General features: G+C 45.0%; 1 protein-coding gene across 1 annotated transcript; it reads right to left on the reverse strand.

Moving 5' to 3' along the window:
• Nucleotides 1-11,789: 11,789 nt before the first annotated feature.
• Nucleotides 11,790-39,187, reverse strand: TESPA1 (thymocyte expressed, positive selection associated 1). Its single transcript, XM_040980101.1, is given in 12 exon segments — nucleotides 11,790-13,751; nucleotides 18,315-18,734; nucleotides 18,737-19,107; nucleotides 19,589-19,797; nucleotides 21,744-21,842; nucleotides 22,262-22,295; nucleotides 23,368-23,409; nucleotides 23,496-23,503; nucleotides 23,998-24,051; nucleotides 30,321-30,363; nucleotides 31,240-31,453; nucleotides 39,113-39,187. Coding segments are annotated over 11 exon segments (1,563 nt in total). The 5' UTR covers nucleotides 31,403-31,453; nucleotides 39,113-39,187; the 3' UTR covers nucleotides 11,790-13,631.
• Nucleotides 39,188-72,089: the final 32,902 nt, after the last annotated feature.

Below are 72,089 nucleotides of genomic sequence, written 5' to 3' on the forward strand. Positions count from 1 at the left end.
CTCCCTGTTCAGTTCATCTCCTATTTCTCTACCAGTAGGGTGTTTGTAAAAGATGACTGTAATCATATCACTTCATTCATTTTTCAGTGGTTTCCTGTCTTCTGAGACTTAATCAACAGCACTGAGAGCAATACTGAAGACCTTGTTCCACAATTTGGTTTCTAACTTCTTTTCTAATTCTCGCTTTTGATCTTTCTCTCTTCTCCCACTAGGCACAGGGTATATTTTCTGAAGATGTTACATGATATCCACCCCTCTCAATGAACATATGAACATGCCTTCCTCTCTGCCTTGAATATCAATAGTCTGTGTGGCTTTTTCTGCTTCTTCCCATACGCTTTCCATGTCAGATCTTTACTCATTTGTCCAGATCACCAGGGCATGGCAACTCTTGGGAAGTTAACTTCTCTGTGTCCTGCTGGCATTTAATGAAAAGTAATTGTTGATTTTTCCGCCATGCCTCTACTAAACTATCAGCTCCAAGTGTCTTGTGAGCCTGCACTGTGTTGTGATGAGTAAAGGTACAACCTGCAGTTCTGGCACACCCATAGGGTACCAGTTCAAACCCTTGCTGCTCCTCTTCTGATTCAGCTCCCTGCTGATGGAACCTGAGAAAGCAGAGGAATATAGACCAAGTGCTTAGATCGCTGCACCCACATGGGAGACCCTGAAGCGATTCCTGGCTCCTGGCTGTAGCAGACCAGCCCAGCTGCAACACTGTAGCCAATTGGGCAGTGAATCAGCAAATAGAAAGATTCTCTCTCTCTCTCTCTGGTTCTGCTTTTCAAATAGATAAATAAATTTAAAAGGAGGGAAAAAGTATTCTGTGAGCATGCCTACTTAATCTGTAGAACATTCATCTTGCCAGAGGGTTCATAGGAAGAAGGCAGTTAACACCCCTGGTGACAAAGGTGGTCCGCAATCAGGTGCACAGGTAATGGTCAAACCCAAGGAGGGATCGTGAAGCTGTTCTGATGCTCAGAAACAGCTGGAACTCCTGCTGGGCATGTACTCTGGTGTAAAGAACGCTGGCTTGGGAGTGAGACAACCTGGTGCTGGTTCTGACTCTGACAGTAAACCCCTCCACAACTTGCTAAATTATTTTCCTTATCTGAAGCTTTTCAGATGCAAATTGTGTCAGCTCCCCTTATAAGACCTACAAGAGAAATCTGCAAAAGTGCATGTAATTATTAGAAGCTCTTTCCACCAGCTGGGCTGTACAAGGCAGTGTGGATGGAGCCAGGAAGTTGCACCTGCCCAGCTCCAGGAGCAGTGCAGCAATGACTGCTGACACTGAAATCCTGTGACTTGATGACCTCAGGCCATAGCTTTGGTGATCGTTTAATCACAGCTCAGGAAATGAACATTGTGCTGCACACGTAGATGTCACCTTTGCCTCAACAACCTAAAGAGGAGGGAAATTTTACAAATACAGGGAAGTTGAGGAAGGGGAAAGAAGATACATAGAGAAGCAAGGATGAATGCAAATTAAAAGTAAGAGGCTAGTGGCAGGTGTCTGGTTGTACTTGAGATGCCAGGGTCCAAGCCCTGGCTCTGCTCTCCATCCCAGTTACCCAATTGTGGATATCCTGGGAGGCAGCAGATGATGGCTAAGGTACTTGGGTTCCTGTCACCCATGTGAGAGACACAGATTGGGTCCCTGGCTCAAGTTCAACCTGGCTCAGTCTTGTCTGTTGTATTTGCGGAATGAACCAACAGATGGGTGCACCCTCCTTGTCTCTCTGTCTCTCTCAAGGTAAGTACGTAAATAAAGAAGTAATAAATGAAGGACGTAGGAAGCTGGGATTTGGACCAGCATAAAGATGGCAGTTACAATGACCACATCCTGGATGGAAGCTGAGATCTGATTTTCAAATTGCTAAAAAGGCATGTTTTTGGAAGCAGCAGGTGATGGACCAAGTGACTGAGTCCCTAGACCCATGGAGGAGACCTATATTATATTCCTGGTTCTTGGTTTCACTCTGGCCACCAGGGGATATTGGGGAAGTGTTCCAGGGGATACAAGTGCCCTCTCTTTATGTTTGTCTCTGAAAATAAATAAATAGATAAATAAATGGTTTTTTCTCTCCCTGGTTGAAAAAAAAAGATGGGGGAGGAGGCTACTCCTACCCTATTTGGGAGCACTTTCTTTTGAAAATCTCTAGGTTCTCTTTGTCTTTAAAATGCAGGTGAATCTTTTTGAAGTTCGCACAGCCTCTTGCCATCTTGATAACCAAGGAAGGTCTTTCTCAAGTGCCCCCAACCCCTGTTCTGAGATGACAACTCTTATAAAATCTATCCTTTCAAGTTTAAGGAGCATCAAACAACACTGTTATCTGTGGGCACAATGGTGTACACTAGCTCTCAGGATCCTAATCCTTTTGCATAACTAATTTATAGATTCTTCAAATACTAACTCTCCATCCCCTATCCCCTTAGTCCCTGGCAACCACATTTCTACTCTCTGCTTCAATACATTTGTTAAAAATTTATTAAATATTTATTTATCTGAAAGGTGAGTGACACACACACAGAGAGAGGAATGTCACATCCACGGATTCATTTCCCCAAATGGCCACAACTTCCTGGCCAAAGTGAGGAGCTAGGAACTCCCTCCTGGTCTCCTATCCGAGTAATAGGAGCTCCAATGTTTGGGCCATCTTCCACTGCCTGCTCAGGCATGCTGGCAGAAAGCTGGATTAAAAGTGGATCAGACAGGACTTGAACCAGTGCTGGTGTGGCAAGTGGTGGCCTAACCTGTTGCACAGAACACTGGCCTGATGCTTCGACAGGTTTATGTTTGACATCTCACATAAGAATATCAAGCAGTCCTTTTCTTTCTGCTGGCTGTTTCACTCAGGTTAACACCCTCGGGTTTCATACAGGTCAAATTACAGTATAGTATTTTTTAAAATCCCAGTTGGGGGGTGCTACGGATCAACTGACTAATCCTCCACTCCAAGCACCATCATCTCATTTGGGCAATGGTTCTTGTCCTGGTTGCTCCACTTCCCATCCAGTTCCTGGTTTGTGGCCTGGGAAAGCAATGGAGGATGAGCCAAAGCTTTGGGACCCTGCACCTGTGTGGGAGACCTGGAAGAACCTCCTGGCTTCAGATTGGGTTAGTTTTGGCCATTGTGTCCATTTGGGGAGTGAACCATCAAATGGAAGATCTTTCTGTCTCTCCTCTCTGTAGATCAGCCTTTCCAATAAAAATAAATAAATCTTAAGTTTTGAATAACATCCATTATGCATGTGTATGTGTAAGACTTTCTTTATCCAGTCATCTGTCAGTGGATGTTTAGATCATTTCCACATCTTAGTCACTGTGAATAATGCTGCAATGCTCATTGCTGTGTCAATACAAATTTCTTTGAGATCTAGATTTCAATTCTTTTGGATAAATACACGAGAGTGGGACTGCTGAATCTTATGGGAGGCCTGTGTTTTATCTTTTGAGAAGCCTCTCTACCATTTTCCATGCAGCTGAACCATTTTCTATGTTTTTTTTTAAAGATTTATTTTTATTATTTTTTTATTGGAAAGGCAGATATACAGAGAGGAGAGACAGAGAGGAAGATCTTCTGTCCGATGATTCACTCCCCAAGTGAGCGCAACGGGCCGATACTATGCCGATCCGAAGCCAGGAGCCTCTTCTGGGTCTCCCACGCGGGTGCAGGTTCCCAAAGCTTTGGGCCAACCTCGACTGCTTTCCCAGGCCACAGGCAGGGAGCTGGAAGGGAAGCGGGGCTGCCGGGATTAGAACCGGTGCCCATATGGGATCCCGGGCGTGCAAGGCGAGGACCTTTAACCACTTGCGCCACCGCGCCGGGCCCCGCCATTTTCTATGTTTTATGGGAAATAACAGGTGTTATCAAACAGGTGTGAGTTGATACCTGTTATTGACTTGCATTTTCCTGATTAGTGATATCGAACATCTTTGAGGCAACTCTTGGCCATTTGAGTGTCTTCTTCGGAGAAATGAGTATGAAAGAACTCAGCGACAAAGAGTGTGTCTTCGGTGCTGTGCTTAAGATTCTGTTTGTGATTTCCACATCCCCTGTCAGTGTGCCTGGGCTCAGGCCTGGCTTCTCTTCCAACTTAACTTCCTGCTGAAAGTTTGAATACGTGGGCATCTACCATCCACATTAGAGACCTGGATTAGTTCTGGACTCTTGGCTTCAGTCTGACCCAGCCCTAGTTATAGGGATAGAAGATGCCTGTCTGTCCGCCTTTCAAATAACATGAACATAAACAAAATTATTTTAAAAGAGGAAAGAAAAAAATTTAACTTGATCAAAGAACGAGGGCTTTGTCTTTCAAATGCAGTTCTCAAGGGAAATACTCCAGAGTGTCCTCCTCTTCCCAGCCTCAAGGGGGAGGGTCCCAGTAGGACCCAGGAGCTGGGCCAGCCTCAGAACTGACTGCAAATGTAGCCCTGCCAGCCTCCGAGATGGTCATGTCCCACACAGAACATCTGTTGGCTTGTGTTGCCTCAGATCAAGTAAAAGAAATAGACCACACACATATACACACACATATCCTATCTATTGTGCACATGGTATGCATTCCAGCAACAGGAAAACAAGAGAAAGGACTGGAAATCTGAAATTCTGGAGCAGGGTGGAAAGGCTGTCTCTAGTCATGACTTCCTCTACATTTCTGCCAAGCTCTCTTAGACCTCTGCCCTGGCAGAGACTAAATGAGAAAGAAGGGAAAGAAGAAAATGGATACTTTGGAGCCAGGCCCTATTTAAGGTTAGGAGGTGCCCTTGTCCTAATTACAGGAAGGTACCACCCATTACAGGAAGGTACCACCCTTCCTAGATGGACCAGACCACAAGGAATGAAGGAGATGAAGCTCCCTTTGCTTCTGCAATGCAGTCTCAGCAGGCCTGGATTCTAGCCTGGATTTGTCTATTCGGTTGGGTGTTTTGGGCCATTGCCCAGAATGTTCAGCTGTATGAAGTGGCCAGCTGGGGTATGACCATTTCCATGCTCACATCTCTGCTGCAGTGGCTAACAAGTAGTAGTAGATTAGCACCTGGGACTAGTGCAGCACTGTGACGGGACATCATTAATCTGTAGGAGATCATTGCAGATTCTAAAAGAGGCAACAATGAGCTGTTTCTTATTATGTTTGGGAAACCGCCCCACCTAGCTCTGCCTTTGCTGGTAGTGAGTTTCTTCCCTCCTTATCTGTTGCACAGGCATTAATCTTGGAAATACGAAGTGGTTTTCAAGGCTGTCCCTGCCTTCCTGCTGTGATTTCTTAAAGAATGCTAGAGGAGTAGATTGAGAGAGTTCATAGTTTTGTAAAAGATAATTAACCAAATGTGTAAGACATTAATAGGATTTGGGAACTACTGAGACCCCCTGCCTTAACCAAAGACTACGTTATCAAAGAAAAACCATCTCTCATGCTTCTGGGCAATTATAAAAGGAAAATCCCCAAGATTCAGTACATTTAATTTCTAAAAGTTATGTAGGTCACTGGATTTGCGCTAAGCCATCTTTTATAAGACACATGGTCATTTTATATTCCATTTACAATTTTTAAAAAATGAGTTAGCATTACCAATTACAAGACACATGCTAATTGCATAAATGTTAGAACATGGAGAAATGTGTGCCTTGAGATAAATGGGTTTCCAACCATAATGTCTGCTGCTATAACAAAATCCCATTACCCTGGCAGAAAACATAAGCTAGTTACTTTACCAAAAAATGTATACCCCTTAAAAATACTATCTTTATTTATCTATGTCTGCTTATTTTCTGTTGCTCAAATCCCCAAATATCCTCAACAGTTGTAGGGAAGTCAGAAATCAAACTTCATCTGGGTCTCCCACGTGGATAGCAGGAACCCACGTTCTTGAGTTATTGTGTGCTGTCACTCAGGGTGCATTTTAGCAGGACAGAGCCGGAACTTGAGCTACTCCAATGCGGGATGCAGGCCTCCCAAGCTGCAGCTTGCTTAACTGCTTCACCAACACCCATCCCACCTTATTAATACTTGCTCCCTAGGAAATCAGTTCTCGTATTTTTGGATACTGACATTTGGCCAAAGATTGGACAGTTTTGTTTGGAGACACTCACACTGCGGGCTTTGCATGAATTTTCCAGAAGTGTTTAGCTCCACAGATCAGCACACAGCCTGTTTTGTGGGCTGCCTGATGCTTTTATTGTTGTTGGTGTGATGCTGACATCTGCTGGCCAAGTCGCAACAAAGCACAATTGTGCGATTTAGGGTGAATCAATTCTTGGCAAGAAATTTAGCTATGGAGTCTTAATACACATTTTTTCTGTTTGAATTTGGTAAACGCAGTAATTGATTTACTTTTCCAGTTCTGAATGGCATGGCTGAGCTTTAAGTGCCACAGGGAGAGCACTCACCCTCAATGGATTTTTTCTGTTTACAAAACGTATTTATTTCAGAAATAAATACAGTGTTACAATGAAACAAGAGACAGACATATGCTCCATTCACTAGTTCACTCTCCAGATGGCCACTGTGGCCAACATTGGACCACTCCAGAGAAGAGAGCCAGAAACTTCATCTAGGTCTCCCTTGTAGGTGGTCAAACACTTGGACCATCTTCCAGGCCCATTAGCAGGGAACTTGATATCAAAAACAAGCAGCTGGGACACAAGCTATGCATATATTAATTCTGGAATCACAGACAGAAATTTTACCCACCCAAATATGCCCCAATGCCAGCCCCTCAGTAGATCTTCCATATGCGAAGAATAAAGTCTTTTCATCATACAGGTTGTTCTTATCCCTCACGGTACGACTGAGTCATCACCCGTGACAGGCTGTTTATAATGAGGCCACAGCACTCCTCCCATTCCACAAGACTTTTCACAGAGTGAATTTTCCATTCTGTTCAAAAACAGCATCTATAGGGACTGGTGCAGTGGCACATTAGGCAGATCCTCCTCCTGCAGTGCTTTCACTATGTGTGTCGGTTCGTGTCCTGGCTGTTCCACTTCCCGTCTGGTTCCCTGCTTTTGATCTGGGAAAGCAGCAGAGGATGGCCCAAGGAGTTAGGCCTCTGCACCCATGTGGCAGTCCTGGAAGGAAGTTCCTCTCTTTCAGGGTTGGATCAGCTCAGTTCCAACTGTTGGGGCTATTTGGGGAGTGAACCAGCACATGGAAGATCTCTCTCTTTTCAACTGCTTTTCAAATAAAAATAAATAAATCTTAAAAAAAAAACCCAACCCAGAATCTGTTTTCTTTTCTTTGAAATTTAGGTTGGCCTTGTGACTTGCTTTGGCCAATACGACAGAGCGGACTCTGCAACTTCCAATGCATCCTGAGAAGAGGCTTTGCAGATTCAGTCTTTGCTGAATTTTCAACGTAAGAGAACTGGACTTCTGAAGGATGACACACCCTGGGAAATGCTTGACTGACCGCACCAAGATCACAGGTGTGCGAATGAACTAATTTTTTTTTTTTAATTTAGTAGTTTATTTTTTATTTTAGATAACATATTTTAAATGTACATTACAGGCAAAGGCTTCATGTTGCTACTAAACAAACAATTCCAACAAATAAAAAGTAAAAATAAGCACAGTATGAAAATATGCAAGAGCTGTAAATAATAATTCAATGAAAAAATTGAATTTCACTTTTGGTTTTGCAGTCCAGCCGTTAGCCAACTGCAGCTGTCTAAATCGGTCCAGGCGGGATGAGCAAAGGAGTCTCTGACTGAACCCAGAGAACGGTGAGAAATGAGGAATCCTTATTCCTCTCAGCCATTTCCTTTTGGGTGGTTGCCATGCAGCAGCAGGCAACTAATGCACTAGGAAAACTTCAAAAGAACAAACTGCAATGGGTAGGCAGGCCCCAAGCTAAGCAAGCTAAGAATTTTGTACTGAATTTCATATGTGAACCACAGGAAATAGGTTATTTTTTTTTAAGCTGGCAGAATCGAGAATTACTGAGTTGAACATTTTTTGTGCCTGTATTATCCATTCCTAAAATTCAATAGCAGCATCAACATTACTGTTCCAATGTCATGTTACCTTCACATTCTCCCTGTAAGGCATGGGAAAGATGGAACCAAACTAAAGAGAAATTATTTCCTCCAGATAAATTAGGGGTAGGTCGGTCATTTGGCACCTTATTCTTCACTTTCAGCCAAGCTGTCCCATACATAAAGATTTCTGGTACCCATTCTATTCCACCCTTTCATTATTAACATCCCCATTAGAGGGGTGTATTTGTTACAATTCATGGGCCCACACTGGCACATTGCTACCACGCAGAGTCCACTGTTGACATTAGCCTCAGAGAGTTTTTCCCACTACCCCCTCTGTCTTAAACAGTGACAATCACTGATCTTTTTATTGTCTCCATAAATTTTTCCCTTATCAGAATGTCAGAGAGTTGGAACTGCCATTGTGGCACTGTGGGTTATGTCCTCACGTGCCACACTGGCATCCCAGATGGTAAGTGCAGGGATGGTAGCTCTGCTTCCAATCCAGCTCCCTGTCAGTGTGACTGGGAAAGCACCAGAAGATGGCCCAAGTACATGGGCTCTCCTGCCCCACAAATAGGAGACCTGGATGGAATTCCTGGTTTCAGCTTGACCCCACTGTAGCCATTGTGGCCAGTTTGTGAGTGAACCATCGCATGGAAGACTATTTTTCTCTGTCTCCCCTTCTCTGCTTCTATTACTTTGCCCTTCTCTGTCTCTGCTACTTTGCCAGTCAAATAAATAAAATAAATCCATTTTTAAAAGGATGTGGTATAATTGTAATCATAAATATGTAGTTTTTTCTAACTGGCTTCATTGATTTAGTTATACAAATTTAAGTTTCCTCAATGTGATATGAGAATGTGTAGTTTGTAAGAAATCATTAAATTGCCTTCCAAAGTGGCTGTGCTGCTTTGCATTCACACCAGCAGCAAATGGATGTTCGTTTTGCTTCACATTTCCACCCACATTTGGTGGTGAAAGTGCCATTGTAATAGGCATATAATAATATTGATTATTGTTTAGATTTGTATTTCCCCAATGAAATATAATATTGGTGTGTATGGGGGGGTTCTTGCCATATGTTGATTTGCCATCTGTATGTCATCTATGGTAAAGTTTTTGTTAAGATTTTGGACCTTTTTAAAAATGCATTCTTGTTGTTGAACTTTTAAAAATTAATTTTTATTTATTTGAAAGGTGGAGTGACAGAGAAACAAAGATTTTCAATGTGTTGGATCAAACAAAAGAACCCAGATCCCAGACCTCAATTCAGATTTTATGGGTAGCAGGGACTCAAGCACTGAGGCACCACCTACCACCTCTCAGAGGGCACATTAGGAGGCACTGGATGGGAAGAGGAGGCAGTGTTTGATCCCAGGAACTCTCAGGAGTGGTGGTAGGACTGGGTCCCAAGCACACTGACAGGCAATGCGGACGTCCCCAGCAGTGGGTTAACCTATGGTGCTCCTCACCTGCCCCTTATTCTGGAGTATTAAGTGTTTCTTGTGTATTTGGATAGAAGTCTTTTATCATTTTAACTTTGCAAAAGTTTTTTTTTTGCCTATTTGTAGCTTGTTTTTCATTCATTTCAGAACATTTTTTTTGCAGAGGATGAGTTTTTACTTTGAATGAAGCCCTAGTTCATCACTTCTTTCGCTCATGGATTTGTGCTTTTGGTGTTGCATTTTGAAAGTCATTGCCAAGCCTCAAATCATCTTGATTTCCTCCCAGGGTTTTGTAACTTTTGTGTTTTATATTTAAGTATAGTACTGATTTTGAGTTAATGTTTATAAAGATGTAGAGTATGTGATTAGATGTTCTTCATGGTGTTTCACTAAAGATTGGTTGAGTAAGTTTACTTGTGTTTATTTCTGGGCTCTCTATTGTGTCCCATTGATTTACTTGCTTATTATTCTATACCACACTGCCTTGATTACTGTGGGTTTATATAGTAAGACTCCCAGTTAGGTAGTATTAGTTTTCCAACTTTGTTCTACTTCAGGGCTGTGTTGGTTTTCGCCTATTAGAACTTTCCCTGTCTCCAAGTTTGCTGTGTTTGAAATTAACATAACTATTCTTGCTTTTTCAAAATTAGTATTGGTACTGCATATCCTTGTCCATGCATTTACTCTTAACATACATGAGTCTTTATACATGTATTTTATGTGTCTGCATTTAAAGTAGGCTACTTCTAAACAACATTCAGTTAGGTCATTCTTGATCCACTCAGTCTCTGATCTTCAGTTGTTGAATTTGGACCCACTGATGTTCAGAATTATGACTGATTTAGTTGTATTTTTATCTAGCATGTACATTATTCTTCCCCATTTGTTACCCTCATTTTCTATGTTTTGTTGTCTTCTATTTTTTTCTGCTTTTCTTGTGCTTCTAATTGAGAATTTTCTGTAATTGAATTTCTCTCCATTATTAATGTGCTGTTATATTCCCCTCCCTCTGCCACTTTATACTGACTGACCTAGTTTGCCATATTTAAGAACTTTTTAAAAAATTCATGGAACACAAATTTTTGTCATTAGCATGGAAAATGCATGTTGCAAAAGCATTATATAAGAATTTTAAAAATTGTGCCAAAATAACCTTATCTTTGAAAAGATATAAAGTCAATTTTGTTTGTATATATTCAAGACAGAGCTCTTCCATCTATTGATTCACTTCCCAAATGCCTGCAGCAGCTGGGACCGAGCCAAGCTGGGACTAATCTGATAACTCATTCCAGGTTCCCCACCTGGGTGGCAGGTGCCCAGGTAAAGTAAACATCACCCTTTGCCTCCCAGCTTAGCAGGAAGTTGGACTTGACACTGATGCTTAAACTCAAGCACTGATAACATGGGATCCGGGGCACTCTGAGTAGCCTCTTCACTGCTGTCTCCAATGCTTTCCCTTAAATATATCTTTTAATCTTACTTTCCATGAATTGTTTTGAGTATCATAATATATCCACAACCAATTTCTGTATGAAGTGACATTATTACAGTTCACAGATAACGTGACTACCTCACAATGATGAAAGTATTGGAATTCTTCCTATCTCAAAAAATTGCTGTCTTTCATTTCGCTTTCAGTTAAGTCAATATGTGTGTGCATAGACTGGCATATATATGTGTGTGTACATACACATTTATGTAGTGTACATATATACATTTATATACAGTGTATATATATATATATACACACACACACAAAGACTGAAGACACTGTTACTGCTTTAAATGAATTGCCTTCTGTCAGATCCAATCAAGGAATAAGAAAATACAAATGTATCATTTATTTTTACTTACTCTTTCTCTGATGCTTTTCCTTTATGCAGATCCAAGTTTCTGACTTTATCAATTTCTCTTTTGCTAAAGAATTCCTTTTAATGTGCGTTGAAAGGGAGGCGTAATGGCAACAACTTTCTAAAATTTCTGTTTGCCTGAGAAAATCTCCTTTCTTCCTTAACTTGAAGGGATAATTTCACAGGGCTCAGAATTGTGGTTGGGAAACTTTTCACTCCCCATGCTTTGAAGGTTTCCTCTGCTCTCTTGCATGTCTTATAAGAAGAAATATGCGGTGGTGCTTACTTCTAGCCCTCTTCAGAGAAGGTACTTTTTAAAGATTTTTCTTCAGTCTTTTGATTCTATGTAGTTTGACATGTACAGGTGTGGTGGGTTTTTTGTTTTTCTATTTTCCATGCTTAGTGTTTTCTGAGCTTCCCAGATCTGGGTTCTGGTGTCTGACTTTAATTGGAGGGAATTCTCTGGGACTATTATTGATGCAAATACTTCCTTTGTTCCCGTTTTACTTCATCTTCTGGTATTTCCAGGGTTACAGTTTGCGGCATTTCTTGGATATTCAGTTTGATTTCAGTCTTTTTTTTTTTTTTTTTTGCTTCGCAATGTCTGTAGTTTCTATTTATAGATGCCCAAACTCAGAGATTCTTTCCTCAGCCATGTTCAGGCCTTAATGGCCCATCAAAGGCATTTTTCATTTCTCTTTTTGACTTCTGGTTTTTATTTTACTATTAGGATTTCCTTTTTTCTACTTACGTGGCTTGTTTGTTCTGTTTGTTCTAGTCCACAGTCTTCTTTATCCACCAGAGCCCTTCAGTCTCAGTCTTCCCAACAGTTATAACAAAGTGCCTTATGGCGGGCAATTTATAAACAACAGAAATTCACTTCTGGTCATGGAGGCCGGCTAAGGTCAAGGTGCTGGCAGACAGGGTGCCAGGGGAGGGCTCTCTGTGCTCTAGAGAAAGTCTTCTTTCTCCTTACATAGGGCAGGGGGCTCCCTCAGGCTTCTTTGACAAAGATCCCAATCCCATTCATGAAAGTGGAGCTCCCTTTAAAGCCCATCTCTTAAAACCATGACCTTGAGGGTTTGGTGCCATCCCATGAATTTGGAGAGGCGCCAACTTTCCAACTATTGCATGCTGGCGTGTTCATCACTGTTGTCTTAACTATCACTCTGACAATGCCAATGTCACTGTCATAGCAGAGCCTCCCTTGGGTGCATACTCTCCCTCTCCAACCTGTGTCTTTTCACTTTTAGAAAGCAGCCTGTCATTTTTGTTGTTTGAGACCCTGAAGTGATGTTCCTGCTAAAAGGAACTTCGGCAAAGAGACTTTCAGGGATATGGTGGTAAGCTGTAGGGGACTGTGTTCCACGACCCTCAGTCATCAATGGTTCTGTCTCCCGGGACTGTGGACCCCACAGGGGCATCTCAGCGGTCTCTTCCCTGAGGTGGGACAGGATGGCTGGAGTGCCTGGAGTTGAGTGCTTCCCTTCCCCCAGCTAAGTTGGTCTTTGGTTAAAGCCCAGCAAGTGAGGCTCTGGGAACTGGGCGTCGTGAGGCCAAGGGTCTTGCTGAACTTCGGTGCCTTTCAGAAGAGTTCCTTCTCTCCTTTCTCATCCAGAGCATGAGGTGAGGTTGGTCGGTAGTTGCTATGAGAACTTGGTCAAGCTTCTGGAGGTAAAATTTAAGCCAGAAGTGGCAGGGGCCCTGATGCCTAGGCTCTCCCAGAATTTCTCTCACATGCATCCACCTTGATGCCCTGCAGCGCCTTAGCTGTAGCCTGGGTTGTTATCCCCCAGTCCTGGTTCCTGTCTGGGAGTTTCTTCTCTGGGAAGACACATACCTCAGAGCTTGCCTGTCAGTCTCTGGAGTTTGACACAGTGATTTTTTTTTTCTGTGACCCCCCAATCTCTTCCAAGGGCCACAGAAGAGCTGCTGGTTTTTCAGTTTGTTTGACTTGACACATGTGAATGACTGGGTGGTGACAACATCAGGAGAGCCAGCTGTCCTAACCATTCTCGTTGTCGCAGAGGTGGTGCTGATCTCTGAGAGTCACCTTCCCTGAGAGTGTCTCGTCGTCCCCTCTTACCTGCAGTTTCACTTTCCATCGTTTCAGTTCCTGTGGTCAACCACAGTCCAAAAATAACGAATGAAAAATTTCAGAAATAAACAGTTCATGCATTTCAAATCGTTTTCTGGTGTATGCAGTTTGATGAACTCTTATACCCAGGACATGAATCATCGTTTTATTCAAAGTATCCTCTCTGTGTATACTGACACCTGTTAGTCACCCTGTAGCTGTTTCAGTTATAGGATCAACCGCTCTTGATAGCAGCAGTGCTTGTGTTCAGGTCACCCACAGGGTTTGGTATTATCTGGTTTGGGACTATCCGTGGCTTTAGGCATCCATTTGGGGTTTTGGAATAAATCCCCCACAGGTAAGGAGTGACTAGTGTCCACACAGCCATACACCTGGAGATGAAAATAATGGGTAGGATGGTCAAAAGAGTGATGAAAAAACCTGAAAACCACAGAGAACTAGAATTAAAATAGTTAAAGCCATAACAATCTTTGTGAATCTGGGTAAATAATTAGAAATTTTGGAGTATTAATTTTAAAAAGTCTTAGGATAGAAAGTGGGATAAGTATTGTGACAGCAAACAAAACAGAAGGACATCTAAGTAATATGTATGGATTAAATTCAAGGAAGATTTTAATTATTACTATTTTTTTGGAAAATAAAAAACCTCATACTGTCCCCAATTCCATTATTGTTGTGACCATAATGGATAGGTGGTAAAATATGATAGGAGATTATCTTCCACTTAGTTTAAATAATAAATTTCTGGGCAAATTTCTGAAAAGTATAAAGGCTCTCTAGAAGAGGTAGTAATGAAAAACTTGTAGCTGGAAGAAGGTTGTGGCTACAATAACTAGTCACAAGAGGGTTGCTTATCCACAGGGGTGGGAGATCTATATTCATTGACTCCAGTTGCAGAGGAAAAAAAAAATACCTCCAAGTCTCAATGAGCAGAGCCATGACATACTGCAAGGAGTCTGCCCTCAGTTCTTTGGTGTGGATTGACTAGAACATAGCTGGAAGTGGATGCTGGGTTATTGGTTGCTGTGAGTGGACACTATCTGTTGTTAGACATTGATAAACTACCCAACTTAATGATCTCTCTCTCTCCCCTCACTCTTAATACTAATTGATTTTAAAAGGCAGAGCAGAGAGAGAGAGACAGAGAGAGAGAGAGAGAGGGAGAGACAGAGATTTTATCCACTGTTTTACTCCCCACAACACAGAGCAGGGGCAAGGTGAAACCAGGAGGCAGGGATCCATCCAGGACTTCTTGAACAGGTGGTGTGAGTCCAAATATTTGGGCCATCTTCCACTACTTTGTCAGGCACATTAGCAAGAAGCTGGTTGGGAAGTTAAACCACTTTCAGAACTGGAGCCAGTGCTCTGTAATGGAACCAGTGCTATGTTAACTCACTGTGCCAGAATGCCAGTCCTTAAACTAAGGATCTTGATAAAGTTATGATTCATTAGCTCTGGGGTGGGGGGCTGAGACTCTGAACTTCAAACAAGATCCCATGTGGGGCTAATGCTGCTGCAGTTCCATAGAGTACACTTTGGATGTTAAGGTTCCATGGAATTCCCTTCAGAACTACAGTTCTCGGAGTGGTCACCAGACCAGCATCACCTGGGAACGTATCAGAAATGCAGATTCCTGAGTCTTGTTCATAAACATTCAATTATAATTCCTCAAGAATTGGGGTCTTAGTATTTGCGTTTAAAAAAACAAGGTTTATCTGTTTGGAAGGCAGAGTTAGAGAGAGAGACACACACACACACAGAGGAATGGCCTCTATCACTGATTCACTCCTTAGTTTAGTGCGGTGTTCAGTGCTAGGCCAAAGCCAGGTGGCAGGAGCTTCATACAGTCTCCCATGTGGGCAAATACTTGGCAACATCTACCCTTTTCCCAGGGAGGCCAGTGTTGCAGGATGTAACTTAACATTACAGCACTAGCCCTGGGACTTGCAGGTTAACAAGCTCTCAAGGTATTTTTGACACATGATGAAACCTGAGTCACCAACTAGAATACAAGTATACTTCCAAATGTTCATGGACAATGGAGTTAATAGGTACGTTTGAGTGCAAAAATGCTTGAAATGTGTGCATATGAGGGCCTCTCAAAAGTTTATTTGGGCCCAGCATGATAGCAAAGCTGTTAAAGTCCTTGCCTTGAACGTACCAGGATCCCATATGGGCGCCAGTTCTAATCCCGGCAGCCCCACTTCCCATCCAGCTCCCTGCCTGTGGCCTGGGAAAGCAGTGGAGGATGGTCCAAAGCCTTGGGATCTTGTACCTGTGTGGAAACCCAGGAGAAACTCCTGCCTCCTGACTTCGGATTGGCACAGCACCAGCTGCTGTGCTCACTTGGGGAATGAATCATCGGACGGAAGATCTTCCTCTCAGTCTCTCCTCCTCTCTGTGTATCTGCCTTATCAATAAAAATAAAATAAATCTTTTTTAAAAAGCATACTTGGATTTCCCTTATTTTTTTATGCAAAAAATCTTTTCATTCCATTTTCCATAAATTTTTAAAAACATTCTTCAATTTTCTAGCCATAAATGCATTGCCCGAAAACCTTTAAAAAGTCATCTCCTGGTTTGTACGCCATACAATGAAATCAGAATTGCAGGATGTGAGAGTCTTCATCATCAGTATTTTTAGAATGTTTCCCTGGAGACTACAATATACAGCCAATTGCGACAAGCAGTGCTCGAGAAGCAAAGCACTTACTTCACTAGCACAAATATGGTAGAAGTCAGGCTGCTTGGATCTGCCAGACCAAGGGCTCTCCTCTTCCTCACTGTTGCTTTGCATCTGTAACCCACATTGCAGCAGATGCATCAGAATCAAGGAGGGAGGTTAGCAGGAAAGGTGCAGGGTGGCAGGTAAGTTTAGGGGAAGGAGGCTGAGACGTGGGCTTCTAGGTATGCCGTGGACCCAGCAGTGAGGAAGCAGAAGTTGAAGGTGCAGCTGTAAGTTCATTAGAGGTGAAAAACATGCAAGTGAGATTCAAATAGTCACAGCTTTCCCCTTGTGACTATTTAAGAACTTTCCCAAGGGTTCCCACACTTGGTGGCAGTACCACTTGTGAACTTAACACCCGAGGAGTATTGAGGTTTAGCAAGTCCATAAGGTGGAGAATTGGTGATCTCACAGGATATGCCCATCTGAAACCTACTGCCAGTCCTTGAGGAACACGCCCTGATCACCCAGAACCCCCAGATCTGCTGATCCACAAGCACTGACATGGTTGTAGGGACCCATACTAGTTTTGTGTCATGTCTGTTTGGTCTTTCACGGTATGACTGTTTATAACTGTTCCCCTGACTGATGACCACTTAATGGCTATTTATGGGTGTGGGGTTGTGGCTTTTGGATGTGTGGCCTGGGGGGGGGGCACATATGTATGTAGAAGGTCCATTAATGCAAAGGAGATATCTAGGCATGAAAACACAAGATGCCAGCCAGGGCTGGGAATTGGCTGTGTTCACACTGCCATGTTCTGGCACAGAAGTCCTAAGAGTCAGAGAATTCTGGATGGGAACTTGTCCTTCTCAGTCTTTATCATAACGTATTTGTCAAAGTAGAAGAGAACATGTTTTAGGCAATAGCATTTTGGTTTTGTGGTCTAACCTCTATGCAGACTGTTATGAAGGTGTCTGCAAGATGACAAGTATGTTTGGTGAGATCAGATCAGATAAGAATCACAGAAGCTGTGCAGGTGCTGTGGTGTAACGTGCTAAGTCAGCACTTGGGAGTCCTCTATTGGAGAGCTCAGTCAAGTCGTCAAGTCTATGCTTTACCACTAGCAACCTAGCCTCCTCCTGATGGGCATCCAGGGAGGCAGTAGACGATGGTTCAAGTACTTGGGCCCTTCCCATCCACATGCGACAGCTGGATGAAGCACTGAGCTACTGGTCTCAGCTTGGCTCAGCTCTAGATGTTGTAAGTTTTTTTTTAATATAACAATTTTTTAAAAAAGATTTATTTATTTTTATTGCAAAGTCAGATATACAGAGAGGAGTAGAGACAGAGAGGAAGATCTTCCATCTGCTGATTCATTCCCCAAGTGGTTGCAATGGCCAGAGCTGAGCCAATCTGAAGCTAGGAGCCCGGAGCCTCTTTCAGGTCTCTCACATGGGTGCATGGGGTAAGGTCTTGGACTATCCTTGACTGCTTTCCCAGGCCACAAGCAGGGAGCTGGATGGGAAGTGGGGTTGCCGGTCGTGAACTGGCACCCATATGTGATCCCAGCATGTGTAAACAAGGACTAGGCTACTGTGCCTCCCCCTCCTTTTTTTTTTTTTAAAGAATTACTTATTTTTTATTGGAAAGGCAGATTTACAGAGAGAAGGAGAACAGAGAGAAAGATATTTAATTTGCTGGTTCATTTCCCCAAGGGCCTCAATGCCTGGAGCTGAGTCGATCCAAAACCAGGAGCCCAGAAACTCCTCCAGATATTCCACATGGAAGCAGAGTTTCAAGGCTTTGAACCCATGCTCTACTGCTTTCTCAGGGCACAAGTAGCTATATGTATGGGAAGTGGAGCAGCTGGGACACAAACCAGTGTCCATATGGGATCCCAGCTCTTTCAAGGGGAGGACTTAGCTAATTGAACCATTGTGCCAAACCAGATGTTGTAAGTTTTTAGGGAGTTAATTAGTGCATGCAAGATTCTCTTTCTTTTTCTGTTATCTGTTTCAAATAAATGAAACAAATCCATAATCAATAAGAAATTTTAAAAATTCCTGCAAACCAGATCACCTTGACAAAAAGAAAAACCAAATTAATTTCTCTCTCTCTCTCTCTCACACACACACACACACACACACAAACACACATGCATGCCAAGCCTGGATCTGTTTTTTTAAGATTCCCTACTTCTTCATTTGCTAGGCAATGTTCCAGAGCCTTTTTCCACCAGCCTTCCCCATAACTCCAACTCACTCACCTTCCCCAAGTCCTGCAGCTGGTGGATTCGACATTGGTGCAGTTCTGATCTGTCTGGGCTTGGCTTCCACTTCTGCTGGTTGATGGGCAGGTCCAATGACTTGGCCTTCTTGTCCAGGGGTTGCTTCTGAAATAGGCTCTTTCTTGCTCTGTTCTTTTTTCCCCAGAAAGTCTCATCCTTAGCTGAATGGGCTTCCTTGGTGGTGGCCTCCAGTTCCCACAGTTCTCTCTGCACCTGTGCTGGATTTGTATTCCACAGTGGATTATCTCTGGGCAGACAGTGCGTACAACAGGGTGCCTTGCAGTTAGGATCCAGAATTTGCGGTGGTGAAATCACGGTGAGTGCTGCCTGCTGTGTGTCCTCTTTAAGGCAGGCAGTACATGGAGAGGAAGGCAGGGAAAGCCCTGTGCTCCCTGTCAGGTATACAGAACCCCTGGTGAGTCTTGCTCAAACCCAGAGCCCTCTTGGAGGACCAGCTTCTCTCCTCTCACTCTGTCCATCACTTCCCATACCACTTGGTCCAAACTGTTCCTTTTGGAAGGGGTGTAAGAGGATGACAGCCGATCCCGGGAACCTGTATACAGGCACATTTTGGAGATGGCTTTCCGGAGGCGGTCTCTGGGTGAGTGGGGTTCAGGCTCTGGGGTCCTGATTGAGGGCACATCAGATGGGTTGCAATTCCAGAACATGTGGGATGGTGTGAACTTTTGAACAGGTGTCTTAGACACATAGGAGTAGAGACAGAAGAAGGCATCAGCAGTGGCAGCCAGAGTTTGCACCTGCTTAAACCTGCCTGGATATAAGGGTGGAAGATGGTGAGTCTGGGGGGTCACAAACACAGTATATCTTAGATATCTCTCTTCAAAAGCCTTCCCCAACGTAAAAGTCAGAGAGCTGCCGATTTCCCCATTAGTGTTTGCTCCATTAAGATTTGTGATGCTTAACATTCCTTTTTTTGTTTGTTTGTTTTTTTGACTTCTTAACTTCCCACATCAAGTAGACACTCCCTTTGGGAAACAGAAAGTGTGAAGAAGATTCAAAGACAGCAGTGCTGATTTAATTCAGCCAATGGAGTGAAGTCTTTATGGAAACAACTGTGATCTGAGGTCCCTTGAAGAGAAAGAAACAGAGATCACGGTCCTCCATTTTCACTGAAGATGGCATAAGGGACACAGATACCAGAGACAAAGAGTCAGGAAAGCTGGGGCCGGTGAACCCTGTTAGGAAAGACAGGAGGCAGAGGAAGTGGAATGCAGGTCTGTAGTGACACTCACTGGCCAGCATGAGGCACGGATCCTCCATCTCAATCCTCCGCACCTGTGCCTTCAGGAACAGCTGGAAATCAATACCCCTGGCCTGCGAGGGAGTAGTGAAAAATCGTGCGGGGATCCGAGAAGTGTCTTTGTGGTCCTCTTGGCCGAAGCCCAGGCTGAAGAGGACATCTTCTGCATCTTCTTGTACCTTGTCCAGAATCTCTGAGATACTGCAAAAGATGGAGTTCAGGTAAAGAGTGAAAAATGGTGAGACCAGAGCCATCTAGAGAATCTTAAAAACATGTCATGTGATGGAAAATAAAAAGTGTAGACGCAGACATTTGGTGGCTGTGTTACTAATTAGCCAATCCTCCCTTGCATGTGGCACATCTACCTTTGGCCAGTTGGCCATGCTGCTTGCCCTGGTGGTTGCATGTGGGACAACTGAGCAACAAGTTTGTGAGGAACGCAAAACTCATTTTGTTCTCACCCTCTGTATAAAATTAATCAATAGATGTACTCAAAACCTGATTTGGGGAAATATACTCCATTTGTATACTGTTTTTTTTTTTTTTTTGAACAGAAGCCCTATGTCACAGCTAGATCTTCCTGTCCCATTCTGTTCCCTCTCTCCCTCCATGTCACTCTGGTGCAAACCTGCATCCACTTCCAAATCTGAGTGCCACTAAGCTTGGTGGCACCAGTGCTTAATAACTGCATTTCTATCAGTGGGGCTAAGAGGAACTGTCAATCACTTCAGACTTTAAATAGTCATTGTCACTCTCATCAGAGAGGATGCTGGGCATTTTTGCCCCAGTACGGACTGTTTTTGGTAATTGATGTTGACAGTTGGCATCTCCGGAGCTGCTGTTAAGCTTGTGAATCAAATGCTCATACTCTCTCCCAAGATGACCCACGTGTGCACACAAGGTGGGCCGGTGGTTCTCATGTATGGCTGCAGACTAGGACTGCCTTGATCCCAGCTGCAGACATTCCCATTTCAATTGAAAGGGGGTGTGACTTGAGCTGAGGGTTAGTGAGGACCAATCAGTGCAAATATTCGGGAAACAAGTCTCAGAACCAGATCGCAAATGCAGGTTTTGTCTCCAAAGTCCTGATGCTTTTCATTACACACTTTTCATCTTGCTGTGGACCATTTTGTTCACTCTGTGGGATTGTTGAGCTCCCTGGGGAAAGGGAAGCCAAGCTCTTTGCTTCATCTTTTAAAATTCCCTACAATCACTGCCTGGCCTGCATAGAAGAAAGGAGATTGTCCAAATACGTTAATACTGTATTGCTTCTCTCGGTCAATAAATTAGTCAGTTGGTGTGTTGTTTATTGAGCACCCACATGATTTCAGGAATGGAGATGGAACCAGTAGTTCCCGCTCCTGAGCTACAAGAGCCTCATACTATATCCAGCTTTGAAGTCTCATATTACACTTAGCTCTGTGCTCCCCAGCCCTTCTTATACTTTAAACTCTCTAATGTATTCCTTCTCAAGAGAGAGACAGAAAGAGAAAGAAAGGCTCCACTTGCTGACTGGCATCCCAAACGCTGACAATGACTGGGGCTAGGCCAGGCTGAATCCAAAACCCTGGATCTTAACCTGGGTCTCCCACGTGGGTAGCAGGGACTTGAACCACCACTTGCTGCCCCCCAAAGGGCATATTAGCAGGAAGCTGGATTGGAAGTGGAGATGCGACTTGATCCCTGGCACTTTGACATAGGACCTTAACCCACTGTACCACAATGAACAAATGTTAAATGTTTCCAACTGATCTTATGTAAAACGAGACACACATGGAGATACAGACAAATAGAATTTTCATCCACTGGTTCAGTCCTTATGTGTCTGAAGCCAGGAGCATGGGCCTCAATCCAGGTCTCCCAGGTGGGTGGCAAGGACCCTAGTACTTGAGACATCTGCTTCTTCCCAGTGTACACATTCATAGGAAGCTAGATGGAAGGCAAAAGAGCCTGAACTCAAAACTGCTATGCCAAATATCCACTCCTTGCCCACACAGAATTCTTGAAGCAAATTGATCATATTACTTAAGTGTCCATAAAGATTTTGGTAATATGTCCCAGGACAAATGGGCAATAGGTGTTGGTTCCATTTCCCCTTTCCCTTGCACTCATTTCTAATCTCCCATAGCTTCCAAATGTGTACCTACCTTGAACTAGTCTTGTTGGTCCCACCAGTCATGCTGCTGGAAGCCAAACTACAGCCAAGATCATGTAGCTGGCATGGCCTAGGTGGCTGGAGGAATCTCCTAGAAAGATCACAATTGATGTCATACAAGTCTTCTTGTTGGCATTGTAAACCCTGGTTTCAAGGGGTTCCTTGCTAGGGACCTCTGTACCACCTACAGTGGAAACAGCCTGTGCCCTCATTGCAGGTGGAAAAAATTCATTCTCTATTATGAATCTTTAGTACCTTGTTCATTTTTCCCCTCAGATGAGAAGTTTAACAATTAAAAAGCAAAATGACCCTACTTTAATGTGACTCTAGAGAATGCCTATAAATAACAGTTGAATGGAAAAATGACTGTTTCACTCATACAAACTGAACTGGGAAGTAATCAAAGGACATGAACATGATTGTAATACAATTTACTTGATGTGATATCTATCCCAGGTCACTGTTACCTGAAGGAGACCATTCAGCCTGCTGAATCTGACTGACACTTACCTGGAGAACTTGCCATTGGAGACCAGCAGGGTGGCTGCACAAGGAACAGAAAGTAAATACAAATTAGTAGGGAAAATGACAATCACTGAATTGCCTCCTCTGAATTTAGAACTCAACCTCCTCTGCTTTCCTCGGCTGCTACTACAGCCTAACCCCATGGGTGCTTCTCTTAATGAGGTCTCAGGTTTATTAGACACAGCAGTGGACACGGAACAGATAGCGCAATGGACAGCTGGCTTGGGGCCTCTGCGCTTGTGATCCATGACTGACATCTGGGCAAGAGCCCTTCTGCCTGGAGGAGAGCCAGGCAGCTGCCTGAGCTGGGGTTCTACCCCTCCGTATGCCCACGGGCAGCCCAGTGTTTCCATCCTTTGTTCCAGCCTTTATTCTCCTGCAGGGGAGGATCTCTCTTTGACCCAGTCCTAAGGCTTCTTTGGACTCCTTGTACAGAAAAAACAGTCTCAGACTTGTCTGGGCTGCATATGCAGTGCTGATTTGTAATGTTAGTTTCTCAGAGACCAGAGGAATCATGATAAACTGGGGAGGAAGGTTCCTGGACATGTGACACCTGCTCTGTGTGTGTGTGTGTGTGTGTGTGTGTGTGTGTGTGTGTGTGTGTGTTTTAAAGATTTATTTATTTTTATTGGAAAGGCATATATACAGAGAGGAGGAGAGACAGAGAGGAAGATCCATCTGATGATTCACTTCCCAAGCGGCCGCAATGGCTGGAGCTGAACCAATCCGAAGCAGGAGCCAGGAGCTTCTTCCAGGTCTCCCACATGGGTGCAGGGTCCCAAAGCTTTGGGCCGTCCTCGATGGCTTTCCCAGGCCACAGGTAGGGAGCTGGATGGGAATCGGGCTGCTGGGATAAGAACCGGCGCCCATATAGGATCCCGGCGCGCTCAAGGCGAGGACTTTAACCGTTATGCTATCGCACCAGGCCCTCCTGCTGTGTTTTATGTTAGATCATAATGAGGTGGTTCTTTCCCTACAGATAATACTCCGGGGATGATTCCCCCTGAAACATTCCCTTTCTCTCCTCCCCTGAATGCATCCACTGCACAGCCTTTTCCTTGATCCCAGTCTCTGAGAGCTGAACCACTCACCCTCTGCCCCGAGAGTCAAGTCATCTTCAAAGCTGGAGCATCCTGTTAAATAATCAGATCCAGGTCATGGGAAATCAGAGTGGAACACACACACACACACACACACACACACACACACACACACACACATGAACATCTACCCATGTTCTCACACCTGCACAGTTACACAGTCATACTGAATGTGTCCACATGTTTACAGAAGTGGCTTCAGCTGTTCAAAACTACCCCAGAAACCGCATTCATGCTCTGACTCAGAATCACACCTCCTCTCACTTCCAAGAGCCTGCTCCTCCTGTAATATATACGCCGGTACAAAAGCTTTTGCCAAATAACAAACACACGGGGATGTGAATCATACACTTATAAACATTTCACAGGCATATTTTCTCATCAGAGCAGTGGTTCTTCACTGAACAATCAAAGCAGTTAAAAACTTTTGCATGTTAATAAGCTTGTAAGCCCTGAGTCAGCCTTTTGGTTTGTCTTAGGGAGAGTGAAATTTTGCAGACAGTTTAAACACACTGGAGCATTCTTCAGCATGCATATGCATGCACATGTGCGTAACCACGCCCACAAACATGGCCGTAGCATTATTCAGCTAGAAGAACAACAGGAGAGCAGAGTCTGCACTCACCATTGTTGATGAACTGTCCAGCTTCTTCCAACAGTCCTTCCTCAGAGGAGCTAAAACCAAAAAATAATCTTATAGGATAAAGTCACTACATTTTCAAATGAGCTTTTTCTCAAATCTCTCTCATGTGGTGTATTATTTCCTAATGGGATTCAGTAATATCTAATCTGCTTCTCTATTAGAGAAAACTAGAAGTGGTTTTGTGACTGGCAAAGTCACAGTGGGAGATAGAACTGGAGTGATGCTATTGTCTTCACTGTATTTGTCTCATGGCAGCTTAGCAGTGATGCTTCAGTCTTTAAAACTGAAAATAAAAAAGAATGTAGCGGCAAAACCAGGGGAAAAATTACAGAAGCAGGTGCCACAATTTCCAAATGACAAATATAAGCCTCCAGGTTTTCTCTGTCACATTGAGAAGGCCTTATCTACCCCCACCCTTCCCCCATCTCTGAATCATGTTCTTGCCATATCATGTCTTTCAGGAAATGACAGAAACTACATCCTGGTTAGAGATAATTTTAGATTTTGATATATAGTCCTATCAAAATTGTATCATCTCTAGTAAAAGAAGCAGCAGAAAGAAGTACAAATGCTAGGGAGAAATAACACCATTTTAGTCAGGCAAAGAGGTGGTCTCTAACCAAAGCAGGTGTGTGAAGCAGTCCATGAAACAGCATGATGACACTGCATGCCAGTACCAAGCTGCCACTGCTGTGTTCTCCAACACTGAGAGGTTTTTGATCTCCAGACATCATCATCCAAGTGCCTCAAGCACTGATATGGTGTGACCTTTGTCGAGTTTGTGTTCCTAACAGTTTTTGAGATAGAAAGGGCACATGATGGGAGTGTAATTCCGTTTGGAGGCTGGAGCAGAGAAAGGGGACAAGGCCAAAGGGTGCATCTGCCTGAGCTGATCCCGGTACAGCCATGCATGTTAGCCTCTCCCAGTGGTCCCAATGGCCTCAGGCAGTTGACGCACCACTTCATGAAATGCTTAGCAATAGGAATAGGTTTCGCAGTTGAACAGCTGCCAATCAAGTTGTGCTTGCATTTCAAAAATTAAATCATTCCTCACATAGACATCTTTTGCTAGAACTGACTTTTCAGGATTGAAAAAAAAATCATGTTTTTCAAAATTTGAATTTTTATATGACCTCATAAAAATGTACGTAAAATATTTTATTTTTTTAAAAAAGATTTATTTTTATTATTTTTCTATTGGAAAGGCAGATATACAGAGAGGAGAGACAGAGAAGAAGCGTAAAATATTTTATAAAAGAGCTTGGCATGATGGCTCAATGGCTAAATTCCATATGGGCACTGGTTTGTGTCCTAGCTGCTCCATTTCCCATCTAGCTCCCTGCTTATGGCCTGGGAAAATAGAGGATGTCCAAAGCCTTGGGACTCTGTACCCACACGTAGGACCTGGAAGAAGCTCCTGCCTCCTGGCTTCGGATCAGCTCAGTTCCAGCAGGTGTGACCACTTGGGAAGTGAAACAATGGATGGAAGATCGTTTTCTCTGTATCTCCGTATCTCTCTAAATCTGCCCTTCCAATAAAAATAAATAACTTAAAAATAAAAGATACAGTAGAGGACGGCCCAAAGCCTTGGGACCCTGCACCTGTGTGGGATACCTGGAGGAAGTTCCTGGATCCTGGCTTCGGATTGGCATAGCATGGGCCGTTGCACTCACTTGAGGGGTGAATCATCGGACGGAGGATTTTCCTCTCTGTCTCTCCTCCTCTCTGTATATCTGACTTTCCAATAAATAAATAAATCTTAAAAAAAAAAGATACATTATGAAGGGGCGGGTGTTAGTGCAGCATGTTAAGCCACTAATTGTGATGCCAACTTCTATTTGCGTTTCAGCTGCTTTCACTTGGCTTCAGCCCTCGGTGAGCTTGGAAAAGGAGTGGAGGACGGCCGGATGCTTATGCCCTTGCACCCACATGGAAAACTTGGATGAATTTCAGAGCTTCTGTCTTTGGACCCTGGGCTGTTGCAGACATTTGGGAAGTGAACCAGAAGATGAAAATCTCTGTCTCTGTTTTCCTCTCTTGTCATTCTATCTCTCAAATAAATACATTTTTCAAATATGGATAAGATATAAAATGTGTAATGCTACTCAAGCTAATTACAAAAAGGGACCTAATAATACTACTAGATACCCAAATGTGTGATTTTCATCCAAATATATAATGTTGCAATATACTACAGACATGCTTGCACATCAAACTAAGATATTAATAGATATGAATATTTATAATTACTACTAAAAGTATAGCTAATATAGTCGGCTACTCAGAATATCATGGTTTACTATCGGATTGTATGCTTGCATTTTAGCTACACGGTGTATGTTGAATGTCCAGTATCCAAAATGCTTGTTTATATTCCAGATTTTTTATTTTTAAAATGTTTGCATATATATATATATAATATGGTTCTATTTTATATAATTTTAAAATTCCAAAATTTGCCTATGACATTAAAAGAGTAGTAAATGAAAAGAGGTGGTAAATGAAAGGGAATGGGATGGGGCTTTTAAAGTATGAATGATGCTGTTTCAGGTTTCAAGGGTGTGTTCTGTTTGAGAAGAGCAATCAAGCTACAATGCTAATGATTGCTTAATCTTTTGGAAGTACATTTTTCAATATAATTTATATTAAAAAGAGAAATGCTGCCGATATGCATGCTTACTTTGGGAGAATTTACATTAAAATACTCCTGCTAAAATTCCTGGCTTGTCCAGAGCAAAACTCACTGCTATAAATTGTTGTTGTTCATGGCTCATCTTGCCTTTCTCTTGTTTTGCCTTGGTAAGCACTAAATAATCTCATGGGGACCAGTCCCAGCTTAGCCTAGGAGCAGTAAATACTTCAATGTGTACGTGAAGGATATGAGCCTGGATCTTTTGATGCCAACCCACTGAGAAAGATTATTTTAAACTTCATGATCATCACCCAGTCACAGGCCTTGCACGGGCCATTTGGGCCATAAAACTCAATGTCTATGCATTAAAAAAAGAATGGTATCACAGTGAAAACACCACATGAGATACGCACATTCCATGTCACTGTGTCAGGGTCCAAGTCCCAGCTCCTCTTGATTTCAGTTTCCTGCTAACGTGCACCTTGAGAGTCAACAGGTGACGGTCAAGTACTTACATCCCTGCCTTGCATGTGCAGAGCCCAGCTGGAATGTCTGGCTCTTCGCTTTAGTCTGGCCAGGCCCTGGATGTTGTGGGCATTTGTTGAGTGAAATGGCAGACGGAAGCCCTCTCTCTTTATCTTTCTAGCTCTCTGTTTCTCAAATAAAGTGAAAATAAACAAATAAAAAGTAAACTTAACATAAATGGATTAAACAAAAATCAATGGCTAGGAAGTAGATCCACCGATGGCTGTCTCCACCTTTGTGTTCAAAGTCTCTTACCATCATTCAAGTCTGAAATAGAAGAGTCAAAATACTGCTCTTCCTGCACACACAATTCATAAATAAACAGCAGGAGAGAGATTGCATTGGGAGAAGGGCATGGCTATTTTTAGCTTCCTCCAGCAGCTTCTATGAATGCTTGCCTGTGGAGAATCAAATTGGTGCTCACACAGATGACTTTTGGATTTCCAAGGCTGTCTCTGATGACTCATGAGTCTCACATTAATGTCCCACAAAACCCCCTGAGAGCCTACGAGGAGCAAACAAACAGGAACAGCATCACTGTGAAGATGTGCATGAGCCCCGTGGGTGTGCCATGAGATTCTATTGCACTGGGAGATACTGACACTAAATTTACCCAAGAAGTAGGTAGATTTTCTTGAATTGCTTCTCAGAAAAGAAACTTCTTTCCCTCTTGGCAGTGACAGCAAAACTTGCAAGGAACTTTCCAGACCACCTGGCAGCAGAGTGGATGGCCAGCCAGTGCCTGTGGATTCCTTGTCCATCCTCTCTGGACTTGGCAGCCTCTGAGTCTGAGACTGAGGGGACTCAGGATGCATTCTGCATTTTCCTTTGTCCTCTTCATGCTCCATGATCTACAGTCAAGTGTTTCCTCACTGATGTTAATCATTATCATCTTTTAGCATTTTTGGTTTCTTCATATACACAAACATACTCTCTAGTTGTCAAGGAGTTTTAGAAATAGAAACAAAACCTGGAAAAGTTTTTTGCATCTAACAATTCTTTTTCCACAGGCAAATGTAAACACGCTAGGTCTCCTTAGAGCCTTGTCAAGGTTTGACTATTGAAGTTTTTCCTAAAATAAAGCAAATGCAAAGCAAACAGACGCCATGCACCTGTCAGTGATTTTTTTTCATACACATCAATATTTTGCCATTTTTGCTTCGAAAAGAAATAAACTATTAACAATACGATAAAGTTCCAGGAAGCTCTCAGTTTTTTCCATCGCTTTCACTCCTCCTGTAACCATTATCCTTGAGTTTTGCTGTTCATCTGTTAGCATAATTTTTCTGATACAAAAAGAGCTAGGAAGTAAATATATTTTTTGAAAATGTAAATTGGTATCGAGCTCCTTCTTTGTAACCTCACAGATTGCAGAGCATAAAGCACTTATACGTTCATCATTTCATTTCAACTGCACAAGAAACTCTGAAACTTCTTTATTCTGGTCTTGACTTTGCAAATCATAGACCTGTGATGGGAAGAATTCTAATTTTTTTTTTTAGAGATTTTGTTTGTTTATTTGATTTCAGAGTGACAGGAAAAAAGGGAAAACATCTTTCATCCACTCACTCACTTCCCAAGTGGCCCCAGTGGCTGGAACTGAGCCAGGCTGAAGCCATGAGCCAGGAGTTCTACCCAGGCCGCCCATATGGGCAGCAGGGGCACAAACACTTGGGCCATCCTCTGCTACTTTCCAAGGTGCATTAGCAGAGAGCTGGATGAGAAATGGATGGGATGCTAGCGTCACAGGTGGCAGCTTAAACTGCTGTGGCACACAGTAGCAGCATAAGAATTAAGCTCAAATTTTGAAGCTTTCTCACCCAGAAACAATTCATAACCTTCTCCATCATGCATTGGTTCAGGATTTATCTTTAAAGAGCAAGTGTGGTATTTCTAAAAGTTATAATCTTGTGTTCCCTTGAATTCATTTGTCTGCACTACAATGTATGATGTTTGAAGCTGAGGAGCATATTTTAAACCACTTGGTACTGCTCTGACCGTTCAGACAACCAGACAGTTAGCAAATGCACAATTAATCATCTTTGATATAAATAGATAAGAGCAGAGTTGCTCATGGATAATGGCTTTAACTGGACAACTCCCCTCTCCATATCTGGCAGAGTGTTTTGAGTTCCATGACAGTTCTCACTCTGTTTCTCATCTGATCCTGAAAACATTCCTCTTATTGTCCTGTTACCTCTAGTATTTTGAAGACTCCTTAACTGACTTTGAAGTCACTGAGCGGTGAGTAAAATGGGGCAACATGTATACAACAGACACAAACACAACATATATCATTCCTGGCATGGCTTGTAGGGGTCGAGTTGAAGTAAGCAATCTTGGATTATTCAGTGCTATTTATTTCCTACCAAATAAACAGGGATGGGTTTATTTATGTCAGCTAATGGATGAGTTTAGATTAAAGGCTATATAAAGCGTGTGCTGTTTCTGGAGGGAAAATGAGGAGCAGGCAGGAGTTATACATCCTGAGAATTCACGATCACCCGAATTTCAGGCTGAAACAGGTCAGAAGCTTTCCATCTGTGTCTGGAAAGCTGAGCTAAGGTGGTATAGGTTGATGACATGCGGGGTCATGTTTTGTACAGTGTTTCTGAGCAGAGAAATTGCCATAAAATGCCTGCCTGCCCCAAGTTCTTCACTGCTTTGAATGATTGGGCCCTTGCTGATCCCGGTACAGCCATGCATGTTAACCTCTCCCAGTGGTCCAGATGGCCTCAGTGGGTTGCTCTTGAGTAAAAATGGCCAGGTTTCTGACTCCTCTTCTGTAACACAATGCGATACTCCAGTCTGAAGTGGAGAGCAGTGGGTCAGGGCTTTGGAACTGAGCCCAGCGTTCCCCACAGATGCAGATTTCAATGCTTTCTAGCTTAAGGCCAGATCTAGCCCGGAGTCCCAGATTTCCAGCCTAACTTTATCCCAGCTGATAATTGCAATCGATTCATACGCAGCCCAGATTGCCAAGTGGCTCCAAATCCCAACCACATGCCCTTCCAGCTGCCTTTTCAGCCTCACTTTCTCAGGCCACTTCCAACCCATGTCCCTGTTTCTGTGTTCCCAACACTGTGCCTGTTGGCATAGCCATCCATCAGCCACATCCAGCCCCTGCGCCTGCCCAACACTTACCCACAATCCTGCAGCCAGTCTTCAATCTTATTGATTGGATCCCCTGGAAAAGTCAGACATCCCATTGCTGTGAAACTGAAGGAAACCAGATGCCTGCCTGCAAATCATCCCCTCCTGCAAGTTTACCCTTGCAAAGGGTGTGACATGAGTCTTCTAATTTCTCCATAGACATTGTTTTCTAAGATACAAGAAGATTACACCTATATGTTAAAATAGTGGACATGTCTTCTTCTTTTTTTTTTTCTTTCTCTCTCCCTTTTCTCTTCCTTCCAGGAACCTGAAAAATGCCCAAGATGTTTCTCACTCCCCTCCTCCTCCCAGAGCTTTTAGGAGCAGGTATAGATTCTCAACAAAACAATACAAACAAAGAAAAAACCACACCATGTTTCCTTGCAAACAAATGAAAATAGGTTCATTTCTCTCTGAGTCGCTGTTCTAGTATTATGTCTGCAATCTTATTTTACAAAGAAACTCAGAGAACCAAGTGGGAAAGGTGCTACTACTTCAGCTGGACAATCTAGTCTTTGAAAGATGAATGGCTCCTCCAACGTCACACAGCTTGTTAGTGGCAGAACTGTGGCAGGCCAGCCCAGGCATCCCACTTGCGTGAAGTCTTGTTACATAGTCAAGGTGGAGACATCTTAAGGCATTCTTAGAGAATCCCTAGCTGCGGGTTCTATGGAAGCTCCTGAGGGTGATGTGAAAATACATCCCTTTCTTTTTTCTAATTTTCTGCTGCTCTACTTCTTAGGTCATTTAGTTTCTATATGATGGTACACTTTCCCCCAAACTCATTTAAACAGGTCAAAATGAGCCTCCCTAAGGGTCCAACTTTGACAAGCAAGCCTGTACCTGCTGTCACACTTCCCCTGAGTATAAGACACCACAGAAATCCGCGTGAAGCTCAAGGACCTCTTACCTTCCTGGAAAACATCATCCAAGCTGGCAGGCTCAAGCTCAGGGACATCCTGCAGGGCTGCGGCAGCCTCCTCCTCCAGGACCTGGGTCTGCCAGTTCCGGCTCTGCCGCAGCCAGGCTCGCCGTTTCTCCCAGGATGTGGGGCTCAGCACCGAGGCCTCCATGGTACTGGCTCATACAACAGGGCCTCCTGCCACTCTAGGGCCAACCTGGGGCTGGAAACACAGTCCCCTCAGCTTCTGCTCAGAAGTCCTCCCCTCGAGGTTACACTCCCCTTGCCACCCCCCATGTTCCCATCTCTGCACCAAGGAACTTGACCTCTGCCCATTTGGGAAGTAGAAGTCATTGCCTGGTCTGTCTCCCATTACTTCCTAAAACTGAAATGCTCCAGAAAACTTAACAATCAGAGTGGTTTTGGGAAAACAAAACAAAACAAAAAACCAAAAAAAAAAAACCCACTTCTTTAAATTTGAAAACATCTGCCACTATAGGGTACAAGGAACATTGTAGAACTTGTTCTGATCTGAAGAATCCCTATTCTTTAGAGTAGAAATCGTTTTATCAGAAAATAATTTTTGTTTTTGTTTAAATCTTTGAGGATACTGTCTCCCAGAATCTCCCATTTGGCTGAGAATAATTTTACAGTTACAATACAAAATTCACTTTGACTTTTCTCCTGTGAAGATACATGAAAAAATTTCACATCTGAAAGCTCCAACAGCCTCTCTAAGGAAAGTCTTGCATTCAGACGTTTGTCCAGCTACAGTGATTCTGGGTTTTGTTTCTGTGTCTTAAAACTTGCTTCATTTTCTGTTTTACAGGTTGAGGGTCCACACAGCATCTCTCCCAGGAAAGCAAATCCTACAATAAAAACTAAGGAAACACTGTCTTAAGCCATTAGCGGGACAATTCGTCATCTTGGGTTTGGCTTATAACTGAGTTGAGTCCCCAGGTGGTGACTGCAATTATTGATCCTAGGTGTTTGCATTTCATTTAACGCTACCCACATAGCACTTCTGATTTCTTCTCAAAGGTTCTTAGTGACAGCACTAGACACACATCAGCAAGGAAGAACGAGGGCATGGATGAGGCCATCGTCTAGATCCCACCCTGGGGGGGCTTCTGTGCACGCAGTGGCTGGTTCTCTGCCCTGTGGTCCCTTCCCTGGCTGCCAGGCTCACATCCCTCTAGGTGAACAAGCAGAAATGGGACCAAGACTCTGTCTTAACTCTCTGTTCCCTTAGGCTTCCAGAAACTACATCAGAACTTCTCTTTTAACTGTTGGAGTAAGAGAAAATAAAAAGGCCAATTTCCAGCACTTTTCTGTCCTTTCCACACTAAAAATCACCAGTGGGCCATGTAATAATTTAGACTCTAGAAAAAGTATTTCCGAAAGGAACATCCTGAACATCACAGCAATCAAATTGTTTTTAGATACCTTCGCTTGCTACAGAAAAACATATCGAGAGAAATTCTACATTATCCCTGATCGAAATTCTTCTTCTTCAGTTCCAGTCCAAGATACACATTTCTCTTTGGGAAGAGAGTAGCTTGCACAGCGAGACGTTGCTTGTGAGCTCTGAGCCCCTGACCCCTTGTCCATTGTGCCTTTTTGCAGTAATCACATCATTGAAGGTATTTTGTGCCATGGGAAAACCACAGGTGGGGGGAGCAGAGGCGTCTTATTGTCCTTCCTTCACATGTGGTGATAGAGAGGACAAAACTTAGGGATCTAAAAAGCCTTCATCTTTTTCCTTTTTAGTCTTGTTCTCCAAAATACTTAGCAGATTGGTCCCCATCAGCTCAGGATGGGGAATGTCATGAACTGCTATTGTCTTTAATTCCCAAAGGAGTTGGACCTTAGCTGAATCGCAGCAACTCTTTAGATCATTTCTGGTGGTAAGGAGGAAGAAGTGGTCAAAAGGCAGACAGGAAGGCAGAAGGTGCAGAAAAAGGGAAGATAGAGCAGAGTGGGATGGAGGAGAGAGAAACATCTGAGTCCCCATTTTACTCTGCTGCTGATGTCACATGTTCGGGAAAGCCAATATCCTTCCCCTGGTCTTCTGTTGATGATATCACAGCCTTAAAATTGGATGCTTCTGGGCCCAGCATGATGACTCAATTGGCTAATCCGCCCCTCTCAAGCACCAGGATCCCATAAGGAGGCTTGTTTGTGTCCCAGCTGCTCTACTTCCCACTCATCTCTCTGCTTGTGGTCTGGGAAAGCAGTGGAGGACAGCCCAAAGGCTTTGGTCCTGTGCCTGCATGGAAGACCGGGAGGAAGCTCCTGGGTCCTAGTATCAGATCAGCTAAGCTCCAACCATTGCAGCCATTTGGAGAGTGGATCAGTGGATAAAGATCTTTCTGTTTCTCCTTTTCTCTGTAAATCTGCCTTTCCAATAAAAAATATGGATGCTTCTAATAGCACAAACTTCTTTATAAGTCATTTTAGAGTTGAATCTTGAATCCCATAAAGGCCAGCATAGTGCCAGAATCTCCCCAAGACAGAGGCAGGTCAAATGTCTCCATGTCCCTGGTGATAATGATCTGTTTTATAACCCTTTCTATCCTACAGCTTTCCAAACATCCCAGTTACACAGGCCAATTCACCTCCACTCCCTGGAAATGCTTACTTCCAGTTCCACCCCAGATTTTCTCGGGCTCTTCTCCACCCCTCCTCTCCTGCACCCCTGCTCTTAATGAATCCCTTGCATGGAACCATCTTAATCAGTAGCCTGACCTGCTGTGCCACAATGCCAGCCCCACATGGTTGTGTTTCTCATGCTTACAACAGAGTCCACTACACTCTAGTTGCTTAACAAATGTTTGTTCCCTAAATGAATGGATGTGATTAGGTGATTGCATGTGATTACATGTGGTTAGACATCCCCAATGTTTGATAGAGCTATCATAGAAACATAGTAAGAACAGCTTCAAGGCTATAAAAAATAAATTTTGTGCTGACTATGTACTTACTAAGCATATAAAGATGTTTTGGGATGGTAGTTGGAGAAAAGAGGGGAGGTTATTCTCCAACTTGTTTGGGTATTCGAGTTTCTGTAATAAAGAATGGCAGTCATATCTCACTGGCTATTCATGTTGGTTGTCTGTACCTCTGTCTGATGAATGCACTTCTGAAAGCTTGTGGGAAACTAGAATTCAAAAACAAGGTGAAATTTCCATAAAACTTTTGAAGTTCATATATATATGTGTGTGTGTGTTTTCCTTTGTGGTAACAACTAGAGAAAAATGATTATAAAGACAATATCCTTAGTGCTTAACAGTTTCAACAAAAAAGAAAAAAAAAAGGTTATTACAAGTATGGCAATAACACTAGACAGGTGGAAGGTTCTACTGCCTTCTAAGAAAGATAGCCATGTTCCATGCATTTGAGCAAGAATGCAAGAACTTCTTCAATTGACAAAACAATAGTATTCTCAAGTCTGAAAGACAAGAGCAAGAGCATCCTAAGCTATACAGTGTGGTACCCCAGGCATGGGGCTAGGGAAATCAAACAAATGAGTCTTCCGAAATGCTGCCACACGTTTGCTGTAGATACCATTCAAGGGGATGCTGTTTGGGAAACTTTACAGAGACCAGCATTAGGAGGCAGGGAGAAATGGGGTGTCTCATTAGTGCCAATAAGAGGAAGCTATAACTCTGGGAGATAAGGACAGTTGAACTCTCTGGAAATCTGGAGGGAGTGGCCAAAGATGATCAGACAAGCACGTCAGCAGTGAATGTGTGATCAAACGGTCTTTCAGCTCTGCTAAGTCACACTGAGTTTTCTCTTTGTGCATCAGTCGCACCATCTTGAAAATGAATTGATGGGACTCGGGGTTGTGTAAGTTTACGAATTTAAATTTAATAATTCTAGCTGAGTTTGAGATATTTATAGAAACAATACCTGTAAAAGGAAATGCATTTATATGTAATTTTACCATAAGAATTAGGAAATGGTTTAGCTGCATTCAGAATTACTTCTCATCTAAAATTTTTCTGAAGCCAGCTTTGTGCCATAGCACATTAAATCGTTGCCACAATCCCATTTGGGCATCTGTTAGTGGCCTAATTGCCCCAGTTCTAATCCAGCAACCTGCTAACAGCCTGGAAAAGCAGAGGTCCAAGTGCTTGATGCCTTGCACACTCTGCTTTTCAAATAAATGAAACAAATATATATATATAAAATATATATATTTTAATGTACTTTCAAGAATGGGCATTGTTGTACAATGGGTTAAGCTACTGCCTGGAATGCCAGGCAGTCCCAGTTTCTCCACTTCTCATCCTGCTTGCTGCTAACGCAACTAGGAAGGTAACAGAAAACAGCCCAAGTATTTGGGTCCCTGCCATTCACCAGGGAGACCAGCACGAAGTCCTAGGCTCCTAGCCCATACCTCGCTGGTCCCATCATCTGGGGGAATGAACCAGAAGATGGACGATCTCTCTTTCCCTCTGTCACTCTGCCTTCCAAATATATAAAATCAATTTTTAAAAAAATTGATTTAAAAATTTTTTTAAAAATTAAAAATTTTTTTCCCTTCATTTCATGCTACCATGGACTTCAGCTTTCACTGACTTGGTGTGGGGTGATTCTGAACCAGACGTTGAGACAGCCCAGATAAATGGGATTCAGTCAGGTGCTGCCTGTTGGCTTCCAGTACAGACTGAACTTCTCTGCCTCTTTGCTCTAACTGACATAACTTTATCCATCTTCATCTCTACCCAAGCAATTATTATTTTTTTTAAAAAAGTCTATCGATATCTATCTATCTATCTATCTATCTATCTATCTATCTATCTATCTATCATCTATCATCTTTTGTCCTTTTGAGAGAGTACGAAGAATTGGAGGGGGGAACAGAAAGTGAGAAAAGTGGGGGAAGGAGAGAAGAGGTTATCTGGGGTCATAATGAATATATTAGAGGTTTTCAACTGAGCTCAAACTCAGGAACCCTGAGCCCGATGCTTGCTTCTCCCTTAATGCCCACCTTCCTCCTGCTCCTTTTTGCTTCCACGGCCCAGTCTTCAGCTCAGCTGGGCCTGTTCCTGGGACAGTCAGCAGACCTTTCTCCTCCTCTGCTTGTTTGTACCTTTGCCCTAAATGGTGGCTGTGAACGGGGACTGAGAGCAAGAGTAGGAGAGAGAGAGAAAGGAAATGGAGTTTCCGTGATGTGACCGTCAGATCTGCATCCACCATCGAGACACACAATGGCCGTCGCTGTCAACAGCTCTGGGGAATCCCAAATTGCCACCCTTTCCATCCGCGGACGGGAGAAACACCACCTGCAGCCAGCCTGCCTGTCCCCACTCTGCACAGGCACTGCTTGCTGCAGCAGCTTGTCCTGTTCTTAACCCTCTTCCCTGTCCCTGAGTTTGGAAGTGCATCAGGGTAAAATTGACCCTGACAGCATGGCAATGAGGAATTCCACACTGGCTTAGGGCAGCAGTTGAGTCTAGTGTAGGAAGAAGGATGGTACTTGAAATGAACAAGCAAGACAAAGCAAGACAAGACAAGACAAGCAAGACATCGTAACTCTCTCCCACTGATGAATGTAGCTGAGGAAATGCCCCAACAGGACCAACCATCCAAAGCCTCTGATTCTCCTCTCCTCTCTTCCTCACCTTCACTCCCCTCACTTGGATGAGTTTTATGGGAGGTTTGTAAACTCCCATAGCAAATAGGAAAAATGTGCATTTAGAGCAAAGTAATCCTCTGCTTTCTATGTTGGGAGCCATCGAACTTTTTCATTAAGATAAACTATAAATACACAGAAATAGCAGCCCATGTGGGCTGGCTTGCAGACAGTTCGTAGGAACAATGAGCAGAATTCTTGATCATCAAGTTAACTTGGTGAACTAATATATTCAATTCTTCAGTCCCATTTCCTTGGTCATAAAGTGTATTCCTTTTTATTTTCTCCCCCTTTCTCTCTTTCACTCTTCTTCTCTAGGAAGGAGGGTTAAAGAGAGAGAGAACACAAGAGAAAGAGCAAGAGATCTCGTGTGTGGACAGACACCTCTCCCATCTATGGTTCACCCCCCAGATGCCTGTAACAACTGAGCCAGGACCACAATCCAGCTCTCCTCCATGGCAGATAGGGACCCGGTTACTGGAGCCATTACTGCTGCTACTTCCCACGGTCTGCATTAGCAGCCAGCTGGAGTCAGGGACCTCAGCTAGCACCTGTACCTGGGTACTCCGATGTGTGCCATGGGCATGTTAACCTCTAGACAAAAACCCACTGTCTCCACTTTTCCTTTCTCACAGATGACACACAGCTTCCTCCTCCTTGGGCCTCAGCTCCTTCAACTGAATTGTATTTTCAGCCCCAAACCTTCGTTGAAGCCCTCGTGTGTGCTTTAGGCCTGCATGTGGGCAGGGCACAGGCCACTATGAGTTCTGGGATCCCCACTTGACTTTTATCCCTTAAGTGGGAAGCAGAATAGCTGTCAATGCAAGTGGAAATAAGTGTCTGCTTTCCCCCTTACTGTAGCTCGGAGTGGACCTTGTGAGTAATGACATGCCCTGAGAACTAGCTTCCTCTCCCTTCTGTATTAAACTCTGAAGCATAAATCACGAGTGGAAAAATCACTGTGCTGGGTCTTAATCACAGGATTCCAGTTGACATACAGAGGATCCAGAGAATCATGGGGACACATCAGCAGTGTGGTTGCAGCCAGCTTCTAAGCTCCCTGGGTGCCTGTGAAGATGTCACGTGTCGGACTTCTTTCTGCCCCCTCCTGCCATACCTTCAGCGTGCTCTCTCTGATAACATCCTCGGTAGGGGCCAGATCGGAAACCTAGTTTCCACTCGTCCCAGCAATGGCCCACAGTACAGGGAAATCTTGTTATGTCTTTAGCTCCAACCACTCAAACCAAACAACTGCTGAGTCTGGAGTGTGGACACTCACGTCGAAAGCCTCCAACCTTCCACCCCAGCACTGGCTGGAAAGTCCCAGGGACACCTGTGGTAGACAGAGTCACTAGTCCTTTCCAGGATACGTTGTCCAAGCCCTTGTCCTTCTTTGTGCTACCAAACCACGGATGTGAGACTTTCCAATCACTTCGTCCTCGCTCTGCTCTGGGGACTCGGATCTTCTCCTCCACCCACAGCAGGGGTGTGGGAAAGCCCCAATATGGAGAATCTTTCCATTCCTCCACTCTCCCCAAAACCCAATGCAGGTGGTGACGTTCTTAGCCTGACCGTGACTCAGACGAGGGGTGCTGGAGACACCAGTGTTAAGTAGGTTACTGAAAGGTTGACATATCCATCTTCACCTTTGAGATGATGTGAAGTCTGTCAAGTGATCTCCCAACAGGTGTTTAGCTACATTGAACTGCCCAGTTAGTGTCCAGCTGTGGGACACTCCATCCCCATCCACACCAGTTAGTCCCATCATCCCTGACTGCAAATCACCATCTCAACAACCGTCTACAGTTGCTGCAGAAAAAGCTCAAACCCACAGAAGTCTGTGTCTTCCCACAGATTCCAGCAATGGGCCCTACGGCAGGACCTGCTGTGAAACGGGAAACTTCACTCCCTGGGAACTTTGCAAAGTGGGAACCAGATGGAAGTTAGGGTCTAGGTGAACTTGATAAGTCATACAGGCTAAGGCTTCCTGTATGTTAACTCAGGCCAACAGAAGAACCTGCATTTGGTGACCTGGAAAGATGACTTCTACGGTAAGAGAGAGGGAACAGGCACCACATGAATGATTTGAAGGTTGGAGGTGGGGTGGTGGGAAAATTTTCTCCTCTTTTTCCTTTTCTTTGTGTCCCCTCACCCTTCACCCTGAACCCTTCACTTTCATTTCCCAGCATTATCCTAGATCAGGGCAGCCTTTAAAACTGAGGTCCAAGCCATCCTTACCTGTTCGCAGGTAGAGAGCTGAGCTTTGGGCAAAGTGGTTCTCAAAGCTGGGTCAAGCACTCTGTGGGTGTGGAGACGCCAGTGCCGGCAGTAAGAAAGTAGCATGATGTAGACCAAGCCTGCCCCGCTCTTCTCATTCATCTGCTGCTGCCTGCTCAAAAGAGGAAGCGGAAATAGAAATAGCACACACACACACACACACACACACACACACACACACACACACACACGAGGAGCAGTCCCCGCCTCCCGGCCCTAGCCACATCCTTTGCTCTGCTCAGGCCCAGGAGGTTGAAGAACAAAATATCTGTAGTTACACCAGGGAGCGCTTCCTGCTAGGCAGTTGCCTGGGTCACCCCAGTGGTGGGGGTGGGGTGGGGGGGTGAGAGTGGGGGTGTCTTCCTGTTCAGGGAAAAGTGCAGTCCCTGTAATAACTAGAGTGTAGTCTTCCTCCCTCGTGGCAAGGGCCGCCCCCCCATGCTGTAGGAGGGGAGCTGTGGGATGGGGGAAGTGTTTGCTCAGACACTATCTCCCGTTTGTCTCAGGAAGATGCTTACAGCCCTACCTTGTGCTTGGGAGGGCTCATGGCCAAAGTGGATCTGTTCCAGCGCTTTTGCACACACTTGTGAATTCCTCAGATGCTTGTTTTCAAATACTGCCTACATTGGAGTCAACTTTTTTTTTTCCTGTATTGTTCATTTCCCTTCCCCTTCCCCCAGCTCTCCTCTCCTGTCTTTCTTTTCTCTTCTCTCCTCCTTTCTCTTTTCTCCTGTCTTTGAGAGCCAAATCTTCCACCTGCTGGTTCTCTCTCCGAATGCCTGCATTGGTCCCAGGCTTGACTAGACTAAAGCTGGAAACCAGAGACTTGATCCAGGTCTCCCACATGGACGGCAGGGACTTGGTCACTGAAGCCAGCACCTGCTGCCTCTTAGGATGTACGCTACCAGGAAGCTTGAGTTGACAGTGGAGCAGGTACTTGAACCCAGGCACTCGGACATGGTCACCGGTGTCACAGCAGGCAACTTTAACCACTAGACCAAATACATGACCTCCTCCTCTAAATAAAGATTATTTGGGAGGCAAAGAGAAAGGAAGACGTGCAGACAGAAAGAGATCTTCTGTTCAGTTGGCTTTCTCCTCAAATGCTTGCCATAGCTGAAACTGCGTCAGGCTGAGATCAGGAAGCAGGAGCTTAGTCCAGGTCTTCTGGGAGGTAGGGCCCCAAGTGCTTGAGCCATCATTGCTGCCTTCCAGAGCCTGAGTTAGCAGGAAGCTGGAAGCGCTGTGCTGTGGGACACAGGTGTCTATTCAGGCACCTTGACCACCAGGCCAAACCTGGGGGTAACCACCTGCCCCTGGGTTAATTTCTTAATATTTTGTTTTTGTGTTTAAACCACTTCAATATGTCTTTCTCCCCTCATCTTCCTCTCTCTTTCTTCATCCCTCCCTTCCTCCCTCCCTCCCTTCCTTCTTTCCTTCCTCCTTCTTTCTCTCACCCTTTCTCTGGTTTTCTTCCTCTCCTTTCTTTCTTTCTCCTTCTTCTTTCAAAATAAATACGTGTTTTTCCAAACCTGAATTTAAAACTTCATTATGGGCCTGGCACTGTGATGTAATGGATAGAGCCACTGGCATCCCACATGGAGTTCCGGCTGCTCTGCTTCCAATTCAGGTCCCCATTAATGGGCCTGGGAGAGCAATGGTGGATAGCCAAAGTGTTTCTGGCCCTTGCACCCATGTCGGGGACCTGGAAGAAACTCCAGGCTCCTGAGTTGCGTCTGGCCCAGCCCTGGAGATTGCAGTCATTTGGAGATTGAGCCAATGGTTGGAAAATCTCTCTCTCTTTCTGTGCCTTTCAAATAAACAATAAATAAATCTTAAAGAAACAAACATAATGTATACTCTGAAATTGGCTTTGCTCTTTTGCCTTAATTGTCCCCCGGGTTTCAGCCACTGCCCTAACCTTCTTCCCAAGTACCAAAGGGCAATACTAACCACCCCTGCCCACTTCTCCACCCCTGCCCCGCTGCCCACTCCTCCACCCCTGCCCCGCTCCTCCACCCCTGCCCTGCTCCTCCACCCCTGTCCCGCTCCTCCACCCCGTCCCGCTCCTCCACCCCTGCCCCACTCCTCCACCCCTGCCCACTCCTCCACCCCTGCCCCGCTGCCCACTCCTCCACCCCTGCCCCGCTCCTCCACCCCTGTCCCGCTCCTCCACCCCTGCCCCGCTCCTCCACCCCTGCCCCGCTCCTCCACCCCTGCCCCGCTCCTCCACCCCTGTCCTGCTCCTCCACCCCTGCCCACTCCTCCACCCCTGCCCCACTCCTCGTTTCTCCCAATGTGCTTTTCTTGTCCTCTGGTGTTGCTCTATCTCAGATCGTTCCATTTCCTGTTTCCTAACACTTTTTGGTTTCTGCCCCTGTGCAATTTAGTTATTTATTATAATACACATGATACAAAGCACTCCTCTTATGTGCTGATTTTGTTTATTATTATTTAAAAGAAAAAGAAGGTGAGAGAGAAAGAGAAATCTTCCATTTCTTTGTTTACTCCCCAAATAACTGCAATGACTGGAGCTGAGCCAATTGGAAGCCAGGACCCAGGAGCTTCTTCCAGGACTCCCACATGGTGCAGGGGCCCAAGGTTTTGGATCATCCTCTGCTGCTTTTCCAAGCCATCAGCAGGAAGTTTGACCAGAAGTGGAGTAGCTGAGACAAACTGGCACTTGTATGGGATACTGGCATTACAGGAGGAAGCTTAACCTATTATACATAGTACCAGACCTGACTTTATTTGTTTTACAGATTTACCTATTTATTTGAAAGGTAGGATCACAGAGAGAAAGGAGGAGATACAGAGAAAGAGATCTTCTGATCCTCTGACTCACTCTCAAAATGGTTGCAACGGCTGGGACTAGACCATGCTGAAACCTGGGACTCCATCCAGGTCTCCCTTCTGGGTAGCAGGGAACTAAGCACTTGGACCATCTTCTGGTGCTTTCTCAGGCATCCTAGCAGGGAAGTGTGTGGGAAACAGAACAACTAGACCCAAACCGGCACAGTGATGTTGCAAGTGCTGGGTTTACCAGATATGTCACAATGCCAGCCTATGGCTGATTTTTCATGTGTTAATTGTCTTGTTCCTAATTTAATGGCTATAAATATAGTTGGGTCTCTTTATCATGTTCTTAAATTCCATTTCTGGGAACCAAAAGTACAACTCCCTAAGCATCCTTGGTATTGCTACGGGAGCAAAAACCAAAATAGATTCCTGCTTGGCCAGTTAAATTCTCCAAGTATTATTAAAGAACAATCAAATATGAGGAAAATAATAATTCTGTCTACTTCCCTGTTCTTTCTTTCTGTATTTCCTTACTACCATATTCATTTCCACAGACACAAAAATGTGTAGCATATTTTCCAGTACAGAACAGGTACCAAATGTAAGCTTTTTTTTTTTTTTTTTCGCAAGGGAACTGTAATTTCCCAGAGATAGGAAGCCAATACCAGCATTTAGTGTCTGAGGGCCAGTCGTGTGCTGAGTGCCCTGAGAGGCATGGGGTTGTTCAGCACGAGGAGACTTGGCTCACAGGCTAGCTTTGGGTTAGCACTGATGTTTTCCCGGTTAGGGCAGCAGACTTTACTCTCAGGTCTTGATGTGAGTGATCCCATAGTCCTGGACACGTTAACATCCCCCAAACCCAGGCTCCTTAGCTACGGAATCAGGATGATTTTTCTACAGAAGTGGTGGCAAAGCTTTGAGAACAAAGGAAAGAGTGGGGATTTAGTCCAGGGCCCGTCTCATTTGCTTACCACATCACAGCTCTTCTAAAGACTCTTGGAACACACTGTTTGCAGGCTGCGTGTCTGTCAGAACTATTTCATCCATTCATCAAAAAGCCTTTTCTTTTTCTAGACATTTGTTATTTATTTTGAAAGTCAAAGTTACAGGACACACACACACATACTCACACAGAGAATCTTCTATCCATTCGTTTCCTTGCCATTTGACTACAACAGACACGGCTAGGCCAGGCCAAAACGAGGAGCCATCTTCTGCTGCTTTTCCCAGGCATCAACAGGGACCTGGAGCAGAAGTGGGGCAGGGTACATGTGAACTGGTGCCTGTATGGGATGCTGGCACTGCGGGTGGTGGTTTATATGTTACACCACAATGTTGTCCCCTGCCTTCCCCCAGCAGCCATTTCACAAGCAACTTTTAGAGACTTGTGTTAATAAATAAATTAAACTAATATTTGTGTGGGATTTCGACTTTCCCCCAGCCCCCAGGAGAAGGAGGCCCATGGTGTTCCACGTGCTTGACTTTCTCCCCTGCGTGGCCTTGCTGAACTCTTCAATCGTACATTCCAAGAGGCTTCATTCAGATGCGCACCTGTCCCTGTTATGCAGGATGCATTCAGCCACTCAGAAAGCTTTTATGAAATCTTTTTCAAGTTTCCTCCTTTGTTACCAGGAACGGCCCTTGGCTGGCCAGGATGAACATGAGCTCTGTAGTTCAGTGGTCTGAGGATGCCACGTCACTGGGTCAGTCTGTCCTTCCACAACATGCTTCCCCTCAAGTTTGATGGAATGGCCAGTGAAAAAGCGATCTGCCCTTTGTGCTAACTAGACAACAACTACACTTCACTGGTGTTTGCTTTCTCGTCTGTTAGGGACATGTTTGCTAAGATTCTCTTGGTTTTATACATCTGTGACATCTACGCCAACTGCCCTTTTTTCTATTGTCTCATGAACTCTGGTTTATTATGTAAAATGAAAATATGAAGTGACAATTCCTTGTAAGGATTCATTATAAGGGTAACAGACTATCTAGCACCTATCTGTCTATCTTTCATCTATCAATTTTCTAAACTCTTGCCTCTTGCAAAGCCAAGTGCAAATAGCTTTTGAATGCTGTTTTCCTCCTGCCATGGAATCTGCTAGCATGGAGGGATCGGGGTGACTTCTGGATTTTGACAGATGGACCACAGGGTCAGGCAAAAGTTGGGGAGCTGCTCTGCTGGCAAGCTGCCCGGAGCTGGGGCAGAACCAGGCCAGCTGCCTGGATAGGCTGTCCCCTGGCGCAGAAGCCTCTGTGCTGAGCAGCTGGGCCAGCTGCCCAGGCCCAGATGCAAGGCACCTGCTTCCATGTCAGCTCTCCATCTTCCTCATTCGGGCCCTGGGAGTGTAGAAGCCACCCCCTTCCCAACCCTGGGTGAATCTGTTATGAAGTTGCTGATGTGGAAGTTTGAGTGCAGTCCTCTTTCCTGCACTGAGAGCCCAACAATGGGATGTCAGAGGCTCCAACTCCTCAGGGGGTTCTGGACTTCCCCCAGGCAGCACGGTCCTCCGGAGTACTGGGGGCCTTCTCCCTGCTCCTCGCTTCTGGGTGTTAAGGATAAAATCTGATCCTTCAACTGTCTTCCTCGCTCCATCTCTGCCCTCACTCCATTCTGTGCAGGAATACTTCTTCCTGTCTGCTGTGTCTTTGTTCCTTTAAGGTCTTGAGGAATCTGAAAGGCAGTCTGTCCCAAGCTTTTTGGAGTGCCTCGGGAAAAAGTGGGATGGTCATTCTCTTCAAATTATCTTTTATGGGGTGCCTTTTGGGTGCCAGGAAGGAGCTAGATCTGGGGGTGCTTATAAAGACAAAGTATAAAGCACTATCACTTTGAGGGCTTTCTCTCTAATGTGATGAAAAGAAATTTGCAGTAGGTTAGCAAAGCAGACCTGTTTAGTCCCAATTTCTTAAGACTCGTGACTCTCCTAGAGGGAGGGAATAATATTTCCCAAATGCTTGGCTGAATTCTGATCTTGAGCAACCTCTCAGGGCAATGATTAGATAGTGGTTCTCATGGTTTAATTTATTTACAGAGAGATCCCATCTACTGATATCCTCCCCCAGGGACTACACAGTGGCTGGCTCTGAATTGGACCAGAAGTCAGTTGATAGGAATGCACTCGAGGTCTCTCGCGTGGGTGGCAAGAACCCAAGCTCTTGGAACCATCATCATTGCCTCCCAGGGTATGCATTAGCCAGAAGCTGGCAGTGGGAGCTGAGCCAAGACTGGAGCCTAAGGTCTCCAATGCGTGGCTGTCTTAACTGCCAGGATGTCTGTCCCGGAAAAGACTTGAGGAGTTTGTCCTCCACAATGACTACTTCAGGCCTGTCTTCCCTACATCATTGATTACTCACTCCTGTTCTCATCCTTAGATTGCTACATATGTGGACTTTGTACCCTGGGAGCCTGTGCTTCCATCTTATGCTGATTAAGCATGATCGGAAGCATGGGTGCTTCTCTGGGGTCTCTGATGTGGTTGTAATGGGGAGTGCTCAGGGTTCTACAGGCCCAGGAGGGAAGACAGTGCCTGGAGCTGGACAGTGCCTGGTTCCATATATTGGGAGTTAGGGGACCTTTTCATGCTGGAAAGAGATCTGTCCCACACTGAAGACAAGAGTTCTGATGGCAGGGCTCCTCGTAGGTGCCTGGTGACAAGTAAACAGTGGTAGCAGTGGTCAGCGATGGAGAAAGGGGGAGGAAGAAGAGTATTTAAAACACGGCAATTCCAGAGAGCACCTGAGGCATATTGAATTTTGTCTTAATCCATCTGGGCTGCCACAACTAAAATATAGCAGACTGGGTGAATTAATCACAACTTTGATGACAGGAGGTCCAAGGTCAAGATGCCAGAAGATCCAGGGACTGTTGAGAGCTAGCTTCCTGATTAGCGCATATCTGTCTTGCCACATTGTCCTCATGTGGAAAGATGGCAGATTTCGCTCTCTCAGGTCGCGCCTGTAAGGGCATCAGTGTTAACCCTCATAGGGCAGCAGAACCTTAACAATCTCCCAGAGTTCCTAACACCAAGCAACTGGGGCTTATGGTTTCAATCTGGGAGCTTGGGGTTGGGTGGAAGAACACAAACATTTGAACCATAGCAATCTTGGAGAAACTGTGGCTGCAGGGCTGCACTGAGAAGGGGACAGAAGGCCTCAGCCTGGAGGAAGGAGGCAGTTTAGTTCTACATTAGGGTTTTCCCTCTCCACAAAAGGGAAGTAGTCTTCGGAGGGCACTCCATCAAAGTTAGACTGCAGTCCCCTGTCACAGCAGACCAGGGACTTGGTGGGCAGTGTGGGCATGACAGGGGCAGGAGCCAGGGCTGCATGGAGATAGACCAGCCACACCCGCAGCGCTGTCTGTGAGTCAGAGGCAGGGACCAGCTGCTGGCACCTCGTTAGAGGAGTGTCCCCACGGGTTGACCCCATGTGCAGGATGTCAGGCTCCACGGCTGGATCTCCCTGTTAGGTCCGGAGAGAGAGAAGGGGAAGAAAAAGGAGAGATCTATTCAGAGACAAGTGCAGCGACCGAGAGAGAGAATGGGGGAGGAAGTGGTTCACGGACGGGAGAGAGGAGCACTGAAATGTGACCACCACGGAGACTGCGGAAAGCAGACTTCTCTGTTCCACCCCGCGGAGGAAACGCCTCACCTTCCCCGGACACCTGTCCCTGCCACAGTCTTCCCCTCCTCCCTGCCTTGCTCTGCCCCCCACCAATGGTTGGGGTACCTGAGGGACTGTGTGGGAGTGGATTGAAGGGTTCTAAGCACATGCTATGTGTTTTTGTTTTATCCACCCTTAACCTCGTTTCTCCTGAGCTATAACGACTACAGGGATGAGGAGTATAAATGCCTGTTACTGTACCCTTGCATGCAAGGTGCCTCTTCTGAATTTCCCATTCCTTTACTGTAAGCTGATGAAATGAAAACAAATTATTTTTAAGGTTCTCCAGGTTCACAATAATGCTGTAGATAATTTATTGAGTGAAAGTTATGTGAAAGATAGTTAACATATATATACATATTAACTTTAATTTAGAAAGCAAACTACAAAGTATTAAGGTTATCTCCCCAAATGATATACCCTGAATGACCACCAGGTGGCAACGTGCGCACACAGGTGGGAATTGGCCCAAAACTTCCCAACACCAAAGTGATAGCGCAACAATCAATCCTTGTCCAATCAGGAACACAGGCGGTCAAATAGCTCTAGCGGCTATATGGGAAATTGAAGCCGTTTTCTTTCATTATTTTTACTATCTTTCTAAGAAGTAGCGAGGGAGAAAATGAAAGAGCTAAAGAGCAAGACAGAGACAGTTCACTCCTCAAATGTCCACCCTATCAGGGCTGAGCCAGGCTGAAGCTGTGAGACAGGAAGTGAAGGCAGGTTGTCACGTGGGTGTCAGGAACCCATTCACTTGCACTGTGGTCACCTGCTGTGGCCCAGGGTGCGCATGTGCAGAAGGCTGGAGCCAGTAGCTGACAGCCAGCTGTGGGAACACGGGATGGGGGGATTAAACCATCAGGTCAAATGCCAGCCCCTTTAGACTGTAGACATCCCACCCTCTTAACCTTATCTAAAACTGAGGACAGTCATTTTTCAAAACTGCAGCACAAGGGTCGAAATCAAGATGTTCAACATGGATGGGCATTATCTCATTTACAAACCTTCACATTTTGTTATTTTCTCAGCAATGCTCACGTTTTGTCTCCTTTGGTGGCAGCTATTCTTCTGCGTTCCCTTATCTTTCATGCGACACTTGAAGACGACGGTACTTTTCAGAGCATCTCGCAGCTGACACCCCGCCTTTTGCACCATAAAGTTAAAATACTCCCATTCAAAAGTATCAAATAGTTCTCAATATTTAAAGCTATGCCAACATCTATGGCTTGTCAGATTTTTCAACTGCGACCCAGGGTTTGGGGCATGTTTGTGTCTCAGTGGTGGAGAGTCCTCACAGTTATAATGCCCCAGGGGCAGGATGCACCTGTGGCCATGTTAACCAAGTTCACCCCAAAGTCAGGCATCTGACCTTGCAGTAGTCGAAGTGCCTGGGTCCAAGACCTATCTCTGCTTCTGCTCCAGCATCCTAATAAGACACATCTCAATGGAGCAGGTGTTGGGTCCCTGTCTCCCCCATGGGAGACCTGGACTGGGTTCCCAGCTCCTGGCTGGTGGTGGCAGACATTTGGGGATGTAAAATGACAAGGAAATACCTGGAAGGTGTGGGTGTGAGTTTTGGGGGTGAGTTTCCTCTCTCTCATTCCTTGGCCTTCTGCCTGGAACCATGGGCCTGGAGTTCCAGCTTGCTCCGGAAAGTTCCCACCCTCGAGTGTGGCCCACGAGGGTGTTGGTAGAGCAGAGGAGGAAGTGGACACCTCTGCGCCCTGGTCGGGCTGCCTGGTCTGGAAGCACAGGTTGTGACTGTCTTTGCACCTTGGGGTGGGTGCCTTGTGCATTTCTCAGCCAGCCAGACCCTGAGCATGAGACCTGTAACATGCGTTGGGTCTGGGGGAATGTCTGAGTCTCTCTTATCTCTCTGGTTCAGAAACCTGCACCTTGGTTTTTGTTGTTGTTGTTGTTGTTGTTGTTGTTGTTGCTGTTTGGTTGAAGATTTACAGAGAAACAGAGACCAGGGGAAAGATCCTCCACTCACTGATTCACTCCTCAAGTAGCAGCAACGACTGGGGCTGAGCTGATCTGAAGCCAGGAGCCAGGAGCTTCTTCTGGGTCTCTCAAGGCTTTGGGCCATCTTCCATTGCCCTCCCAGGCCACAAACAGGGAGCCGGAGGGAAGTGGAGCAACCAGGACATGAATCTATGACTATCTGGGATCTCTGCACATGCAAGGCAAGGGCTTTAACCACTACCGTGCCCGGCCCCTACCCATATTTATTTTGAGGTGTTGCGTCATTCTTGCTTGCAATACAACTCAAGAGCAAGCCTGTCGCGGTCTTCTAAGTGACCCATGGCTTGTTCATCTCCAGTTCCCCACCTTCTCACAGCACCGGAAGCAAACGTTGCTGGTTACTCGTGCGCCTCACAGGGAAGCAAAGTCTTGGACTTGTAGGCAAGAGAGCGCTGTAATTACGGCCAGGTTCTGTTGCGAGGAGGGAGCCGAGCACTTGGAGTGGAGGGTGAAGGAGGAGTGAACGCTGCTAGGGCTGCTAGGGAAAGGCCAGTCAGCTGGGGAGCCTGTGGAACCCGGGTGTCTCTCTGACCTCCTCGGAGCTGCGCCGCCCAGCTCCCCCACAGGGCCCACAGGCTTTAGGGCACAGAACACATCTGCGCCCTTTCTGGTTGCTCTTGCCAGAGCTCAGGAGGTGGGGAGGGACCCTAGAGGAGGCCCCCTCCTGGGAGCAGGGCAGAAGCCCAGCAGCTGAGCAGGTGGCAAGGGGGAGACCTCTTGGGCTAGCAGCTCGGGTGCGCACAGAAGCCCTGGGAGCGCAGCTTCCCCTCCCTCCGTAGGAGGAAAGCCTTGGAGGGAGTGCTTTGCATGGAGTGGAGAGAGCAGAAGAAATAGGCAGACATCCAGCGAGGAAGGACAGGGAGAAAGCAGGCTTCCCCTTTGCTGCTTCCAGTGGTCAAGGGAAAAGTGGGGGTGCGTGGGCAGGAGGGCACAGTACAGTGAGAGGAAAAGACCATAGCCCCGGGGTGACTGCCTCCCGGGGGCAAGGGGAGAGCCCCAAAGCATCACTCCTTGGCTTCCTTCTCCCCAAAGTCTAGGCACATGTTTGATGGGGCTGGTTGGCCTGGGCGTGAAGAAGGTTTCTCTCAGAGCCTGGAGGTTTCCTGTCACCTTGTGGGGTTGGAGAGCTCGCAGGTGCGGTTGGAGGGAGGTGAGGATGCCTGGAGTAAATGTGCGTTTCATGGGAGACCATGTTCAGGAGCTCACAGGCTGGCCATGGATTCTTCTCCTGGCATCAGCCAGCTGCTGCTGAATTTGTGCACGCCACACAGCCTTGGGAGCCTTCCTCTCCTGGCGTAAGGTGGGATTGGGATCCCTCTCAAAGTGAATGCACGTGGCAGCTGGGGGTAGGAAAAACTTGCTGTGCTCATAGCAAATTTGTGAAGAACATAGCTGCATTCACACTCACTTGGGACACAGAGAGCATTGGATTGACCCTAAGGAAATCTGATTTCTATTGGTTTCTTTCTGAAAACCAAAGCCCCTTCATTATGGTGTGGAATTAGGTATAAATAAATAAAGATGAAAGCACCTTTTTTGTTTTTCATAGTCCCTGTGAGCTAGAACTCCATTCTCTTGCCTGTCAATTTGGTACGCCCATTTTTCCACAATGCACCTGTGCCTCATCCAGAAACCAGGAAAGAGGAGACGTGTTGTTGACCACTTGGAAGTTAAGCTCCACATGAGACTCTTGGCAACCGGAATCCCAACCCCTTGGTACACTCAGTTAGGGCTCCATGCTTATCTCACAACCTGTGAGCAACCCTACTTTTCCCCTGGACTCGTGGATCATGCTGACCGCTCTTTCTCTGGCCTCCTTCCACACTCTGTTTCATCACACCCAGTGCTCTGGCCCCTTCATGATGGGCATCCCTCTGTGCAAGGGGCCCTTCACCCACGTGGGAATGCATATCTGCCCTCTCTCCCAAGTCAGTCTTGCTCTCAAGCAGTGTCCTGTCTTCACACCTTTGTTTTACATTCAAGGCAAGACTTGGCATAAAGACCAAGATCCTTTAGCCCATGTAACTTACAGTATAGAGGGTAACATGATGTGAGATCCAAGTTCTATTTCCACCTCTGATAAGACCTTACACTTGGAACCAAGGCAAATGACTGCTACTCGGAGCCTCAGTTTGTCTACCTATAAACTTAGATGATCATTGTCAGGGTCCAAGGTGCTTGAGAGAGAGAAAGGCTTTTAGTTCAGGCAAAGAGTTGTATTATGGGGAAAAGTCTGGCAGGCAATAGCCCGGGATCAGTTCTACACGGCGGGGTGACTGCGTGAGGGAAATGGCCACCCAGGGTATACAGCCCTGGGATTTTATACACCTTAGATGCAGGGGACGGGAGAAGGCAACTCCTTGGTTTGCACAGGAAGGAGTGACCTATAGCACAGAGTGCTGGGCTGAGCCAAGATCTGGGTGCTTCTTGTAAGTACATTCCAGATATTCCTGAGGAGCTAAGCCCTGGGTCATCCATCAAGGACTCATTCTCTGCCTCATGCCAGCATCCTGCTCTGCCCAACCCAGCAATAATGCACTGTTGTGTGTTGAGGATTAGGGCATAGTATGTAGAGCCCAAGAGACCTATATTTCCATCATATTAACAGCTCTGTGACTGTGAGCCTTTCATTTAATATCTCTGCTTCTTCAGCTGTTTAAATGGATATTTTAGAGTGAAATATTTTGTTGAGCTGCCTTAGGTCTATTTCAAAAGTGTAAGGTGCTCAAGCCACAGCCCATCACAGGGTAAGCGTCTGGGGATGGATGAGAGGCTGGGAACTTTTCAGCCAGGGATATAGGGATACAGCCAGCTAAGACACATGTCCATGGCCTGAAGCAAAGAGGGTGATAATGGGTGTAAACTTCTAATTGTTAGTTTTCTCTGTTTGACCCTTTGGGGGAAAAAACATCTTAACAATATTTTTCCCAAATTCAGCCATGATCTGCCCCAACATCCCTCCTCCCTCCTCTCTGGGGTACCCCCATAAGGCCCATCCATCAACTTTCAACCTCACCTTTGTCATGCAGAGTGGAGTAGCCCCTGGCTATGAAGCCCCTTCCCCCTGCTCCCAGCACACACACACACACAAACACACACACACACACACACACACATCCCACACACATAATTTCTCAAAAGCCAAATTAAAGTCACTGTCCATCCATTGCCAAAAGCCGCCTTCCTTTGGGAGAAGGGGCTTCTCACCCTTCACTGACAACCCCCCTCCCAGTGCAGGCGCACACACTGGTCACCATCCTAATTCCCCTCCCTTCTCTATTGCTCCGTAATTATACTCTCCGCCTCCCAGTGTCATGCTAATACGAGCTCCTGGCACAGCTGCCCAGATTAAATTAGAGCTCCAACCAGCAGGCTGACTAATTATATTTTCCCGGGTTGGAATTGTCTTCTCCCACCTTTAGGGTGGTGGGCCAATAAAAAGCAAATGAGGACAGCCAATATTTGCCCAGGATATGTGACTCTCTGTGCCTGGGTGGTTTTGTCTTCCTCGACCAATTCAAGGGAGGCCCCTTGAATTAGATTAGATTAGAACAAGAGAAGAGTGATTTCCTCAAAGGGCATGAGGAACTGGTCAGCTCAGTGGCGTCTGACCACCATCCTCCCACCACGGAGGGGAGGCTTGGGGGTTTTCTCAGAAATGAGATTCCACTGCCAAATTGCTAGGTCCTTCCTTCCTTCCTTCCCAGCCCCAAAGTCTTCACTTCTCACCTTCACTGCCACCCCACATATCCTGCAATGACTGCTGCTGAATTCTCTGACCTCTGGCTCTAGAAAATGCTACTGCCCTTGTGGAATTTTCACTTTCCCTTATTGGAGGCTGGAGTAGAAGGCACGTTTCAACCTACCCAGAAACAAGGCTTTCCTCCCTTCCTCATTGTGCAGATGTTGCATGCACCCCGTGGGCCACACAGTGAGATGGGTGTTAAAGAACAAGGACGCGTAGGGGGAGCTCCTTCCCAGGGGACGCATGCTCCACGCTGGGTCTCAGGGTGTGTGTCCTAACATGTAGAAACGGGGAGATCTCTGTGGGGCATCAGGGAGGCACAAGAGGTTCGGGGAAAGAAATTATTGAGTGAACTCTTGAGGCGGACAAAGTGAGAGGAAAGATAAAAAGGTCAGAAAGGCATAAGAACCTTACGGATCTGCAAGGAAAAGGGTTGAGACAAAGGTGTAGCCAGAGTTGAGTCTGGAGAAGCAGAAGCAAGTTTCTTTCTGGAGTTTCCCTGGTGTTCAGAGGAGATTTTGAGTGAGAAAGAAACTTTCAATTCAGATAGAGTTTCATTAGTCAGGGGAGAGGGTCTGATGGAGTGCTCCCTGGCAGGAGATGGTCCAGGACTGCTTCCACGTGGTAGGGTGATACTGTAAAGGAAATGGCCACCCTGGGTATACAACACTGGGTCTTTACACATCTTAGGTGTTGGGGATGGGAGAAGACAGCAGCTGCTTGGTTTGCGCAGGCCTGTTACATGTAGTGCAGTACTCATCATGGCGGATGCAGCTCTTCTGCACAAAGACAAAATTAGGGTGGTTTGCCATTCCAAACATTCCTGGTTGGAAGCGTCCACTTGACTTCCGCGGGGTGACGGAGTCACATCTGCTCTGCTCAATTTAACACCTGGGCCCTAAATTCATGGCTGCTCGGCTGAGCCACAGTGGATTGCTTCTTTTTAAGATTTGTGTTTAACTAAGGAAATGGCTCCCACTGTCTGCCTCACCTTTCACGTGCATTTGCCAGGATGGGATCCGATAAGGTCTCCTTGCCAACATTTAACACTGAGTTCCCACCGAGATCATGGGGGCCCTTCAAAAGGGTGTGTGCTCCGCAAATGACTAACACACGGTCTGCCTGACCCCATGGCTCCATCTGCTCCATAGTTAAGTTTCAGTTTTTACAGAAGGCCTCAGTTATAACTTTTGAGAGAATGAACCACCGCTCTTGGGAAGGGACAGTGGAGCAGGTAGCCTCTTGTTCCTGAGATTCCCTCCTTCTATAGAATAAACCCCTGACTGCATAGGAACCAAGTGAGCTAGGGTTGGAGTACCAAGGTCCTTGAGGACTCACCACCTTCTTAGCACCTGCCCTGCATGAGTTTCTTTCTTTCTTACCTGCTGATTGCTAAGCATTCCTGCTCCCACTTAACCACTTGCCTGGCCACTCTGCATCAAGTCAGGTGAACAAGGCTTAGAGTTGTGCTATGGTGTTTAATAGATAGGCACGTTGGATGGTTCATATTCCTCTGAGCTTCTCAGCATCCTTATGTGTCAGCAACATGATCCTGGTTCTCCACAACTTACAGTCAGTGGTAAACTAGGAAACAGTGTGACATTTCTTTCTCATCCCTCAAGAGCAGACAAGGTTTGTCATAGTCCTTTGTAGCCATTTCCCTAGGAGGAGACACAAATATTGTTGGGTTACCAATGGACGCAAATCATACAGCAAAAGAATATAATTCTGCAAGAAAATACAGCGTTACAGCCACTGGCGACAACATAGAAAAGCAATGACGAAGCAATTCATGTTATTGTTCATGCATGAAAGTGGTGCCGCCTTCAGAACGTGGGAGAGGGGCACCTGTTTACTTCTTCCCTAACCCCGAAAGCACTTAATGTCCGAGTCATTTCCTAGACCTGCTCCAGCAGCAGTGGCTCTTCAGTACTTTCCCTACCCTTGACATGTGTTCATCCCAGCCAAAGATGAGCTTTCCAAGAGCAAGGCAGAGAGATCTGAAGGAAAGAAAAATGTCCAGGAGAGGCAGGTGCAGGAAGGGGGAACTCTGGAGCAGGTGGAAAAGGAAGGACTCACTTTACCTCTTCTTGTACATCTGTCTTCCTATTGTCTTTTCATTGATTTATTCATGACAGAGAGAGTCTCTTTGTATGTTGGGTCACTCTCCCGATGTCTGCAACAGCTGGGAGACTGAAGTCAGGAGGGAAGAATCCAGCTCCGGTCTCCCACAGGTGGGTAGCAGGAATACAAGGATCTGAAGCATCACCTGCTGCCTCCCCAGGTGTGCAGGAGCAGGAAGCTGGAATCAGAAGCAGAGGCAGAACTTGAAGGGAGATGCTCTGATCTGGGGTGCTGGCTGCCTAAGCAGTGTCTTGCCTGGCTTGTAACAAGGCCAGAAGGGCAGTACCTGGAACACAAGTTGTGAGAAAAGAAAGATAAGAACGGTAGGTGGTTAGCTTGGAGAAAGCAAGGTAAGAACTTGCAGACTGGTTTGAGCAAAAACATGTCTATTTATGTGTATAAGAGGCAGAGAGATCTTGGCAGTCCTAAACAGCAGGGCCCGCAACCACGGAGGGGATCAGGCAATGAAGTGGTTCCTTAGCAAGAACCACCGGAGACAGCCTAGTCGAGCACATTCATTTATTGCCCTCTCCTGCCACACTGGCAACCCGTATGGGTGAAGGTTCGAGTCCCAGCTGCTCCACTTCCCATCCAGTTCCCTGATAAAAGTCAGGGAGGGCAGCAGAGGATGGCTGAGGAGAAAGGTCCTCTCCTACTCATCTGGTCTTCTCTAAGTTTTGCCCTACCCCCAAATCTTCTGCCCTAAGACAATAGTCTATGAATTTAGAGCACAGAGATGACCTCTTTATGAAATGAGAATACAAAATCTTAGTTGTTGGGCTGGGTGTTGAAACAAACGTGGAGTGATCTGTAGAAGCCAGTTTACATGCTATGAATCATTCTTGAGCCTCATATTTGAAGAAATCAAGTGTGATTTCCTCATTATCTTACTAGTTCTAAGGCAACAAAAATGGCAAAGGGACTTAGGAATATTTGTATAGGCCAGTTCTCAGCCTTCAACATGTTTCTTCTGTATATGTGATTTTTTTTTTTTATCCACAAAGATCTAGTTGAAACTTTCAGATGCTTTGTGTTTTATCCTATTCGCTCAGCTGGAACCCCCCTGGTTTCTAGACACCTTACTGCCAACAGGAGCAGGACAAGAGGCAAGGCAGGCCACTCAGACAGCATGAGCCTGCAATGGGCCCTTCAGGCTCCAAGGTGAAGATGCCAGACTTCAACAGAGGGCAAGGAGTCAAGGCTTGGGGCAAGACATTTGTGCAATTGTGTATCCTATGATCATTGCATCAGTGGTCTGCATAGATCATGCCCTTTAAAAACACTGATAGCCAACACTGAAAATGAGAGATTTCATCTGGTTATTCACTCCTAGCTGTTCCACTGGACAAATCCTAGCCAGGAACCCAGAACTCCATCTGGGTCTCCAAGGTGAGTGGCAAGAACCCAACTACTTGAGCCACAATCAGCAGGATGGATTGGCAGGAAGGAGGACCAAAGTATAGGCAGGACTGGATCCCTGTGGGTGTGGGTGTGGATGTGGGTGTTTAAAGTGGAAGCCCCACCCACTGTGCGACAACATCTCTCTGAGTGTTTATGTTGAATTCAGAGCTTTCCTTTCATTACCTCATTTTTTAAAAAAGATTTTATTTATTTATATTGCAAAGTCAGATATATATAGAAAGGAGGAGAGACAGAGAGGAAGATCTTCAGTTCAAAGACTCACTCCCCAAGTGATAACAATGGCTGGAGCTGCTGTGATCCGAAGCCAGGAGCCTCTTCCGGGTCTTCCACGAGGGTGCAGGGCCCCAAGGCTTTGGGCTGTCCTCGACTGCTTTCGCAGGCCACAAGCAGGGAGCTGGATGGTCAGGAAGAGCAGGAATGGGCTGTCGGGATTAGAACTGCCCATGTGGGATCCTGGTGCGTGCAAGACAAGGTCTAAAGGCACTAGGCCACCATGCCAGGCCCTCTTGATTGTTGCAACAATGGGATGCATGCTATTGTTATCACTTTTGTTTTAACAGCTGGCGAGAATGATATCACATTTGGTAGATAGTTGAGGATTTTTGATAGACAGTAGACGCAGGGGAAATATAAGTGAGAAAAACAGAAAAGATGCAAAGATGACTTGCCCACAACTGTACAGCCAGGACATGAGTGTTCTACTCCCTTTCATTTGGTTCCACCATTATCTTTTCCTTTTCATGCAGGAACAGTAAGGGGATAGATCTGAATGAAAAATGGATTAAATCAATACCCTTATCCAGACTCCTACCCCTTCAGCAGTAACATAGGCTAAATAAAGGGAGGTAATGCTAGGGCTGGCTCTGTGGCACTGTGAGTTAAGCCACCACCTGCAGCATTGACATTCCATATGGCACTTGTTCAAGTCCTGGCTGCTCCACTTCTCATCCAGCTCCCTGTTAATGTGCCTGGGAAAGCTACAGAAGATAGTCCAAGTGGTTGGACTCCTGTACCCATGCGGGAGACCTAGAAGAAGCTCCTGGCTTCAGCCTTGCCCTAACCCTGGCCATTGTGACCATTTGGAGAATGAACCATCAAATGGAAGATCTTTCTGTCTCTCCTTTTCTCTGTGTGTAACTCTGTCTTTCAAGGGAAGTGATGGTGCTAGGTAGCTGACATGAAGATTCACTGTGGCAGCAAAAACAGTTCTCACATCCCACCCATCCACCCACATAGTGCATAGCTTCAGGGTTCTGTGTCATTCTCGTCATGTCTAGGTTGACCACAAGTTCCGGTGTATTGAACACACTCAAGAGTTCCCATATGTTGCAGTTCAATTAATGCCTGCTAATTACTTTAAATCTTTCTTCGTTTAATAAAAAAGACCTCTTATGCTGGCTATTCATTATGGGGTCACCTGACTCACACCCTACTTGGAATTACAGGAGCCTATTCCTGCTCTTCCTTCTTGTTCCTACTTGACTCTGAGTCTTAGGAGATAGTCTACCTCTCCTTCCCCAAGTTGCAACGAATCATGATGAAGGGTGTCGGATTGTGGTAGAGACACCAGGAGCTTGGGATGTCACAAAGAAAAGATAATTCAAATAAGAACCTGGAAACGTTGGGGAGAGGAGGCAAAGACGTGACCATGAAACTTCTCGTGACCTCATCCAGGGACTCAGTGACAACCTCTTACCATGCTCAGCTTCATGGCTTTCAGGTCCCAGCCGTGTTGTTCCCATAGACAAACCCAGGAGTTGAAAGCTCAAACCCAGCTTTAAGGGTCAGATTTCTTCCCGGGACAAGTACGGTTTAAACTGCTCTCTACAATGCTAGCATCTCGTTATTAGCACAGTTTTATGCCCTGGCTGCTCCTTTTCCACTGCAGCTCCCTGCTAAAACACTTGGGAGACCAGCAGACACTAGCTCACATGTTTGAGCCCCTGCACTCACGTGGTAGGACATTTGGGGAGTGAACCATCAGATAGCAGATAGAAAGACCTCTCTGTTTCAAATAAATAAAGCTTATATAATTATATATACAAAAATCTGATTTTATATAAGTATATATATTACTATATTTATTTTATATATTACATATCTATTATATGTACCTACACAAAATATAGGTCTAGTTTTATAAGTATAGTTTTTATATAGGTATTTATTTTATATATAAAATTTAAAATATATATATATATATGAGTTTTCTCCCATTCTAGAAGGGACTCAAGTTGCTTAAGACTTGACTTCAGCCTTTGAATAGTTTCCATGGACACCAGCTGAGGGTCGGCTTCAGTCACAGCACAGTTGGAGTGGCATCCTCACCTGCCCCTGATGGAGTTCTGGTCCATCATATTGCGATTCCCTCACCCAACATGCATTTGCTGTTTGAGAGTTCAGTCTTGCCTCCAGTCCTGAAAAAGAACAAAATGCACCCGTCCCCCCCCCCCCCCCCCACTTATTCCCTGAGGCCTCAGGGTATCCCGATCTCTGTCCCTCCCAGTTGTCTTCCCCTCACTTCTTAACTGTTCCAGAAAAATGCATGTGTTCCAAGAGGCTCCTTCCCTTTCCCTCTCTGCAATTCCCAGGGCTCCTTCTTCTCTAAGGCCACCTCGGCCTCCACCACACGCCCTTCCGGATCCACCTCTCCCTACCGTGCACGCCGCCCCCCTTCCCTTCTTCCAGCGAACGCGTTTCTCAATTTGATTTACTTCTGTACATTGTACAGCTGTGCAACGGTCCATCGGTCCTCGGAGAGCCCTCCGAGGGAGCTCTCCATCTGCCAGCCTGCCTAGGCCCCCTTCCTGGCCCGCAGCCATCAGCCCTTCCCTCCCCCGCCCCGAGGGCAGTTTCTAAGGGAACTGGGGAAGGACTGAGGCTCCGGTCCCACAACCCTTGCTGGAGGCCTCTGTGCTCCCTACCCACAGTCTACCGGATTCCCTGGAAGTCATTGAAGTCGGGGTCTAGTGAGATGATTTTGTGTCCTCTCCCTTGATTGGGAGATAATTAAGACTTACTGATGTGGCAGTGCGCGCTGGGTTACCAGTATGTTCAGGATTTAGGCACACTGACAGAAGGGAGCAATGGTGCAGAAAATCCCAGACGCAGCTCATCCCGAATTATATGCCATTCAACAAGTAAGTATTTGTTCAATTGCTGGGTTGCAAACGTGAATAAAATAGGACAACGCCCTCTGGGGACTCCAGAGGTTGACAGTCTGAGCAAGGCTCTTTTTACACAGGAATAACTTTAATGGTGAAGAAACCAGACTGTGGCCAAGTAAGCTCTAGGACTCCAGGAGAATCTGCCTCACAGCTTGAAGGAATGGTCCCAGCAGCAGGTGGCATGCCAGCTGTGTGTTGGGGAGGATGCAGCTGTGGATGCTTTTCTCAATAATTCCACACCAAATGTGGCCTGATACCTACACGTTTCTCTCTCTCTCTCTCTCTCTCTCTCTCTCTCTCTCTTTCTCTCTCTCTCTCTCTCCCTCTCTCTCTCTTTCTCTCTTTCATTAGTAATCTTCTACACACCATGAATAAGCAGACTCAGAGGAATTAATTTGTTGAAGATTAAAATTCTAGGCTTATTTCAGTTTTTGTTTGGTAGGGTTTTTTGCTTGCTGTCTGTATTAAACTAGCTTCTCTATTCCAGGAAGCTGTTGTCTAGAAAAAAGTTTTCTTTCATGAGTTTGTAATTTAAAAACAACAACAACAACAACAACCCCCAAATTAAAAAACTAAATGATCACCAAATGGCTGCTTACTGCCGAAAACATTTCCAAATGTTCACCCCAAGGGGTGGGCGTCATGAATCAGCAGGCTAATCCTCTACCTGCTAGCGCTGGCATTTTATATGAATGCCAGTTCATGTTCCAGTTGCTCAATTTCTTATCCAGCTCCCTGCTTATGGCCTGGGAAAGCAGTAGAGGATGGCTCAAGTCCTTGGGACCCGGAACTCACATGGGAAACCTGAAAGAAGCTCCTGGCTTCTGGCTTTGGATTGGCTCAGCTTCAGCCATTGTGACCATTTAGGGAATGAACCAGCAGAGGGAAGATCTCTCTGCCCTTCTCTCTGTAACATTAGCACTCCAACAATTTAGTGATCACTCTCACTGAAGTAAACAAGAAACTCAGCTTGGTCTTATCAACTAGTTATTTGGGTAGAATTTTGGGGAAATTTGCATTGGAAACATCCATAGAAAATGTATGAAAGAAATAAAATTATATGTAGCACTAAGCTAGGTGTAATTTTTAAAACTTACTTCTTGTAGTAAAAAGGAAAGTATATTTTACCAGTTTAAAATGTGTCAGTCTTGGGACTGGGTAAAGCCATGACCTGTGACCCCAGCATCCCATATGAGTCCTGGTCCAAGTCTCAGCTGGACCCAGTGGGCAGCAGACCCGGGTGAAGCCCCTGGCTCCTGGCTTTGGCCTGCCTCAGCCCTGGCTGTTGTGGCCTTCTGGAAAGTGAACCAGAGAATGGGAGACCTCTCTCTGTAATTCTGATAACAAATACAGGAATTTTGTTTTAAAAGATGAATCAGTCAAGTGTAATTCTTGTGAGCAGGCTGCTTGAAAGATGTTCCATTAAAGTAGGGCAGGAAGCTGGGACCAGGAACCAGAGCCAGGAGTCAAACCTAGGAACTCCCAAGTGGGACCCGGACATTTAAAAAAAAATTATATATTTATTTAAAGGCAGAGTTATGGAGATGGAGGAGAGAAACTTGTATCATAGGAGCTTTAAGGGACCAAGGCACTGCATTATCAGGTGCTGCTTCCTGAAGTTGAATCACAGGCAGGCACGTTGTGGCCCAAACATGGTTATTCTGAACCTCTGCCAGGCAAGAGGTAACCAGATGAGAATGCTTTGGCCAGGTCATCAGGAAGACTTGATTCTTCATTTTAACTCCCACAGACTACCTGCAGCAAATAGATTCTGGATTGCAGTTAACTATCAGTTACCTGCATGAGGTTACAATATAGCATATGAAGGTAAAGTGCTTGTAACCACATCTAAGCACTGTCACTTATAGCAGCATTGCTTCCTGTGTGATCCTGGGGAAAGATACACTTATCATTGCACTGACCCAGTGGATGGTAACACATGTAAACATTAAAAGCATGTATGATGTGGCCCAGCGTGATAGCCTAGTGGCTAAAGCTCTTACCTTGCATGCACCAGGATCCCAAATGGACACCAATTCCTATCTTGGCTGCTCTACTTCCCTTTCAGCTCCCTGCTTGTGGCCTGAGAAAGTAATCAAGAACAGCACAAAGCCTTGGGATCCTGCACCAGCATGAAAGACTCGGAGGAAGCTCCTGGCTTTGGACTGGCCACTTGGGGAGTGAACCAGAGGATGGAGGATCTTTCTTTCTGTACCTCCTCCTTGCTGTGTATCTGCGTTTATAGTAATAGTAGTACTACTACTAATATTATTATTAATATTAATAAAGTATGTGATGTAGGGGTCATATCCTACAAGTATTAGCTTTAATTACTACAGTTGGTAATTCATAATTCTCACTGGCTTCTGCTTCACTGCAGTGATCACCTGCAAGGGGTGACTTGACCCAGCACAGCTCCTGCGGCCACGGAGGATCTGACCTTAGAGCAGTGTTCAACCCACGTACAATGCCTCAGCTTTGACCTTGATCTGAGAGAGTGCCTAGGGCAGCATGCAGCCCTCCATCCTCCTGGAAGAGTGAGTAAGGCTGCAGAGTAGAAGTTGATCACATGTATCTCTTTATCCACCCTCTCCTTCCTCCGCACGGCCCCCACCCCGCCCTGCCGTGGTATAAATGAGATCCGGAGTCTGAGAAAAACCTCACCATCCTCCCCTGGCTATTTCCCAGAGCTTAAGGACCATGTTATTGAAGCTGCTTAACTTCAAATGAAAGTTTGCTACTAAGACTAGGCAAATGCCCCTGGGGCAGAGCGGGTGGGGGCTAGTTAGTGACCTTACCAGGCCGGAGATAGCATTTACAGGCCGGAGATCTGTGTGTGGGCCTTCCAGCAAAGCTGGCCACGATAGGCAGAATGGAAGATGAAAGCTGCTTTGTCTTAAAAATCAATTCTGCTTCCACAAGTTATATTAAAAAAAAGACTTGTGAAAAAAATCAGAGCTCCCCTTTTGATAATCAGCCAACCTACTTTATGATAATCCTGAGATAAAGACCCAACTATTAGTCTATGTGTGCGTGGAGGTTGGGGGACTGGTTGTGATCTTCAAATGTTTTAAGGAACATACATATTATACAAAAACTGTGTGTAGACTTCAAAATGTACACCAAAACAAAAGTGCCTTTAAAAAATTATGTGTTTATTTTGAAAGAGATGATGCAGAGAGAGTACAAGAAAGAGAGAGAGAGAGACAGAGAGAGAGAGAAAGTATCTTCCACCTGCTAGTTCACTCTCCAGGTTCACACTGCCTCGGGCTGGGCCAGGTTGCCAGGACCTTGGTCAGGTCACTCATGTGTGTGGCAGATACAGAGGCACTTTGACCATTTTCTATTTTGTGTTTTCCAGGCTATTAGCAAGCAGTTGGATGGAAACCAGAAAAACTAGGACATGAACTGGTGCCATATGGAATATTGGTGGAACAGGAGGCAGTTTTACCCACAGTACCACAACACTGCCCCCCGACTTACCTTTAATTTGAATTTTCCAAGTAGCTTTTTTGAAGTTTTACAACTATATGTAAGTATATATGTGTGTATACATATAGAAGTATTTCACATATATGTGTATATATGATACACATCACATTTTATGTATAAAATACACGAATGTATTATTTAATAATAATTTAAATTTAATACAGTACACAGTTTTAAAATTAAAGTTATCATCTTGAGCCCAGGATTATAGAAATTGATTTGCATTTCTCTCTATAGCATGCTAATACATAGCACAATTCTTATTAATATTTATAGACAAAGTCGTGCAGGTTAAACCGTGCTCCATTGTTTGATAGAACCATTAGTTATTTAATGTACTAATAATATGCTTCTTCATTATTAAAAGTAGCGTCATGATGAACATCTCTGTTCCATTATATCTGCTTGTGTATGCATGCAATTATGTTAGCAAGTCAGCACAGAGAAATAAAAGTTTTGGGATTATTTTTATATATTTAATTTTCCGTCTACACAGAAAATTGCTTGGTTCTAGATCACTACTTCAATGCCTAGACCTTTATATATGCATAAAATACATTTGTTGAATACATTTATAAGAGGGGTCTTAAAAAAGTTCATAGCAAATATATATTATGGAAAAGGGTAGACAGATTTCAAACTGTTTGCACCAAAAATAAATTTGCTTTTTTTTCCTTAAAGATTTATTTATTTGTGTAGGAAAGTCATATTTACAGAGAGAGAAGGAGAGACAGAGAGAACGATCTTCCATCCACTGGTTTACTCCCCAAGTGGTCGCAACAGTCAGAGTTGAGCTGATCCAAAGCCAGGAGCCAGGAGTTTCCTCAGGGTCTCCCAAGTGGGTGTGCGGACCCAAGGATCTGGGCCATTTTCATTGGTTTCCTAGGCACATTAGCTCCCTGGAAATCTTACATCAAAAGACAGAAAGAAATCTTCCATCTACTGGTTCACTCCCCAAATGGCGCCAAAGGTTGGAGCTGAGGCAATCGGAAGCCAGGAGCTTCTTCCGGGTCTCCCACATGGATGCAGGGTCCTTAAGGTTTTGGGCCATCTTTTACTCCTTTCCCAGGCCACAGGCAGAGAGTTGGATGGGAAGTGGAACAGCCAGGATACGAACCAGCACCTGTATGCTATCCTGGCGCATGCAGGGTGAGGATTTTAGCCACTAGGTTACTGAACTGGGCCCAATTTTTAAAATTTCTACCTTCTGTTAAACTGGAGTAGTGAAATCATCATTATACTAAAGGGATAGTTGCATTTTGAGATAGGACCATAGGGATAGAATCTCTGTAAGAATATCCTGATACTACTAGTTTTTTTTTTTTTCCTAGCTAGAAAGCCGGGGGGGGGGGGGAAGGTGGTGATCAGATTCAAGTGTTTAAGACAAAATTCTTACAATAATGATGACTAATTATTGAACACTTGCTAAGGGCAAGAGCCTATACCAGATACTTTTTATACATTATTCTATATGCACTTTTCAGAGTCAGCTGATTGTCTAAACTTCACAGCCTCTAATTTATAGATGGGGAAATTGAGATCCAAAAAGATACAAATTACTTGCCTGAAGTCACATATCTACTAAATGGCAATGTTAGGAATCAACTGAACACTAAGGCACTTTGCTTTTACAAATTGGGTACAGTGACCACACAGAAGGTTGCTTGAAGCAGGTGGTACAGAGGTTGCCAATGTACAGAGGTTTTGTTGCAGGGTGCGAGAGAGATAATGTTATACAAGTCTAGGATGTATTTAGGAGTGTTTATTAAACAAGTTTGGCAATGATGGTGCCCACTAGAAATTAGAAAATGAAGTCACCATGACAATCCAGTCTGAATCGAAACCCTGAGAGGAACATGAACGATCCATGAAATCCATGAAATCCATCCATTAAACTGAAGACCTGTGTTCCAGCTTCCCCAGCAATATAAATTATCCTAAGAGACGTGCAGAGATATACTTACAGAGCTGCAAACACTTACCATTTCCTTGCTTCTCTGTCCACATTCCAATACTTCTAGGCCTCACCTCTCCTGGAACTCTTGAAAATACACAGATTAGAAATACAAAGCATCCTATCTGTCAGGATGGCCAAGCGCTCTAAGGTGCTGCGTTCAGAAATACAAAGCATCTTAGCATTTGCATCTTCACTGACTCGCCCAAGCAGTGTACAGAGGGTGAGGAATACAGATATACAAGGGCCATGTTCAGGCGCTACTTCTGTCCTCAGAGTCTGTCTGCAGGAAGCCAGAGAGCAAATGGGTACTGGAGAGGCCAAGAATTGGAGTGTGAGAGCTGTGGAAGCACACGACCGAGGGAGTGAACCCCTCTCTATCATCGGCCTTTATAAGGGCTTGTGAGAGGAGTGGTTATGCAACAATAGAATACTGTCCCCTCTCAGGTTCCAAGTAATGATAGGTGATTGTCATTCCACTTAAGCAGGGGCAGAAAGGACCATGAAGGTAGGGGAGGCGTGGCTTCCAAGCTCATGAGCCTAAACTAGCTGCCTAAGACCACAATAGTTTGCTGACAAATTTAAACAAATACAGGTTGTTTCATGTGGCTGGAGAGAGTTCCTCTGTATACTTGGGGAGACTCAGATGCACAAACCTAGCTTCAATGGCATGGGAGAACTTTGAATCAAGTGTCCTTCCCAACAGGAACCAGTAATCCAAGTGGAAAGAGGATACTGACTTATTATCTGGTTTCTAGATCTACTTCAGTCACTAGTTATTTCATGGCCTTTTAAACCCAAGGACTTGGTCTGCATAAGTTTGAGTGGGCCAGAGTCACTTACCCTCAAGGAAGAGTTGTGACTTTACGCCCTTACCACTGAAGGCTGGAGCAGGAAGGCAGCAAGCTGGCTCTGCGAGGTTATGTGTTACATTATAGCCACACAGCCCAGAGCCAGGCTGGGTTGTTGGACCCAGTTTTCTTCACTCCCAGGCTTGGTTCTCCCCACTAAGAAGGCCTCTGGTGGTAAGGAGGGAATCCTCCAGGTGTCTTCTCCAGGCGCTTCTGAGGCTCAGCTCTTCCAGCTCCCTGCTTATGGCCTGGGAAAGCAGTAGAGGATGGCTCAAGGCCAGTACCCATGGGAGACCAGGAAGAAGCTCCTGGCTTCTGGCTTTGGATTAGTTCAGTTCTGGCTGTGGTGGCCACTTGAGGAGTGAATCAACTGACAGAAGGTCTTTCTCTCTGTCTCTCCTTCTCTCCATAAATCTGATATGCCTTTCCAATAAAAGTAAGTTAGTAAGAAGAAGTCCAAATCCCCTACCACCTGCTTTTAATTCACTTAACCTTAGAGCTGTGTCTTCCTTGCTACTGGAACCTAGAGTTTCTTGATGTCAACAACTGTATTCCTATTACCTTTTCTCCCACTCTCTCCTGCATCCCAACCTTATCCTTGCCCAGTGCCTATGAGTTATTTTAGGGTCTGCTCAAGTTTCGTTCTGAATATGGGCAGGCTTAATTATTTCTTTCCTGGAAGTTTACTCTTCCTCCTCCCCCATAGTTCCTGATTGATGTTTCTGGTCCCCATTTATCAGTGGTGTTGGCTTTAATTCAGCCGGGAGCTAGTGGGCTCCCCGGGGAAGGTGAGAAGGAGGGACAGCTGGGGTCTGTTTGCAACAGGATCTATGGCTTGCAGCTAAGCACCCTGGGGCCTCTTCAGGGCCAATGGGGGGGCAGGGGGGAATGTATATGTGGGGAAGCAGTTTCTATTCCCCTTAGGGGCCCATAGGCAGGTTTCCTTTGGGGGTCAGGATTACTGGGAATACTAATTAATTCATTAGTGGAGTTGATGGATTATCAGGCTGTCTCATGGCGTAGGAGCCTTGGGCAGGGAAAGGGGGTGGAGGCTGGAAGAGAACAGATTGCTGCCCATAAATCTGCCTGTTGCCTTCCTTCTCTCTGCTTCAATGGCTCCCGGTGGCAGGCCTGTGGGCCAGCAACTGAGTGCTGGTTTCGTTTTTCCCCACTCAGCAGATGGTTCTAACAGGTTAGCTCAGAGCTTGACACAAAGCAGTAGAGAAAGGGGAAGGGCAGGGGATTGGCCCTCTGGCCCAGGAACCATGCCGCGGGGAGGGGAATGAATGCAAATGTCCCGCATTCTCCTTTTCTAGGGCCAGGCACCAGCCCCTCGCCTCTGCTGACTGAACACACGCCTCCTGCCCTTTGCTGCCCTCTTAGAGTTGAACAGCCAACTGTACAACTGCCAAAGAGTTGTGACAAGGGGTGGGGGTGGGCTGTGGAAGCAGATCTTGCACATCCCTCGGCAAAAAGCAACTCTAGGAAACTTGGTGTCTGCAACTCCCTCCCGAGGCAGCACTCATAGGCACATGCACACACAGACATACACACAATTGAATGCATTTTGAGGCTAATCCTATTGTATCCAGTCCCTTACATCTGTCAGAGAAAGCAAGGAGGCCCCGCCGAATGTTCTGTCCCCACCCTCATCTTTGACTCAATATGTTCACCTTTCTGCAAATCCAAGACTCCTCCCTCTCCCTACAATTTGACAGGCAGGACAACAGCACCACCAACTTTTAAACACCCGTATGCACGGGCTTGGAAGACAAAAAGCAGGAGACCAACCTATTCAGTAAGTGCTCATTGAGCAACCATTAAGCAGCCCTACGCTGGATACAAATTACTCCACAGACAAATTTCCTCCGGTTGAGGATTGGATTCAGGTTTCGTTTTCAGAAATCCACCATTTGTATCAAGTGTTATTCAACTTATTTTTAAAACTGACGTTTATTTTGCTGGCGAGGTCCTTTCTGGGTAGTGACGCAAAGATTAGAGCTTAAAGGTTCGCTCAAAGCTTTACTTCCTCTGAATACTTAAGAAATGCTGATTTTTATGCTCTGGTTTTCTGTGAAGAGCAGGAGTCCCAGGCTACGTCAGATTGCTTTTAGAAAACCAGGCATTTGAAATCTGAGGGCCTTGCTGCTGCATCTCTGACAGCAGGGAAGCAGTCCTGGGTTGACCCCTTGGTCCCTTTCCTGTACCCAGGCGTAGTTGCAGTTCCTGCAGACCTGATGTCTGTGCCAGTTACAATGACAGACCGATGATTCTCCCTCAAGCCAGGGAATGGGATTCAGTTCCATTTCAAAAGGAAATTGACCTTGAACTCTGAGTTCTATCTTGCTGCTGATGAAAGCAGCTAAGCAGTCAGCCTATTCCACAGATGTAAAAACTGATATCCAGGGAGAAGTTGATGTACTTGGGATCATTTAGCCAATGGCTTCATCTGAGTCTCCATCTTTTTCCTTTGCAGCACCACCAGATGCTTACATCCTCAGATGACATCACTCTTTGTCATCTTTTACATCAAGAAGTAGACATACCCATATAGTCACTTTGATTTTTTTCCAATAGTACTTTTTCTATATGAACCGTCTTTCCTCTCTTTATTACTTCTCAGGAGACTTTCCCCATCTGTAGGCTGAGTGAGGGAGATTTGAAAAACAATTGTGGATCCAGTTGGTAATTCAAGAAAATAAATATGCCTGAGATGGCAGGTTTTCTTCATTGGTTTTTTGCTTTTATGAATTTCAGGGAACAGAAAGTTGGAAGAGAACAGAATGTAGGAACAGGTTCATTATATTCACAAACAGAAGCAAAGCTGTCACATGAGAATAAGTGTGATGTGTAGAATAGGAGACAGAGGCAGGTATGTCTTGGCTTCTGGCGTCAGCACATTGAGGTTAAACACCAAAATGAATGTTGGCAGCTGCTGTTACTGTGCGCTTGACAACAATCTCTCACCTTCTGGTTCTTTCGAGATCAGAGCCAGTATTACATTTTCCGCTGAATAGTTCTCTCTCCTCTCTCTCAGCATCCCCCAACTTTCTTTCCACATGCTGCTCCACTCCTGTTTCTTACTTTTTAAGCCAGAAACAGCTTCAATCTTTTTTTTTTTTAAACCCCTCAGCTTCAGTAACATTTCTTCCAAAATCCTGTTCACTATTCTTATCCCTGTTTAAACAAATACACCAATAGCCACGCAGTCCTGGCTGGAGGAGCCTTTGGAGGTAGGCGTGTCATTGGCTGGGGAAGGGGAGGAGTTGGGCAGTGGCAGCAGCACCCCCTCCCTGGTCAGCTGGGAGAGCCATCAAAACTGCTGTGACTTGTCGGCTTGGGCCAGAGCGCAGGAGCTGCCCAGGGGCTGTAGTACTGAAAGCTCTCACTCCGGGGAGCTAACCAGGACGAGAGGTACTGAAGCCCGACCGGCTGCAAGCACCAGCTGCAACGGAGACCACTTGGGGAAGCGCACAGAATCCCAAGGAAGAGTAGCTTAAGGAGCAGTCAGAGGGGTCTGAGCTGGGAACCATCCGGTTAGCATGGATCACTGACGGCACCTCCTTTTCCCCCTCTGGATGCTCAGGGACCTTGGCTTCTCTGTCTCCTGGGACAGATTCACAGAGCTCACCCCAGCAACTGCTGCTGATTGAGGTGAGCCAGTGGGCGGGGAAACTGGAGCTAACGAAGTTTTTGTGTAAAGTTTCCACAGACCTGGCGGGGTGGTTGGGGCCATGTGAGTATCTTCTGGACCAAGAGTGGAAAGCACAGGACTTGGGTCAATTGGAATATAGAAGCAGAGGGAGTGAGGCCAGACAGGAGTAGACACAAACATTTACTTAAAATGTTAAGATTTCATAGCACCTATTACCTGAGATAAAATGCAGAGGTACTCGAAATCGTTTTATAAAGTGGGGACTATGGAATGTGCATCCCTCGCCCCATTTTATCACATGCACGATTACTGAGAAACATTAAAAAGTTTACCAGCTTTTGCAATGCAACCCAGTATGGAGGTTGGAAGGACTGATTGCTCAGGGATGGAGGGTAGTGATGGGGAATGATAAATGGAACAAGAAGTTAGAAAAGTCCCTGGAAAACCATAAGTGTGACTCTCATCGTCATCTATTTGACTTGCTGAAAGCCCTTGGGTAATTGGGGTGGGTGAGGCAAACTTCCTTTTCCACAGCTTTTTCAGGTAAAGCTGCTAAAAACTGTCTAAGTAAATGTTTTCACTCTTCTGCCTCACACTCATTTGTCCAAAAAAAAATGCACATTCAGAAGCTACAAGTAAGTGTACAATATCCCCCTCAGTTTTTGACATAAGGAATGGTCTTGAATTGTTAATGACTATCTAGGGGGAATTGACAGACTGAGTGACTTCTGCTTACAAAGCTCACTTTTAAGATCTGAGGCATTTGAACCAAGAGGTGACTTTGCTGGGAAAGATGTGTGTGCGCGCATGCAGGTGCACAACTGTTAGTTAAGAGGGAGTTGGTAGAGCATGAAAGATTTGGACAGAAAGAGCACAGACTGTCTACAAACTGCTTCTGATCAGGACCACTTATGAGTAAGTTTGGCTGTGTGTGTGTGTGTGTGTGTGTGTGTGTGTGTGTGTGTGTGTGTTTTGAACGAGGCAGTCTGAACAAGGCATTTAGTTCATGTTGTTTCTTCCATTTCCCAGTTTCTGGGCAGGAGAGTCTCTGTTCTGCTGTATTTAGAGTCAGAGAATCAGGAGGTAAAGTGTCATCTGCTTTTAAAAGAAAGTATACACCAATGGAGATGTGCCCCTTTCTTATTCAACAGTTAAACATTAACATGTTAGTGAAAGTACAGGGAGAATTCTTAGACAGCTCTGTGTGGTTGTAATACACAAGGGACTTTGGTGCCAGTAGTGAAAATATTGGGTAATCCCAATCACTGCCAATGAGTAAACAATGAATAATACAACTGTTAAAAATAAAAAAGAGAAATATTTGAAATCAGAGAGAACAGGCTAAACTTGAAGTTTCACTGAAAGATCCTATAGGAAAAAAGGAAATTGTCCTACACTGTGTAGTTGTATAGGGGAATCCAAATACCAAGAATGAATGTGGGAATTGGCTTCCTAAAATCAGAATGTGTTTGTGTGTCAGATGAGGAGTCCTGAAGGGCAACGTTTGTTGATTTTTGATCTGTTTGCTCTACCTTTTGAGAGCTCATTTCTTCTCTAGGAACTGGGAAAACCTTAAGATGGGAAACCACGAATTTTGTGAGCTAGCACAACAGACTTCCCTGTTCAGTCTTCATAAGACAACTGCCAAAATTTACATTTGCATCATGATCTAACAGTGCTTATGCTTATCTCATGTACTTGTGCCACTCACCCCATGGAAATCTCTACATTGAAGGAAAGGCTAAACTATTTTTCCATTTTGTCCCAGAGTAAATGAATTCAGATCATATTTTTGTACCCATCTCATGAGTGAGTGACAAAGAAGTTCTTACTTCCCTAGATTTTCACTGCACCTGTAAGATGATTGACCATCAAACAAACATCTCTTCTTTAGGTTTAGGCACCTGTGCAGGAGGGTATCCAGTTAGGCTTTCCTTGATTAAAACTCAGATCACTGCCGCACACATGTTCAATACTCAAATCCAAGGCCAGGGTTTATCTTTTTATTTTTCCTGCTGGGTTTTCTGGCACCATCAAGATGATTCAGGTGGAAAAATTCAGTGGACATTTTCTTCTATTTCTCTTTGAGGTATCTTGTTATTTTCAATATCTGAGAAATATTTTATATTCTTCTCACAACCTTGCCATTTGATGTTGGTGGGAAATACATGTTCACATGATTGTTTCATCAAGGTGAAAATGTACTAGTGCCAAAGATTTTCTACAGTCCACTACGAACCTGAAAAAGTATATGATTAAGTGAGAGCATCTGGTCAAGTGTTTTCTCCCTTTTTTAAAGCAATATTCTTTCATGTGAACAACTCTTAATAAATCCAGAGGAGGTACCTGAGTTTCAAAGATCCTCATAGATGATTAGGATTTCGATGTTTATTGTCCTTAGACTAAGGCAAATAGTGACATTAGGGATTTTGTTTGTTTGTTTGTTTTGAAATGGGTGTTGTAATGGAGCCACTGATTTTTGTTGATGGGAAAAGCAGCATCAAAATGTGATTATGATCAACAGAATTTTTGTCCAATGAAAGATAACAGCAGCAGAAAAACTCATAGTAAATATTAGGAATAACAATATCCACTGATGGGTGTTACGGCACAGTGAGTTTGATCATTGGTTAGGATACCTACATCCCATGTCAGAGTGCCTGATTTAATTCCTGGCAACTCCAGTTCCAATCCAGCTCCCTGCCAAGGTGCCTGGAAAGCAGTAGATAATGGCTCAAGTACTTGAGTTCCTATCAGCCACGTGGGAGACTTGGACGGAGAGCCTGGTTCTTACTTCCACCTGATCCACTCAAGGCTGTTGCATTTGGAGAGCGAAACAGCAAATGGGAGAGCTGTTTCCAGAGCTCTGCCTCTAAAATAAGTAAATAAATCCTAAAAAAAAAATAAAAAAGATTTAAAACAACACCTAACCCTTTCATTGCGTCCGGTACTAATCAAAATGTTTTAGACATAATTAAATTATTTTATTCTCACAATAATCCAATGAAGTAGGACTATTATTGTTCCCATTTGAAAGCAAAGGAGGCT

Source organism: Ochotona curzoniae, unplaced genomic scaffold (assembly GCF_017591425.1).
Source record: "Ochotona curzoniae isolate NIBS_2020 unplaced genomic scaffold, NIBS_Ocur_1.0 contig_1014, whole genome shotgun sequence".
Classification (NCBI taxonomy): domain Eukaryota; kingdom Metazoa; phylum Chordata; class Mammalia; order Lagomorpha; family Ochotonidae; genus Ochotona; species Ochotona curzoniae.